Here is a 72,089-nt window from a genome sequence, read left to right as displayed (position 1 = left end):
TCTAAGTGGATGTTTTCCCCTAGTAGACTTTGTCATACCTTGTTTTTTATATGTGTATTAGTGTAGTTGTAGTGTCCTTTATCCGTAAATCGACTTCGGCATAGCATAGGCATTAGATTAAGAACAATCTAGCATTACCGTTCCTTATGGTTTGACTCCGAACTTACCACTAGACTTGTTTAGGGGTTAGTTTAGGATTTATAAATTTATTTGATTGAGTGTGGAATGTGCGACCGTTCTAACGCCCGTCAAAATGGCGCCGCTGCCGGGGAACGATGTCAATGCTTGATTGTTTTTGATTGCTTGAGTCTAGGTCTTTGTGTATACTTTTTTTTATTTGTTTACTTATTTTTTGTTTGTTTGATTGTTTTTGTTAGAAAAAATTAAAAAATGGCATGTTTCTCATTTCCTCAATATGATAATGAGCCTTTTGTGATTATTTCAATAGACTTGAGGGACTTGTAGATCGTAATTGTTATAGTCTTTGGGAGGCTTCTGAGATTTGTTTTTTTGGTTTGAATAAGCAAACTAGGGATATTGTTGAAAGCATGTATAATGGTGAATTTAAAGCATTATCAACTGATGATGCTTGGGATTTTTATGTATGGTTTGCTAGGGATGTTTACAATAAGGGTAATCATGTTTCTAATATTGATGTGCAATGTGTCGATTCTTCTAATGTTAGCATGCATTCCCATGATTTGTCACATGATCTCATTAGTGAACCTAGAACAAATGATTTCAACTCTATTTCCCCTATTGTTCATGATGATGAGGTGCATTCCAATGTTGATGAGCATGGTGTGTTTCATTATTCTTCATTATTTAGCATGCCTTCTTGTGATGTACCTTTTTCTCCCAATAAAGAATCTTATATGCTTGATTGTGCCCCCTCTCCCCGTGATGATGATTATACTCATCCTTCTAAAGTTGATGCTTACAATCTTGGTTGTGATCCTTCTCCCCTTTTTAACCCTCAATTTTCTTCATCCTGTGAGTGTCCGATTGATTATTTAGAATCCCTTATTAGGTGTGTTGAGCTTGATTCTACTTTTGGGCCAAGTAAGGAGTTGTTTTTAAATTCTATGAGAAGTCAATTGGAGATGATGAATAGGAGTGAAGAGCGTATTGAGGAGGTAATAAGGAGAAAGGAAGAGCTAGAAAGCCAATTGTCATCTTTGTTGCATGATCTTGAATCTTTCAAATCCCATGTGTGTATTAAAGATGATGATGATGATGTTTTTGTGCAATCAAAAGATTGTGAGGAAGAAAACAATGAGCTTTTGAGTGAAGGAAAGAGAGTTGAGAGTGAATTAAATGATGATTTTATGAATCAAAACCCTCTTTCTTATTTTGACCAAGTGCATGTTTGTGATTCCTCTATTCATGAGTATTTGGACTCATTTGACATTATGTCCCATTTATTTTGTGAGGTTCAAATGAAAAATAATGACATTTTGAGTGAGTTCATTGAGAATGCTTCATGGGAAAGAGATGAATTTGAGATGAATTTGCATCCATTCATGCATGGTTTTGAGATATTAGGCTTTCAGATTTCTTAGGGAAATGTTGTTTATCGTCGTGATAGGGAATTGGAAGATGAGGTTGTTTCTCTTGGATATTGGTTGTTTAAGGGAGATGTAGATCACGAGTGTTCTTCTTTTGAGAATTCAATGATTAATTTTCATTCCCTTATTAGTGATGAGAGGCAAGGTGGTGAAAATGAGATCATTTGTGAGACCATTTCTCCTATCCCCCCACGTCATCATATTCCATTTTCAAGAAAATTTGATCATGTTCCCTCCTATCCTATGTCACTCCCTTCTTTTCTCAAAGAGCCTATTGGGGACCCTCTTTCTATTTGTGATCTTCAAGCTCCCCACTCATCGATTATTGAGGAAAAGGGTGATTTTTCCACCAAAAAACATTTTAAGGAGAGTTTGCCTTCCTTTTCTTTTTCTTCTTCTTCTTCTTCTTTTGTTGAATTTTGTTTTGATTCTTCTTCTTCTTTTTCTTGGCATCTCTCTCCTCATTTGCGTGCACTATCCTTGTTACACGATATCTTCCCGTCATTTTCCTACCTTCTTTCTTATGAAATGAGTAGTAGTGCATTTGATAAGCTCTTACGATCCTTGCAATATTATTTACTAGAGCGGTCAAGCTTGGACCTTAAGCAATCCTTTCTCGGGAAGTAACCCGTGTTTATTGCTTTCATTTTTTTTATTTTTAGAATAGTTTTCGGCCTCATGGAAATGTTTGTGTGCTTGGTGCTAGGTACATAACTTAATATACTCTTATGCATTGGTTTGGATCAAGAATCAAGGAAGTTTGACTCCACTTTTGCTAGCACATGGAAAACAAGATTCAATTTTAGAGGTAGTCGGCTTCAAGAAGGTTTAATTGGGTCATTTGCGGGTATTATACCCACCTAATATCCGGTAATATCCTTCCTTACTCTTCCTCTAATGATTTGTGACTTGTTGGACATATGTTGGTTGGTTGGATGACTTACTTTCTTTTCTCCTCCCATGGATTCTTTGGTTTAAAGTTTGAGCATGTTGCCTCATTCAAGCTTGGGGGAGGGTATTCTATCATGTTTGGTGGAATTTTGATTCATATATGCCATGCACATTTGTATATGCATTTCCATTTTCTTTATTTTGAAAATTCCAAAAAGATTTTGCTTCTATCAAGGCAAATTTGCAATGTGTTTTGTTTTGTTCTTACTTTTGACATAATACGCTTGGACTTGTATTCTTGAATGTCTTTATTCCTAAATTATAAAGGTATGCACGGTTTGAGAATGTGTTAGGTTGACTCTAGGATATGATATGCTAAGGTAGTTGTTAAGAACTTTGAGACCATGAAGCCCTAGTTCACTTGCTTGTGGTAAGATGGAGTTGCTCTCTATGGTGGATATGAAATACAGAGTTAGTTATTGCTATCCCTAGTGAGGTAAATTGTTCAAGCCTTCATAATACTTTGTTGAGCGGCATATTTGGATCCTTGGCTATTGCATTCTCGTATCTAGAACTTGACTTTTCGCTCCCAAGATCGCAACCGTGCCACTTTAGGGGATGACAAAGGAATTTCTCTTTTTATAGGATATATTTTCTATTTTTGAGATTAGTTTATATTTTCCCCTCTTGCTAGCCCTTTTGAGCCATATACCTTCTTTTCTCTAGCCACAATACAAGCCTTGAAGCCTTGGTTTCACTTTCTACCTTTAGTTTTGTGAAGCAATTTAGTTTTCGAGCTTGTTTATTGTTTATGGTGCAAGTTTAGAACTATGAGTTTATTTGCAAAGCAAGTATGTGTTGTATATAAGTTTGTGCATAAAAGCAAATGCATTTTGAGAAAAAGTCGTCCAAAGTTAAAGAGGCAAGGACTTTTTTTTTTTTTTTTTTTTAAAAAAAAAATGTCGAAAAAAAAAGGTAAAAGAAGAATGAAAAGCACAAAATGATTTTGTTATAGTTGTTTTTTTTTCCCTATTTTTGTTAGTTTGTTTTAAATAAGCTTGGGGGAAATTTATTTTATGAGCATAGTTGGTACTTTTGTTTTGGATTCGTTTGGATCTTGTGGAAAAAGTTCCACCGAGCTTCACATGTAGGTTTACCACCAATTTCAAAAGTTTTCCACACCTTTACTCTCCTAGCCTGTGTATTACAACCTTGAAAGTCCTTTTGATCCTAGAGGGTTAAGTCATTTAGTGGTGGTAGGAAATAGGAATAAAGCCTATAGAGCGAGTTTGCATAGCCAAGATGTTGGGTAACCTTCTCATGTTTTGAATTTCTTACTTATTTTCCGGTTCCTTCGTGGAATCATGAGAAGCTAACTTGAAAGTGGATTTGAAACTTGTAGAGAGGTTGTGGTTTGATTAGTTGAAACAAAAGGTGGAATATGTTTCCGTTAGTTCTCTATGCTTAGCATATGCTATGTTTCAATCAACCTTGGACATCTTAGAACGTGCATACCTTTATTTTTTTTTAGAAAGATTGACATTCTTTAGTGCTTGTTCCATTGTAAAAATCCACTTAAGAACGCTTGTAACCTCTCTTTTACTTCAATTTATTTTATCTATTTGTTTATTGCTTTGCCTTGATTTTTGTCAAGAGTTATGGTTTAAACTCTTAGGATACCCTTACGAGAGCATACTCGTCCTCTAGAGCGATCTATGGGGTTTAAAGTGCTTGATGCATGCGCTAAATGCATTCGTGATTCCTACGAAAGTGAGTTAGTGTATATTCTTTCTCTTCTAGTTTTATTTTATTTTATTGTTTTTTTTTAAAAAAAAATACATCGTTTTCCGTTGTGTTTGTTTTGTTTTGCTCGAGGATGAGCAAAAGTTAAGCTTGCGGGTGTTTGATGAGTGACATTTATGTTGCCCTTAGGGGTAGTGTATTGGTCTCTTTTCTCCTGTTTTTCTTAGGTTTTTCTACCTCTTTTCTCCTCTTATAGCTTCCTTTTTTTTATGGATGAAAAGTATGCTTATTTGCGCTTGTTTTGATAATCTTTATGCATAATTTTATCATCTCCATGCTCTCGTGATCTTTGCTATCTTTTGCAGCTTCCATGGCGGTCCTAAGCACGGTAGAAGGCCCCTTGGCCAAGTATGGAGGCATGGACAAAGACAAGAGGAGCAAAAGGGAAGGAGAGGAAGCAAGAAGAGGAAGTTCAAGAGGAGGTGTTTCCGAACCTCTAAGAGGTTCGGTCGAACCAAGGTGTGGTCAAACTTTCGAAAAGTTCGACCGAACCTCCAAGGCAGTTTCAACCAAGTTTTCACCATGTTTACAGGAGGGGTCGAACCAGGAAAGTTCGACCAAATAAGGATCAGGGAGGTTCGACCGAACCTACCCTGAGTTCGGCCGAACCTACCCTGAGTCCGACCGAACCTACCCAGAGTTCGGTCGGACCTTTTCCCGTTTCAGCTGACTTTTTGCGGAGCTTCCTAAGCAATTTTGTAAGGGGTATAAATAGATTTTTTTTGCTCATTAAAGAAAAAGGATTTTTTCAGTTTAGAATAGATTTTAGGTTAGTTTTAGGTTTTAGAGAGAGAAACTCTCAAAATTTTAGAGAGAGAAAGTGAGGAGCACAATGGTTTTCATGGATTTTGGATAATCAAATGAGGAATTTGAAGATCTCCACCTTATATCAATGAGCATTTCTTACTTTCTCTTCTCTTATTGCTTTATTTAGTTGCGTTCATTATGCTTGAGTAGTTTCCCTTCTACTAGGTGTTGAGTGAGGCTTTGTAATGATTATTTGAGTTATTTGAGATAAATTTGATGATAATTGTGTGATTAAATTGATTGAATTGATGTTGGCATGTTGTTTGTTTTAGATTGGATTGATCTCCCATGATAGCACACTTAATTGCATATTGGTTTTAGTTTGACAAGGGATTGTGAATTAGAATTGATATATTTGATTGCATTTTGGGTAATTTTCTTCTATGCACCTAGTCAATGAGGGATCTAGGCTAGGAATTTGAGAGATTACTTTTGAGTGTAGTTAATTCTCATTATAATTCTTTCTTTGCATGATTGATTATCAAATGGATTCTCATTAGCTTATTAATTGTTCTAAGTGGATGTTTTCCCCTAGTAGACTTTGTCATACCTTGTTTTTTATATGTGTATTAGTGTAGTTGTAGTGTCCTTTATCCGTAAATCGACTTCGGCATAGCATAGGCATTAGATTAAGAACAATCTAGCATTACCGTTCCTTATGGTTTGACTCCGAACTTACCACTAGACTTGTTTAGGGGTTAGTTTAGGATTTATAAATTTATTTGATTGAGTGTGGAATGTGCGACCGTTCTAACGCCCGTCAATAGGCATCATTTATAACACATTTTAGGGCGTTTTTCTCCCTTAGTTTTAGGTTTATTTCGGTGTTTCTTTGTTATTTCTATTCCTTTTAGTCATGTTTTAGTTATCTTTGTCTTAGTTTATGGTTTTAGGCCATAGTTGTGAATAATATGGTTTTTGCTCGGTTTCAAGCTTGACTTACGTGTTTTTCTATGTGTTCTTTTACTCTTTTTTCTCTTGGTCTATTTGTGTAGGTGCTTGACGTTTTCTTCGATGCTTACGAACCGAGAAAAGGCAAGAAATTTCAATAGAAGAAGCTTGAAGCTAGGAAAGAAGAAAAGAAGCTTGAGGCAAAAAAGCTTGAAGCTCATAGAAGGCCTTAAACCAAGTCTTGTTCACTCTTTCAGCCATAACTTTTGATCTACACATTGTATTAAGGCGAGTCAAATTGATTTGGAAACAAGACTTGAAGATCTTTCTAACAGTAGGTTGCACACCCCAATAGGCCTCCAAGAAAAAAAAGTTATGACCATTTGAATCTGCAAGAGACTGCCACGCTGCGCAGCTGCCGCGGGCGCGACCCACTAGTCTTCCCAGGTGTTGCAACTTTCTGGAGATGCCTCAAAGAAGCCTTGCCGCGGGTGCGGCTCTGGCCACCGTGGACTTTTTCAAGCTTAATCTCTACATTTCTTTCTTTCTCTTCTTGTAATATAAAAAGAGGACTTCTTAGACTTCCTTAAGACAAGTTTCACAATTCCTCTCTCCTCTAATTAGTATTAGGGTTAGATTAGGATTTTATGTCTCTAGTTTAGGAGTAGTTTTAGAGAGAGAAAGCTTGGATTTCAATGGAGATTTGAGAGCTTGAAGAAGCAATGTTGTGGATTCTCTTCTCATCTATTCAATGAGCTTTTTTAACTTTCTCTCACCTTTATTGCTTTCTTTAATTCTTGTTTTTGCTTATTTCATTGTTGATTAGATTAGTTAATTAGTTTACTTGTTTGATTCTTGCTTTGATTCTAGTTTTTCCTGTTTTTCCATGTTTTTATTCATTATGTTTGCTTAGATTTTGTTCTAGGGAAATGTGTTTCAGGGTTTTTGATGTGTCCTGCGGGAGAGTTACAACACCGAGACTGACCTCCGGCTTCCTGTACCTGCAAAACAAGGGAGAATACGAGAAACCTTGAGCCTCTATGGTCGGCATTTGTCTAGTTCAATTACGGAGAAATTTGATTGACTTGGAAAAATTGATACCTTGAACGGTATGACATTTTCCGAGTTAATCAAATCATAATAATGATAGCCGCTGAACTAGACAGATGTCGACTATTATTGCTTTTTTCCCCACTATGCTGATAGCCCCAGATTAGGCGAACTGTCGACCATCGAGCGGGGGTTAACACAAATATTATTTGGCTATTGGCCTCAATTTGATCATCCGGCCATTGGCCTTCGATTGATCATTGAAGCGCATAACCGTTTAGGGTGCTTTTAAGCAAAGCTGGTTATGGCATGACCAAGATTTCATATGTCATTTGTACCATCTGGTAGTAAGGGCGGCTGTATTTTTCTGCTGGGAGTACTAGTTGTGTTACCTTGAGGTAAAGCCTGGGGGTACTGCTTTGCAGAAAAGACCGGTTGTACTATTTTACAGTGAAAACCGGTCCCATCTTGGTTGCAATGGATCATTCAAACAGCCGTGAGGTATCTTTAACCTTAGCCGGTTAAACCCGTTTGAGTTATGACCGCTAGAACAATGTACCACCCGGAAGAGAGATGTTCTCTGCGAAGAATTCACCCATATGGGCGTCTCCGGACGCCTGCTGGGGCAGACGGATTGTTTTATTTTAATAAGATCATCCGGCCATTGGCCTTCGCTTGATCATTCCGGTCATTGGCCTTAATAGGATCATCCGACCATTGGCCTTCGCTTGATCGCTAGAACAATGTACCACCCGGAAGGGAGATGTTCTCTTCGAAGATTTCACCCAAATGGGCGTCGCCGGATGCATGATGGGGCAGACGGATTGTTTTATTTTCATAAGATCATTCGGCCATTGGCCTTCGCTTGATCATTCTGGCCATTGGCCTCAATAAGATCATCCAGCCATTGGCCTTCGCTTGATCGCTGGAACAATGTACCACCCGGAAGGGAGATGTTCTCTTCGACAGTTCACCCGAATGGGCGTCGCCGGATGCCTGCTGGGGCAAACAGATTGTTTTATTTTAATAAGATCATCTGGCCATTGGCCTTCGCTTGATCATTCCGGCCATTAGCCTCAATTTGGTTGTTCTTAAAAGAAACAACACAACTGCTAAGTTGTTTAGACTTAGCTTTATCCACTCATGTTAAAGCAGATAGTTGATTTAAATTTTGTCGCCTACACATTGCACAGGCGATTGTTCTACTTTAAGCCTGTTCAACATACTTTTAGACCTTTTTCGGTCGGTATGCTGCTCTTGAGGGAGACTTGAACCAATATTAACTCCCGATGGAGAGTCTGTCAATATGCTAGAGGAGATTGAGATGCCTCCGGCTTAATTCATAATACCAAGCTCTTCAAATGGAAATAGGCAGCCGTGAAAGGCCAAGCAACTGAGCTTGAGAAACGAATTTTCCCTCGGCTTATACAGACAGCTTTCTATGGGAATGCCTCCTGCTAACTAGGCTACACCAGGCGGTTATTCTACCATGCCGCTTGGTTTCAGATTCAAATTCAAGAGCCGGGGGGTTGTCAACATACACACGGAAAGAGAACAAGAAATTGTTGAGGTACCCAGGCGGCACCATCTCTACCTTTTTTCTTGAAGATGCTTTATAAATGAAAGAGGTTGCCTAGCCACGTCAGCAGGAGAAAGTCGATCAGTTACTCCAGACGGTTGACCTAGGCGGCAATGCCTTAACCCAATTTGGCTAGGGTTCAACCCATATACATACAACCGGTTTTATTGGAGTATGATCATGTCGTTGTAGAGTATGCAACCACAGGCGGTTGGAATGGTGAGACACATGCGAACCTCATCTAGTTTTTCCGTGGCTCAGCTTCATGAACAGCACTTATGCTGGCAACACTTATACATGAGGCAACACTTTATACAGGAGGCAAGACTTCAAACTCTACCAACGCAGAAAGGCGTCCAGCCCCACACTCGGCCATTACCCGTAGCATCTCATGAGGTTACATTGACCCAAATACATACGGCCATTCATGCGGCCAATTCGATTTATTTCGAAGTGACGCTTGTGCTTACAGTCGAAGCCGTCACGTGATAAGGTTGGTTGTTTCACATACTCAGCTTTAAAGACTTATGATAATGCCATGAGGGGTCGCTTGCTCATTGATCATTGTACCCACAGCCGGTTTCCATGGTGTACCAAAAGTATCACCCAACCGAACATATCATGGCTTAAACCACATACATACAGGCGGCTTAGCAAGGATGTACCCACAACCGGTGTCAATGGCGTAATGCATACATGCACCATTCATCTGGCGATCTCAAGGTTCATCTCGCATATATACAGCTGGTCCTTTTTTTTAATCATAATAATGATGTTGATAAATTATTATTATTATCAAGGCATTATATCAATCAACAATAATGATTTGCTAAATCATTATTTTATTCAACCCATTATATCAATCATAATAATGAGTTGATAAATCATTATTATAATCAAGCCACTATATAAATCATAATAATGATTTGATAAATCATTATTATAATCAAGAAGCCCTTATACATGATTATGCTAACACATGCGTGTTGAGAATGGTAATAACAAGAATGCTCATGCATATCTAGCCGTTTGATCATGGCTTACTCATGCACCAAGCGAATGTTGTCGAGCATATTTAGCTTGCATACACCTACAACCGAGTTAATCATGCCGAGTGCGATGTTTGGAGCTGGCCGGAGGTTGGGCATTGCTAGGAGCATCGCACTGCTTGCTATCGCAGCTGGTTGGTTGCTTTCTTTCATTCAGCCTTTAACCACGCAACTCATACGGAAATCACAAAGCTCATTTCCCATATACACAGTCGGCTTGAAGGCCGTATGAGTGTTGTCCAGCTATGCTCGACAACATTCGCATGTGTACAAAGCCGGTTGCATGGTTGGTCGGCTGCTATGCTACCTCGCAAGTGAACACTCAGACCTACAAACTGTGAATGCTGTTTGCCTTGTCATACGCTGCTTTCTCATGCTCATACTAGTTAAATGACTTGGCTATGCACAACCGGTTTTAAACCCATATAGGCACAATCGGTTTCTATATTTTCCGCATGAGGTATCGATACGACGGAATCATTGCCATATATGAGAATGTGTGCTGTGACTTTGCATACACATAGCCGGTGACAGCCGATTGTAAGATTTATAGCTAACCAGACGCTTAGTTTTGCTAGGAGCATCATGTTGCTTGCACTCAAAGCTAGCTGCTCTCATACTCATACCAACCGAACTTTTTTGCATGTTGTACAGCCGGTGCTAAAGACAGCTGACCCCTTTTCTATTAAGAACTCAAAAACCCATGCATGGCTGATATACACAACCGGAGGAGGTGGCTGGTGCCGGCTGTTTTCTTGGTGCTGCGTAAACCCACAGCCGAGCTTGCTTGGGTGCCGTTTACATGGTTAGAACTGGCCATGGCGTGGATACATACACCCCAGCCGGCTTCAAAGGTGCGGCCTTTGCACTTGACTAGGTGTAGCCGGCTGCTACCTTTATTGTGTTTCAAACAAAGCCACACATACGGAGATCGCTTCTCTTTATTGTGCTTTGCCGCATGAGTTGTGCTCATGCAAGGGGGGACTTCCATTGCAATGGAGAATGAAGAAGACGGACGAAGAACAATGGCCTAGCTCGTATCATTACATTCGGACTGCCCATGGCCTAGCTCGCACATAGAAAACCGGTGCTATATACGAAGCACAAGAGCCGGTTGTATTTTATAGAGCATGGGCTTCTATACGAAGCACACACGGCAAGGTGCGATGCTTATGCTTGAGGATGCCAATTGCAAGCTGCTTTATTCAAGGTGTACACAGCCGGGTGCGATGCCAAGAGCCGGCCGTATGCTTAGCCTAATAGGTGCATTGTCTTGCTCACACTTACAGCCGGTTGTCTTCTTTGTTCCGGTTGGGATATTGTCGGCTGACTTCTTTAGCTCTCATAGAGATTTCCGGCTGCATGCTTTTGGTGCAACAAGCCATTTAGCTTGCATTCAAAGCTCGGTATTTAGACGGCCAAAATTCCATGCGAGTACTCATGCGTCATTGGTGCTGCCTACCATGCTTGCGAACCACATGCGTTGCTTTCCCCATGCGGAATAATGCCGCTTGTATATGCTCAACGCAACAAACCACTCAAGAATGCATGGCTACCATGCACTAATCATGTGATGAGTATAAATATATACATAGTGGTTCCATCATTGTATATAAATATATATAATATGGAAGTTAGGCAGCCAGCCTCTCTCTCTTTTTTTTTTTTTTTTTTTTTTTTTAAAAAAAAATCATAATAATGATATGATTAATAAGAATAGCTTGCAAGCTTGCCGGCTGACCTTTGACAGTTGGTCATATACCGCTTGTAGCACTTGACACTCGGCCTTATAATGCCTCCTGTACTAGACAGTCGGCCTCACGATGCCAGTGGTACTTGGCCGCCTAGCCGGATGCTCAGAGGCTGATACCATGTCGGTTGTAGGTGCTTGGGGTAACAAGCCCTCAACTCTTGCGCCCATGTCGGCTGGGTTGTTTAGTCGCTGGATGTCGGTTGTACCCATTGGATGTCATGCTAGTTGCATGTTGATTATCCCACATATACACAGCTGAATGCTTGTTTAGAGCAGGTCGGCTGCTTATGATGCCGCCTGTTGCTGATGTTTATGCTTGGACATAGATTATGTCGGCTGCCCCTATTGAGTGCAGCTGCATGCTCATTTAGAAAGGGTGCCGGTTGTATGGTATGCTTGCAAGGGAGCCTGCGGACGATGGTATATCTAGCAGCCCCTGCTCACATGCATGGACGGACCCATTGGACTCGGCATTGAGGCCGCCTGTATACATTTGGGCTTGAAAGTACCAACTTCCTTTAGTCGGCTTAGCTACTGCTTATAGGCCACCATGCTTGAGCATGCCGGTTGCCTGAAAGGCTGCTTCGTGGCATGATGCCGCCTATATAGGCATGGGGCAAGTATGACCTCATGGTGCCTGTAGCACTAGACCTTTGGCCTAATGGTGCCTGCTGTTCTTGACAGTTGGCTTGATGACGCCTGCGTTATTCGGCGGTCTAGCGCTTTCACACCAGAAGGTTATTTCTTTAAGAACACACAAGGTTGTTCCCCAAGGCTTTTTGCAGACGGAGCTGCTAGTCCAAACAGACATTTTTGCCGCTGACCCCTGAAAAGGGGTCGGGTGCGTACATGACTATCCACACGGCGTGTATGGCTGCTGGAACGCATAGTGTGTCGAATGGATTATCTGAGGGCTAGAAAAGGCCAAGTCGCCTGACTACCCCCTCGGTTTGATTGTGAATGCCTCATTGAGGTATTCTAGAAGCTGTCTGGATAGGTTGACGTTTAAGCCGGCTTAGACATTTAGGATAGGGAGGAGTTACTCGATCTTTGACCTCGAGTGTAGGCCGCCTCCTATCAGTAGGCGGTACAGACTGCTGTGAAGCCATCTCAGTGGTATTCTCCCTACAAACGGCGCCAAATGTTTCGGGGTTTTTGATGTGTCCTGCGGGAGAGTTACAACACCGAGACTGACCTCTGGCTGCCTGTACCTGCAAAACAACGGAGACTCCCGAGGGAGTTCCGCCTTTGACGATCAAGTTAGAACGTGTATGAGGAGTATAGTGTTGAATGTAAATACTTCTCTCTAATTCAGAGAGAATTCTGTAATGAAGATTGCTCGGGTTTTTGTGTGGATTGAATGTGTATTCAATGTATGCCCAATAAATGAGGATGGTTCCACTATTTATAGGGAAGGGGATCAGTTTCCCTTCTAGGGTTAAGGTGACACGTGTTAGTAGAGGGTTGGATCCCTTTGGGCCTCTGTAAGGCTGACACGTGTCAGCATGCTATTGGGACACGTGTTGCATCAATAGTGGACCACTTGTCAGGGGTATTTTTACCCCTTAACAAAATGGATGAAGGTTAGGTTGATGAATTGAGTGATTGGTTGTGATTAGTATGCAATTGATTCTTGATTATTTTGTTCGGATGATGCTTACATTGACTAAAATCGTTTTGGCTAATTGATTCTTGGTTCTTAATTTTGCTTTCAATCAATTGTGCGGAAGTTAGTTGATTGAGAGTCTAGATTCTTCCATACCTTTGCAAGGCTAGTTGCACGGGAGTTAATTAGCATAGTAGGATAATTAGCATGCTGAATTGCGCGGGAGTGAGTTGAGTGTGTTAATCGTTCCTAATGAGATCATGATCATCTATTTGCGACTTGTTATTGAATAAATTAATGTAATTGGATTCCCCTTTCCCTATTATCTTTTTAATTACTTTAAGTAGTGTTTTAGATATTTCTCTCCCTATCTCACAACCTTCCTACTAGTCTAATTACCTCAAATTAATACACTTAGTCCTTGTGGTTCAACCCTAGCTTGCCACTATCTAGTGTGATCTTGATAGAGTTAGGTTAGGATTATAAATTGTAAATTTGATCTAGGGTAGTAGACCTACGACCTATTGTCACCCGATCAGCCGTACAAGGGGATTATAAAGGCAACACTCAAGCAGCTAGGCCTCTTAGTAGGAGAAGCTTAACAATGCCAGGCCGGGAGTGTCCTCATATTAACAATAAGAAATATGTCTTTGTTGTTTACAAGGCTGTGCTTAGATGGATTTTAGAAATCATTTGTACTTGACAGTCAAACTCAGAATTTCGAGAAACACTTCTGGACGCAATAGGGATGACGATAAATCGTACCTTATAGTTCATGAAGAGGCATTAAGTGACATAAGAAAAGGGCAATACACAAACATCTTACTTTTCCTTTCGGACAAGTAGGACATTGAAAGGGATGGTGTCCTTCGAAAAAGTGTATTATTCCAATAGAGGGTTCGGAATTATAAGCTAAGTAAATTATTCAGTGAAGTCAAGCGATCAGAATGCCTAGCTAGAGGCTGCTTCCGATCAATAAGATTAATATATAATTTGATCTTACAGATTGCTCTTGACAGAACCCTACGGGTCACACCCAATCGCGTTACCTAACAAAGGCAATGAATTAATCCGAAGGATTAAACACGTCGACAAGGATTTTACGAACTCAGACATCGGATTCCAAGCTTAAAGCATTGAGCGTCGAGTCGATTCCAGGTACGAGGGCTAAGCTGATAAGGCTAGTAAAAATGCGAGCTTAATGCAAGGCCAAGGCTACAAGCCCAGAAGCCGCATGTGCATGCTCGCTAGACGAGCAGGCCACAACTCGAATGCTATCATTATCCCGCAAAGGCCGCCAGCCCCACAAGTAAGGCCAACAGCCAGCAAGGCTTGCTGGACCTTGCGCGCGCAGTAGCCTTCAATGCTACATTGCTTACTAGTGCGGGCCTGCTGTTGCGTAGGTTGGCTGGCATGCCAAGCCAAGGCACCAGGCGCTAGCGCGGCAGCCTTGGTGGCCATGGCAGCCCGCCAGCAGGCGCAGCACTAATGGGTCTGTGGGTGAGTTTGTGTTTCTTTGGGGAGCAAGGGGAGTTGTGGTCCTCACCTACCCTCTCTCTCAAGTTGCCACTTGTTGTTTGCTTATTGATTTTCTTAATTAAATTGATATAATTTTGAATTAAATTAATTACTTATTTCTCACTTTATCAATTCTCCCACATGGAAAGATGATTGAGGTTTTTGGGAATGTTTTCCCTATAAATACCAACCTTGGGAGTTGGGAATTTACACAATTTAAGTTAAACTCAATAAGGAATCTCCCAAAAGCGTGAGAAAACCTTTAAGTTCGTAAAACTCAAGTTTTTGGTTTAGTCTCGTCTAAGCTACGAGATAGGAACCTTGTTCGGGCGTGTGGGTGTGCGAAGTAGGAGGATTCGCGATGAGTGACATTTATGTCACTCTTAGGAGTAGTGTTTAGGTCTCCTTCCTCCTATTTTCTTAGGCTTTTCTACCTCATTTCTCCTTTTATGGGTTCTTTATGTGTTGAGGAAAAGTATGCTAATTTGCGCTTGTTTTGATAATCTTTATGCATTATTTTATCATCCCCTTGCTCTCGTGATTTTAGCTATCTTTTGTAGGTTCCATGGCCGTCCTAAGCACGGTGGGAGGCCCCTTGGCCAAGCTTGGAAGCATGGATAAAGGCAAGAGGAGCAAAGGGAAGGAGAGGAAGCAAGATGATGAAGTGCAAGAAGAGGTGTGGCCGAACCTCTGATAGATTCGGTCAAACCAAGGTGTGGTCAAACTTTTCAAAAGTTTGACCGAACTTCCAAGGTGCAAATGCGGCAGTTTCAAACTAGTTTTCAATGATTTTGCAAGAGGGGTCGAACCTCAAAAATTAGACCAGACAAGGAGCAGGTAGGTTCGATCGAACCTACCCAGATGTGTGATCGCACCTACCCAGAGTTTGTTCGGACCTTTTCCCGATCTTAGCCGACTTTGTACGGACTATTTAAGTCCCTTTTTAGATCGTTTTTGGGTAGATTAAATTAGTTTAATTTTCTGGTTTTATTAGCCCTAATTTAGAAAGAAAAACACCCTTAGTTTAACTTTTTAGGAGAGAAAGTGTGGATTTCTCCATTGTTGAGCTTGGATTTTGAAGATGAAGCTTAATCAACCTCTTTTTAGACCTCCAACTTCATTCAATGAACATTTCCTTACTCTTTTCTCTTTATCTTGCTATTTGATTTTGCTTTAGTTTGCATTTGTTTTGTTGATTACTCATTAATCATGCCTTTGCTTATTGATTTCATGATTAACTTGTTAATTACCATGTATAATGGTAGTCCTTTAGCTAAGGTTATGGGGATGATGCAGTTGGAATTTGTTCATGCTTTGGTTTGGAATTCAAGTTAATTGTGATTAAAGCCTTTATTTTCTTGATGTTCTTCGATCTTCTTGCAAAGTGCACATTGCTAGTTGATTGAGGGTGAATTTATGCTAGGTGATGCGATAGTTGAGCTAGCTAGATTCATTTATATCGATTGTTACTTGATTTCACCTTCCAGTATATGGTTCTAATGTGATAACATAGAGGCTATGTTAGGAGAAGCCAATTTACCCCGATAGGTGGCTAGATTAGACCTTATATCGATATTCAAGCATGTTTAGTTCATGATTGATTTGTTTCCACGACTATGTGTGTTCAAGTGAAGCCTACATCTACCCATTTCCCTTAGTGTTTTCATTGCATTGTTTCTAATTCATTTCGCTCTTAGTTTTAATATCTTAGACAACTTCGTTCCCCCTTTTCGAGATAGCTTAATTGATGGTTGTGATCGTAGTGCTTAGCTTCTCCCTGTGGTTCGACCCCTCTTCTTGCCATAAACTTGTATTAGGTTAGTTGAGTGTTATAAATTGTATTTGATTTAGGGATAGACAAATTGACGATGTGTTTCTTCCCTTATCATGCATCTCTAGAGCTTTCCGGGGGTCGTCCTCGAGTTCGTGTGAAGCACGCTATGAGGGTAAGAATGTCTCTTCCCTTCTTTCTCTCTCTCCTCTTTATGTGTTTATCGCTTTATTATTTTCATGCTTGTTAGTTAGTTGTATTAATTATGCATGTGGTCCGGGGCGGGTTTTGGTTCTACACGGTGGTCGCTCACCATAAAACCCAACAATTTTTGTACACATCAACATCTTAACCATGGACCATTTTGTTACCCTTAGCGCAGTCGTAGCATGAACATGGATAAATGCATGCCTTAAGGTTGTAAACCTCATATGCATCATGTGTACTTAGACATGTTAATTTTTACCCAACCTAGCTTGAACCGTTTTTCATGGGTTTTGAGTAAATTCTTTTGACCCAAATTTCGATTAAACCTGAACTCGTTTTACTAATAAATTTGCGGGTAAAACACAACTCGATTGGTCAATCCATTTTCTGATGTTTTCTTTTAAATAGATTTTGAAAGATGTGGAGTACATTTATGGGAAATTATAGAAACCTAGTTCTTTGATTGAGTTTGGTCGTCCATCAATTATTCCACATTCGATAATTTTTCTCTCATCTATCTCTCTTTCTCTCAAAACAACACAACCCACCACCCATAACAAATTACTAACTTGTACGTACCAACTGCTTTCGCATAACTCAAGTCGTGCCATGGATTGCATAGCCCACGAAAATTGCCGCCGAGCGTTGTTTGATTGTGTTTAGTTTGAATTTTATATAGCCAATGTCTTTTATATCCCGTCATTCTTTTGTAATTTAAGGTTGAATTGTATTGCATTGATAACTATTACATAATATATGTTAGATATACAGTTAGTAAAGATAATTAACGTAATGCTTTAAATTAAGTAATGGAGACAATAGCAAACTCTATAAAGACAATACTTACGTAAATAAAGATATTATATATACCTACAGATCAATAATATTGAGTAGGGGATTTCTCCCGCCACGTAGACCAATTAAACTCTACCACGTGTCATCCACGTGGACCAACCAGATCCCGACACGTGTCACCTTGTGATAGGTCCAAGGTGGACTAATCAGGCCACGACACATGGCAGGCAGATTGCCAACTAGGAAAGTGGTCCTTAAGGGCCCAAATACCTAGGCAAGCCTAGTCAGTCCTAGGTATTTAAAAACCTAGTACTGGGCACATATTTCCATACCCTCTGAGGAACAGCATACAGAAATCCTTAAACACACGCGTACATTACTTGCTGAGCATTAACTCCTACTTGAGAGCTAAGGCTCGAATTCCGAGACTATCTTAGACACTCGGATGATCACTTCCCTTCCGAGAGGAGCCTGATCCCCTTTACTTTCCGCATCTTTACTTCCGAACACGTTCTAACTTGATCGTCGAAGGCGGAACTCCCACCCACAGGAGTCTCCGTTGTTTTGCAGGTACAGGTGTTCAGAGGTCAGTCTTGGTGTAGGAACTCTCCCGTAGGACATCTAAAAAACCCAAAACATTTGACGCCGTCTGTGGGGAGAGTACTTCTAAGATGACTTCACAAGAAACTGTACCGCCTCTTAATGAGAAACAGCCTATGACTGATGTCCAGGTCTATATAGACCAAGATACAGATGACGATTGTGAGGTCGACACACACACGACCCCTGACAGGTCCCTAAGAACTCGGCGCATCCGTCCTCGAAAGGAAGGAACGGACTATCGAACAGGCGGGCCTAACGAACCATCCGGCCAGCCGGCCGGTCAACCTCAGGCGGCCAAAGGCTCCATCCCCATCACCAGAAACTAGCTCATGACTCTCATGACAAGTTTCAAAGGGGAGATTAAGGACCTGATCGATAAACGGACGGTTGTCCCTACTAAGGAATAGTCGGCCAAAAAGCCTCCCATTTGGGAGGAATAAGCCGGTCAAAGACCGAGAGGCCACTCCTTACCATAAACCAAGGGAGGGACAGAAGCCCTTGATAAATTTGGCAAGACTTCGGTTCCCTGAGCCAGGGAAGAGGAAGGCCATCCGGCATGTACATCCTCATGGTTCAAAGAAAACCTATTCTGATGCCCGGATGTTAATCAAGCAGAAGAAGAACAAGCAATTGCCAGAGTCGGTTTCAATGTCGAACTTGCAAAACAGCTTTTAGAATACCTCAATGAGGTATTCACAATCAAATCAAGAGAACTAGACAGGCGGCATGTCTTCCCACTCTAGTCCTCAGATGCTCCGTGTGGCTCCGTATGCGCCTCACCAGCCGTACATGCCGTATGGACAACCTTACATGCAGCCGACCCTCTTCGGGGGCTGGCGGCACATAATGTCCAACCCTTGGACTGACATCTTCGACTGCTAAGACTTGGAGAACAACCCTCTGCGTTCTCCAAGGAAATAACTGAGGCCGGAGAGCCGGTCAAGGTGAAAAATGTGCTGGTAGGTGCCTATGACGATACACCAACCCAGAAGACCACCTGATGGAATACACCAACCTTATGTATCTTCAAGGGTTGGATGATGTCGCATGGTGTAGATGCTTCCCAGCCACATTGAAGGGCGTCGCCCAGCAATGGTTCGGCAACCTGCCCGCCGGATGCATCAATAATTTCAGGACGCTTGCATACTTGTTTGCGTCCAACTTTTCAATGAACATCCCTGCGAAGAAAACAAGTCTTGACCTGGGAGCTATACAGCAGGGAGAGAAGGAAGGCCTACGATCATACATCAGGCGGTTTAATCTGATGAAAATTCAGATTCAAGGACTGTCTGATGAGGTGGCCTATACAGACTTTTTCAAAGGTCTGAAAGATGGGTCGACCTTCAAGTTCAACCTTGTAAGGAAGAGGATTGCTACCCTCCAAGAAGCACTGATGGAGGCGGATGCCAATATACAGGCAACCGAGCTCTGCAACATTAGTAAACAGTCGGACTCAAAGAGGTCTGTCAAAAATGAGAGTCAGCCATTACAGCCGGCTAAGAAAGAAAAGAAAAGAAAAGAAGTCTGGGTGGCTGATACTTCTGAACAGCCGTCCTAGAAGAAAAAGAGAGAAGCAAAAACATACTCCCTAAATTACGAATTTAATAAAGACTGTCACTCCATCCTCATGGAAATTAAGGACCGTGTCTCCATTGACAAGCCGGCTACTATCAAAGGTTCCACCAAAAATCGGAACAAAAATAAATATTGCCACTACCATGTGGATATTAGCCATGACACCAACGAATGCTTTAGTCTCAAGCGGCTGTTGGACCGTCTGGCTTATAAAAGAGTTCACAAGTCTTATGTTTTGAGGTCCAAGGTTACCCTGTAAACTAACCCTGGGCAGTCGTCTAAGAAGAAACCTCACTCTGCTAATAGTTTGGACACTGATGAAACTCCGATTTATACAATAGCAGGCGGCTTTGCTGGAGGCGGCCCAACGATCCGGGGTAACAAGAACTACATCAAACGGCTCGACGTCAACTCGGTCGATAAGGGGCAGGCTTCCAAGGACTCTTTCCCCGAAGTTGTAGTTACTGAGGATGACAGGGGCAAAGTCAGGAGGCCGCATGATGACCCAGTTGTCATCGAATGCAAAGTGGCCAACCAAAGAGTTGGCCAAATCCTCATTGATACTGGGAGCTCGTCTGATCTCATCAGTCACAAGTGCCTGTACAAGCTCAGGTACAAGCCCGAGAACATGCACCAGGTCTCTCATCCCTTAGTAGGATTTGGAGGTGGTGTGGTACATCATGTAGGTCGAATAGACCTACCCGTTTGTCTGGGCCAAAATGGGGAGGGATGCCACATGGTGGTCCGGTTCTTAGTAGTTGAAGAGCTGACGGCCTATAACATGATTTTGGGGCATCCCACCTTGAATGAATCCAAGGATGTTATCATTCCTTCTCTTATGCTCCTCATGTTTAAGAAGGATGATGGAACACTCGGCTCCCTTTGGGGATACCAAAAGATGGCCAATGAGTGTTACCTCTCTGATGTCAAACCCACTATGGTCGCATCCGGCCCTAGTGGAGAAACTACTGACCTTGAGAAAATCAAGGAAGCCGCGCCTGCTGCCAAAGCAGCCGGCAAGAAGGGAAAGGCCAACCAAATGGTGGTCGAGAAAAAATACAAGCAATAGCAATCATTGACCGGTGAAAGGCCAGATGAACTTCGTCCCCAGCCGGCTAGTGAGCACATGGAAATCGTTTTGGATCACTCTCGTCCTGAACAAACTGTCAAGGTGGGGACGACTGCTTTTGCTAAACTTGGTGCAGAATTGCACAACTTGTTAAAAGAATTCAAAGACATCTTTATCTTTGAGATGGACGAGATGCCAGGCATCAGCCCGGATCTAGCCGTCCACAAGCTTGTTGTGGATCCAAAAAAGAAGTCGGTAAGGCAAAAGAAGAGGAACCATGGAGAAGAACGAAGCCAGGCGGCAGCCGTCGAGGTGAAAAAATTGTTAGATGCTCGGTTCATTCGGCATTGCTATTTCCTTGATTGGGTTCCCAATATTGTGTGTGTAAAGAAGCCGAACGGAACTCGGCGCATGTATGTAGACTACACAGACCTCAACAAGGCATGTCCGAAGGATAGCTATCCTCTCCCAAAGATCGACAGTGTGGTCGATTCTGCAGCCGGCCATGCCTTGATAAGCTTTATGAACGCCTATTCAGGCTTTCACCAGATACCCTTGTGGAAAAAAGATCAAGAAAAAACTGCATTCGTTACTGATTAGAGTTATTCTGTTACACTGTGATGTCGTATGGTTTGAAGAATGCGCCTGTGACCATCTAGAGATGATTAATACAGTCTTCATTAATCAAATTGGAAGGAATATGGAGGCGTACATTGATGATATGATAGCCAATCCAAATTACAAACGGACCATCTTACAGACCTCCGAGAAACATTCGCCACACTCAGGCGGCACCAGGTCATGCTCAATCCCAAGAAATGTGTATTTGGTGTTGAGTCTGGGAATTTCCTCGGATTTCTGATTGATCAAAGAGGGATAGAGACTAACCTTGGAAAAATATAGGCGGTCATAGACATGCAGTCTCCCCGTACTGTAAAAGAAGTTTTAAAATTAATAGGGTGTATGGCGGCTTTAGGGAGATTCCTCAGTCGGTTAGGCGACAATTGCCTCTATTTCTTCCAAGCAAATAAGAAGAAGACTATGTTTGAATGGGGGGTGGATGTAGAGGCGGCCTTCCAAAAGTTGAAGGAACACTTGCACTCTCTACCAAGGCCGGTCAGTCCTTTGCCAAAAGAAGTGTTTTACATGTACCTAGTTGTCTCTGATCATGCGCTAAGTGTTGTTCTCCTTGTTGAAAAAGGTGGCACCCAGCTCCCAGTCTACTTCATCGGTCATGTTCTACGGAATATAGAGCTGAGGTACCCCATGGTTTAAAAATTTGGACTTGCCCTCTTCATGGCAGTCAAGAAGTTGAAACCTTACTTCATGGCGCATCCGGTCGTGGTCTACACTGACCAGCCAATCAAGTGGCCACTGACAACCATGGAATCATCCGGCCGAATGATCAAATGGGCGATTGAGATTCAAAGCCTTGAAATAACTTTTGAGCTAAGGAAAGCAGTGAAGGGGAAAGCGTTTGCTGACTTCATTGTTAAAATGACTAGGCCGGCTGATCCAGAAAATTTTGAACAAGTCTGGAAGGTATATGTGGACGGGAGCTCCACCCTGAACGATTGTGGTGCAGGCGTCATATGTCAGTCTCCTATAGGAGACAAGTATGAGTATGCACTACTTTTCAAGTTCCAAGCCTCAAATAATGAGGCAGAATATGAAGCCTTACTAGCCGGCATCCGCATGAGTAAGGCGCCTAGGGCAAGGAAAGTGGACGCCTGTTCTGACTCATAATTGATTGTTAGCCAATACCATGGTGATTATGAAGCCACGCATCCGGCTATGATCAAGTATTTACAGGCGGTCAAAGAAGAGGTTGGGACGCTTGAGGAATTTCATTTAAGTCAAGTACCTAGGTCTGAGAATAACCAGACGGATGCTCTCTCCAAATTGGCATCATCCGCCTCTTATGACACACCAAGGTCAGTTTTCTGGGAAGTGATGGAAAAAAGGAGCATCGAAGAAGAACCCATTGGGATCCTAGATCGAAGCTCCACCTGGATGGATGGCATCCGGGCTTACTTAACAGACGGCACCTTGCCGGATACCTACCCAGAGATGGTCACAATGAAAAAACGTGCGGCCGATTTTGAAATCCACAATGGAGAGCTTTTTAAGAAAGGCTATCTCCAACCTTAAAGAAGGGCCGAGAGGTCCTAGAAGACGTGTACTCGAGCTTCTGCGCCTCCCACATAGGCGGCAGGACCCTAGGAAAGAGAGTTAGGCGGCAAGGCTACTTCTGGCCTACCCTAGAAGCAGACGCCATGTAGATGGTGAAAAAAGTGACAAGTGCCAAAGGTTTGGAAAGCTCATCCATCGTCCGGCCACTAACCCGACGGCTATTCATAGCCAAGTACCATTAGCCAAATAGGGCATGGACATTCTGGGTCCATATACGCATGCTACATGCGGACAAAGGTATATTTTGGTTGCTATCGACTACTTCACCTAATGGGTAGAGGCGGAGGCAGTCAAAGGCATTAAAACAAAAGATGTTATCTCCTTCATTTAGAGAAATGTCATCACCCGGTATGGGGTACCCATGTCTATGGTCTTTGACAATGGTCCTCAATTTGAGACGCCTGCTCTCAAGAACTGGTTGGGAGACCAAGGGATCTCTCACTGTTTTGCATCAGTCGGCTGCCCCCAAGCAAACGGCCATGTTGAAGCCTTCAATAAGTTAATCTCTAAGGGCATCAAAAAGAAAATTGAAAGAGCTGATGGCCTATGGGCTGACGAGCTACCGCATGTTTTGTGGGCCATCAGGGCGACTGAAAAAGGGGCGTCTGGTGAAACTCTATTTATCATGGTTTATGGGGCAAAGGTTGTTCTTCCTATTGAGCACTATGAGCCGACTCTTCGAGTCATGCTTTATGACGAAGAGGCTAACTAGGAGGCCATGCGGCTAGCATTGGTCTCACTTCAAGAACGCAGGGCAATGCGGCCTTGCGTCATGAGATCTACTGTTTCAGAATGATGAGAGCTTACAATAAAAGAGTGCACAAGTGCCCTTTGAAAGTAGGGGACTTTGTGTTTTGAAAATTGGAAGCAGTCGGTAGGGCTAACGAATAGGGAAAGCTGACTCCTAATTGGGATGGCCCTTATCGAATCTATGAAGAAGTTAGAGGCGGCACATACCGCCTAGAAACACCAGACGGCATGCAGCTAGCCAGAACTTGGAACGTGATAACTTGAAAAAGTACTACTTCTGAGATTTGTAAATTATTTGTACATTGAAGCATATTAATAAAATTTGCAATTTATTTTTCAGTTTTTTGCAAGTCTCCTCAGTGGGGCAAGCCGCCTGTGCAATACACAATCGGCCTTATTTCTTTTAATCATCTACTCTAACATGAGTAAAAATGCTAAGTCTAGACAACTTAGCAACTATGTTCTTTTTTGAACAACCTAATGAGGCCTATGGCCGGATGATCAACTTCAGGCCCATGTTCGGATGATCCTAATAAAAGTAAACTAATACGTCTGTCACAAACTTGAGCAGGCGTCCGGTGACATCCATCCGATTGAATTCGTCGCAGAGAGCATCTCCCATTTGGGTGGCACATTTCTCTATAAACCTAAACGACCCTACCGAATGTCTCTAAGACAACCTCACAGTCGTTTGACATGAGACGAAGATAAAAGTATCGCTTACTTCAAACAAACGGTAAACAGTGAAAATCTAAGTCAGAAACCGCCTGCTATTGCTTAGGACAATACTGTCGGCATAGGCTGAGTTCTAAACTTGGTAGTTATTTTGGTAATAAGCTAAGACCAATCTTAGCAAATGGAAAAACAACATGCGGCCACAACCGATTGTTTCTTCTATTTACTCAAGTTCAAGTGACGGAGACTGATTAACCCTAAAGGTACGAAACCTAAACGGTACGAATGAAGCCGCCTGTCCTTTTGATAAACAGTCGGCATTCGGCCACTATTCCTATATAGGTTAGCAAAATAGTTGAAGCTATCGCCTATAACCCAACATGCGGTTTCCGCTTCGAGTACGCATCTAGTTTGGCGCCTAATCTGTATAAGTACCAAACAAACGGACTATTAACAAAACTAAGTACAAAACTTAGTGGCATAGAGTGGTTCGTCTAAATAACTATATTGACGCCGAGAGCCGGATCATGCTGACTGTATGACCGTCTATACAATGGACGTATGTCCGCCTGGTTTGGGGCAATCACCATAGTGATTGATTGACCTAAAAATCAGCCATATTCTTTAAAGTATCAAAGATTTTCAAGTCAATCCATCAACCTTAGAAAACTTGGCGCACAACCGGCCAGGGGCAAGAACAGTCGGTATACCAAAACAATCGGCATTTTGAAAAATAATCAAAGCATTCATACAAAAAGGCAAGCTATACTTGGAAAAATTATGAAATGCAAAAATTCAAAGCAAAGTGAAAATTGGAAGATCCGGCAAAACTGCCGGATGTTTCATATAAACAGTCGGCCATAAGACCGACAAAAATGTTAAAATTGTCAAAAAAACCCCGATCCTTTGGTCGGGTAATGATACAAAGCATGCGGCACGCAGGCCGAAGAAAAGTTGATTTAATAAGGGGAAGCTTAAGCAGCCGGAGGGGGTACATTATCATCAGCAGCCGCATCCTTCTAGTCACCAGTTGGCCGCTGTTCTGTTTCATTAACCTCCCCCTCCTCCTCTTCCTGGTCTGACTCCCCTGAAGTAGAATCAGACGACTCCCCCTCATCTCCCTTGTCCTCTTGGGCTTGATTTAGGATTTTTTCACTATATTCCTTGGAGGAGGCGGCAAACTGATTCTCCCAGTTCCCATAGCTGGTCTCTGGGATGAGAGCCCCCCATGTCATCTTCATGATGGCGCTGTTGTCGTCCATCATTTCCTGAACCAGGGCCTCCTTTTCTTCATCAGCCCTTGAGAGGTACTTCTTGGCAAGCTGAGTCTTCTAGTTCTGCAGGCAGAGCTTGAGCTTGTCCACCCTACTGCGAAGGCCAACTGCTTCTTGGTCCGCCTCCCTAAGAGGCCCGAGCTCAGCCTTGAGGTCTTTAATGGACGACTTCAGCTCAGAGATCCTCTTCTTGGCCGACTCTAAGTCCTCTTTGACCTACAAGTTGGCAGCCGCCTAACAATACAGTATGTCAGTAGTCAGAAGTTCATTTTGAGCAATCTGGAACATAACTTTGTCAGAATCAGAGGCGGCCCGGGCCTTCGCAGCCTTTACCTCTTTGTTCTTTTCGTTTAGGGGCTTGCGGAGACCATACACTCGCAGCATAGAACTGCACTCGGCCAAAAAACAGTTGTTAGTTACAAGCGACCAGGCAATTATTTATACAACAAAAAAGAATTTTTAACTAAGTATACCTCAGCTAAAAGAGCCAGGTTCGCTTCCAGGTTAAGGGTGCCAACTTCCTTAACAGTCTCCCTATCCTCGACGGGGATGGCCCTCAGCATGGACCTAGCCCATCTGAACCAGATCCGGCCTTTGAGAGACCTGCACAATCAATACCCTGTAAGTACTTGGTGTGAATTCGGCCAATAGATCGATTGCCCTCAGAGGTGCTAGAAGACTGCTGATTGAATTTGGCCCTCAAAGGGTAAGGGAAAGGAAACAAGTCTTTGATACCTTCAGCAGCCGCCTGCTTGTCCTTCTCCTTCCCAGGCCGACTGCAAACAGGGACGGCTGGAGATTTTGGAGGTGGGTTGCTCCCTAGCCTTGAGACCACATGTTTCCTGGCTCTCCCAGGTGTTGTTATGTTACCATCCATCTGTTTCCTAACTTTAGGATCCGGATGGGAGGAGGAGGAAGGCTTTTCTAAGTTGCCCTGCAAAATAACCACAATAAGTAAGAAGCAGGTGGTAGAAAAGCTAACTAAGGTCTGTTCAGTTGAATGTTCACCTTGGGCGTCTGCACAGCAGGCGACTCTTTAGTTGATCGCTTGCCCAAGATGGTCGAGCGATACTGGGCAGTAGCTTTCTTTGAGGCCGAGAGCTTTTCCATGGCTTTGTCTGCAAAAGATGAATCAAGGAGTTAGTTTGACACAAAATAAATCAAGTTTTACAAGACACTTGAACAGGCGGTCAACTACCTCTCGACATCTCTTCACAAAGGCCACAGGTGGCCAGATATGTCCCATCATATAACCAGTTATACTTGGGAATATAATTTTGAGGAATGAACTCCCTCGCCCCAGTCTCGGGGTTCGCCTGGATGTCTACTTTAAAGATACCTCTATTAAGGATCTCCTCTTTTGCTTTACAGGGAATAGGCGGCAGCTCAAAACCGCCTATTAGGAAAGGTTGGTTCCTGTTCCACCGGTTGAATTTTTTAGTCCTGACTGTGTCAGGGCTGGAGATGATGTAGAAAGTGTTCCTCAAATCTTTCCACTTGTTCTCCTTCCCCACAGTCATCATATAGCCCGTGTGGCTAGACAACTGATACCAGTCGGTCCCACTTGTCTTTTGGGTTCGGCTAAGGTAGTGCATATGAGCGAATGCCTCAAAGCTTGGCTCTACCTCATGCGTTTCACAGCCGGCAACATAGCCCAAGATGTTGAACCAAGAGTTTGGGGCTAGTTGCCAGACACCTAGCCAGTATCCGTCCAAAATATTCTCTATAGCCGGATGTAGAGGAAATATCAGGCCAGCCTTAATAGCCGCCTCATAGCAGCCAAAACATGCGTCCCCGTAGCTGGACTGCTCGGGCCAGACTACAGTGTCCTCGCCATCCGGCGTGCATAGGACATACCCTTGCCCCATTACATGGTCAGCTCTGAAGCTCCCAATTTTTTCCGCCATCATTTCCCGCCTGCCTGCGGATACATGATGATAGTCGGCGGCATATTGCTCTCGGTTGGTGGTAAACGGCTCTGCCTAGTCTGCTCCCAATTCTACTGAGAGGGACTCTTGCGCAGTCTCTAGCCGAGAGTGCCTCTCTTCAGACTCATCCGAGAGTTTGCTGGATGTACTTGGCTCAAAGTCGTTGTCTGAGCTCTCGGATGAGGAGTCCACCTGGTGGGCTAGATCAACAAAGCCCGGTATATCATTTTGAACCTCCTCCCCTGATTCTCCTAAAATGAAATCACGGGAGTGCTTGGGGCACCAGGCGGCACGTTAGACAATTCACTGATAGGCGCATAGAAGGAAGAGCCGTCTAAATTTGTCACCCTTGTGGTTCTCTTTGTTCTGGCCATGGTGTCCTGCACAAACACATAGACAGTCGGACTTGGGGCAGTTCGCAAAGGGTGATTCAGCAAGGGGCAGTCGACACTCCTAGTTCTAGATTCAGCCATCCCCGGTGACCAGCTGATTACTAACCTAGGCCGTGCCGCGTGCTTTTGGGAAACCATTTTCAAAAAAGAAAGAGAAACAAAGAGAAAATGCAAAATAAAGCAAGCGGTTACCTTTAAGAAAAGAAGACTGAAGTTCTTGAGAAACGGGCGGCTGTTTGAGCAGCCGGTCCAAAAGCAAGCGACAGTTGTCCAAAATGTCAGAGCTTTTGAGTCAAAAATTTCCCCTGAAAAAAAGTTCTAGAATGTCCAAATGATTTGGACACCCCCTATTTATAGGGGGAGAATTTCAAGGGTAAAAAAAAAAAGGTAAAAAACCGTTAGCCAATCATAGCGTGACACCTGTCACAGGCGCCACATGGCATGCCACGTCACCCTATGAGGGGCAAATGATTAGTAGATTTCTCCCGCCACGTGGACCAATTAAACTCTACCACGTGTCATCCACGTGGACCAACTAGAGCCCGCCACGTGTCACCTCGTGAGAGGTCCAAGGTGGACCAACCAGGCCACGACACGTGGCAGGTAGATTGCCAACTGGGAAAGTGGTCTTTAAGGGCCCAAATACCTTGGCAAGCCCAGTCAGTCATAGGTATTTGAAAACCTAGTACTGGGCACATATTTCCAAACCCTATAAAAGGGAGATATTCCCTCTGAGAAACAGCATTCAGAAATCCTTAAACACACGCGTACATTAATTGCTGAGCATTAACTCCAGCTTTAATTGCGCTACTTGAGAGCTAAGGCTCAGATTCCGAGACTGTCTCAGACACTCGGATGATCACTCCCCTTCCGAGAGGAGCCTGATCCCTTTTACTTTCCGCATCTTTACTTCCGAACACGTTCTAACTTGATCGTCGGAGGCGGAACTCCCACCCACATGAGTCTCCGTTATTTTGCAGGTACAAGTGTCCAGAGGTCAGTCTTGGTGTTGTAACTCTCCCGCAGGACTTAAAAAAACCCCCAAAAAAATATCATATATATGATTTAAATAGATAATTATGTGATATTGAGAAATTATATCAAGAGATATTACCCTCAACATATTTAATGTTGGCTTCTTCCTTTAATTTTTTAATTTTTACATGTTTTTATTATTAAATTTAGAAAAATTTGTAATTTACCACCTATAAAGCCCACCTATAATATTTTACCACTAAAAAAAAAATTTAAATACCATCCAAAAAAAGACAAAAAATTTAGATTTTACCACAAAATTTGTGAAATCTAACGTTATTAAATATTCATCGATTTTCGTGCCAAAAACATACTCTTTAGAGATTTTGGGGGTCTTTTTGCCATTTGATTTCGATTTGAGGCTAAAATTTTCAAAGAATTATGGAAAATGCCTCACATTGTATGTTGAGCAAATCGCGATATTCTTAGTACAAAAAGAGGCATTTCCAATTATTTTTTGTAAATTTTAGCCTTAAATCGTATATAATTGACAAAGCTGAGCGCCAAAACCTCCAAAAATCATGTTTTTGGCACGAAAATCGAAGAATTTTCTTTTATCTTTCTATAAAACGTTAGATTTAACAATTTTCTTAACTGAAAGTGTTAAATGCTGGTGGAATTTTTTTTGTCTTTTTTGGGCGATATTTCAAATTATATTTTTATTTGGTAATAATTTCGAAAAATGGGTTTTTGTGGATGGTAAAATACAAATTTTCCTTAATTTTAATATCATTTCGATTAATTAAAAATTAGATGTGATTTGGTGATGATTTAAATGATGTGGTAGAAATGCTATTGCTAAAAATAATGCTGTAAATAATGTTCGATAAACAAAATTGAAAATAAATAGCAAAGAAAGCTTGAAAAATAAGATATATCTAATATAAGGCAAAAATAAATTAGTCAAAAGATTATTCCATCTTGTTTGATTAATTAAAAATTAGATGTGCATGCTATAGGACAACCTAAGCTAATGCAATGACTCATTCATGTCGTTGCAATAGCAGGATCTAAAGTAATGACATGTTCAAAATCGTTGCATTACCTATAGAACAACTATTGAGATTAGAGGTGTCGATTTGGATAACCGGATAGAATTTGGGTCGAGTCTGTTTGGATCGGGTATATTTGGTTCAAAATTACCCTTTTAACCCGCCTCGGGTCGGATCGGGTCACTTTCGGGTCAGATCAAATTCAGATTAAGATATGTCGGGTCCAGATCAGGTTTGAATCGAGTCAAATTCAGATCAGTTCATATTCGGTTCGGATAAATTCGGATCGGGTTCAAAACGGGTTTAATCGGGTTAATTTCGGGTTGATGACTTTGTATCGGGTTGGTTATGGTTCAGTTGATTTTAGTTCTGTTAAATTCGACTTGAATACTAAGGTTGATTCAGTATTCGGTCAATTTTAATTCAGATACTTTTCATGTTTGGCTGAATTTTGGTTGACCAAATTTAATATTCAGATAAGAACATTTTTAAAACTAGAGTAATTATTGAGTTTTTTTTTTTTTAGGTTGATATCAAGTCATTCACGTGTAGTTTTTCCATATCGTGTCATTAACATATGTTTAAGTAAAAAAAAAAAAGGTAAATAATAGGTTGGGTTTAAAATTATGGTTGGTTTAAAATCATGTCAAGTCAAATTCAAAATCGAGTTAAAATCGGGTTGGGTTAATATCAGTCGGATCAAAAACAGTTTGGATTGAATCGGGTATTTGTCGGGTCAATTTCGGTTCAGATTGCGTTCAGGTCGGGTCAAATTGGTGTCGGGTTAAGTTCAAATCGGGTCAAATTAGATTCGTGTTGATTTCAATTCTGTTACATATCGGGTTTAGATCTTGAATTTCTCGGATCAAATCGGATCAGTTCGTTTTGACACCTCTAATTGAGATATTAGTTATCATTGACAATATAGTGAAAAAGATCTCAGTAAGAAATTTTTCTTATTCCAGTAGTTGATATATATTTTTGGTGTTGAGAGAGTCACAAGAACGAGTGATGATCATAAGTTCCAAATTTATATAGCATCGAAAGGGAAGCTCCAACCACGAGAGATATTCCTCACTCTCTCCTGTAGTTGATATATAGAGCCACAAACAACGCCCACAAGTCACAAGTAGGTAAGAGCTGCATATTAGAATACAAAGGACCTTAAAAAGCAAGTGTCATTAAAAAGATATTTGTCGTTTCCATGTGTAGTGAAGCTCCGCCCCCCAAAATTAAATTTGGGTATTCATTAAATAAAATTTTGCTTTCAAAGGATACATACAACAGTACAAATAAGAAATAAGGCTCAGAAAGGCTGTTAGAGATCATTATCAAAGCCTGCATATTGGAGTGTGGGTCTGAGTTGGTTGAAAGGAAAAGATCCATCTTATATATACATCACATATATATTCTCCTTTTCTACACTGTTCATCTATCATGCTTATCTAATCATTTTTTTTTAATTATCACCCAACACTTCGGCACATTTCCTGGTCACATTAATTACTTACTTGTACTGCTTAATTAAACATAATATAGTTGAGCATCTCTGTATGATCGTACATATATTCATCAATCCTTGTGAGAAAGAGGAAAATATGTAACATTACAGTGTCAAAAATTAAAACGCGATAACTAAATAAAATGTAAAATGAATACATGATGAAGCTTATGGCTATATTTGATAAAGCTTGGGTTCTATTCTTTGAACTTATCTGCAATGCAATGTGATGTAATTCAGTTTAGTTTATTTTAGTTTATATCACTTCAGTTCAAATCGTTTCAATTAAATTTACTTTAGTTTGGTTCAATTTAACAGTTTTATTAAAAAAAAAGGGCCCTTAGTTTATGTAAAGGAATACTTGCTTATCAAGAAATGAACTTATCTTTCCAAATCTTTTACTTTGCATCTTTTATCATTAAAAATATTTGATTTAATAATTGAAACAACTTTGAAAATTTAAATTTGGAAAGTAAACATTAATATGAATCTAACAATGTTTCAATTATTAGTGTATTTTTTATCTAATGGATTAATGTACAAATTAGAACAAAGTTTGTTCAATTTGAAAAATAAAATTAGACCAAATCATATTAAATCAGGATTATTATTGAACATAACGTAAATGTAATAAAAGACTTATTTAATGTGGAATTTACCTTGTGGCACATTGTTTTTTCCATAGATGTCTTTAATTTGACATCATGGGTGTCTTTATCGCTAATAATAGTGTTAGTATATTATTGCATAAGGTACTTCTAGTTTTCTTTGCTTCACAAATTAGATGAAAGTTAAAAAAAACACTTAATTTTCTTATGTAGGCTCTACAGGGATTTCATTCCTATATGATTAAGAGAAATTTGTTAAATAAGATGACATATATATACATATATTTTTTTTTTTTTTGACATTATTAAGGGGACTAGTATTGGATTTGACATGCTTGAATATTAATGAAATATTTGATCATGTATTCACTTGAATATGATTCAAATGTTGATTATGAATTTACTTGAAATAATTTAAATCATACTTACCTACCATGTGACTACTAAACCGAACTAAACCAAACAAAACTACAGAGATAAAAACAACTGAACTATATAAATTATGTCCTGCTCCGTAAAATTTAAAACTTACCAAGTTACAACGAAGTTAATAAATAATTCCCAAAAGTATTATAACAATCATACATTAAAATATCTAAACTAAAGAAGTAGCACTCATGATTTCTCAATAATTTATTATATTACCAACTAATCACAAATTAGTGCACACAAATCTTGTTCCTAATCATCCTCAGCTCATCCACCACCCTCTCCCTATATAACCCTCGTCAACAGTTTTATTTCCTCCAAAACCCTTCATTCTTTCTTCCGCCCCTCCCCTATTATCTTCCCTACTACCTATTCTCAAACTCTGAAACTCCATCTCAAAAACCCAAAATCACCCTTTCTGTCTTAACAACTAATTTTTTTTTTTTTTTTTTTTTGAAGACTTCTGTCTTAACAACTCATGTTTCCAAATTTTGACATAAAACCTGCCTCTTTTTTTTTTTTTTGTTCCTTTTTTCTTTCCCTTTTTATTTTTATTTTCTTGATTTGGGAAGTGTAAAACTGATAAGAGTTTAATGCCTTTTTTTTCATTGGGATCAGCATCAACAACAGTAGCTGTAGCAGAAACCAGGTTTTACAGTTTTGGCTTTTTTATACACCAATTTTCCTCACTTTTTTATTTTCCCTAATTTCTTAATTTTTCCTAGCTACTTCAACAAAACCTGATTTTCTAGAGGGTGAAAAAAGAAAAATTGAAAAATACCCAAAATCCTTTAATCTGGATTTTCAGGGATTTAGAGACCAAATATCTAACAACCAACAAAAGCAAGAAGAAATTAGTCATGTAATTCAACAACAAAACAATTTGCAAAACACACCCTACACTACTACAAAGCAAAGGGGCAAAATGGGGCTAAAGAGTACAACAGGAGGTGAGATTGTTCAAGTTCAAGGAGGTCATATCATCCGGGCTACTGGTCGCAAAGATCGACACAGCAAGGTGTTCACTGCCAAGGGTCCTAGAGACCGTAGAGTCCGTCTTTCCGCTCACACCGCCATCCAATTCTATGATGTACAAGATAGGCTTGGCTATGACAGACCTAGCAAGGCGGTCGACTGGCTCATCAAGAAGGCGAAGGCATCCATTGATAAGCTTGACGAGTTACCACCTTGGGATCCAACAGCTGGTCCTTCCAACGGTGTTGATGTGAATGTAGGGTCTACGGATTTTACTGTGGGTGATAATTCTGGATCGTCGTCATTTTATGCTCCACAATGTGTTGATACACAATCTTTAGGAGATAGTATGAAGTCTTTTTTCCCTACTAATAATACATCTGGTGAGAATTCAATTAGTTTTCAGAATTATCAGCATGAGTTCATTGCAAGAGGTGGAAGCCAAAACAACGAAGATCTTTGTCTGTCTCTCCACACACTTCAGGATCCGGAAGGTGTTCGTAATGGCCAACATCAGCAGACACATTCGAATCACAACTCGGGTCTCTTCCAAGGGTCAGGTTCGTCTATGGGATTTGATGTTGGGACAGGTGGATGGCCAGAATCACAACAGCAACAACAAGATTTAGGCCGGTTCGCTAGGATGTTCGGTTGGCCTAGTGGTGGTAGTGCTGGTGGAGAAGGGAGGGGAGGAATGTTATTCAATCCTTCACCATTGCAGCAAGGCCCAATGACGACTTCAACCTATTCTCAGCGGGGTCCCCTTCAGTCCAGTTTCTCTTCACTAGTACGAGTTTTCGAGGATAATAACCACCAACACACCCACCACCACCACCACCACCCTCAAGATATGTCGAGCATCGGACATGGATCCGACGGATTCATGGGTTTTTACATCCCATCACAACTTCATGGTGAATTACATGGTGGTACAAATTCTATGTCTAATAATAGAGCATCCTCATCATCTTTGTCCCCTGATTCAAGCCAACATTAGTTTGGTAATTAACACGAAATATTTCACCATTTTTTTTTTTATTTAGGTTTTTCTTAATTACGCCTTTGTTTAAGATAATTCTCTAATAAATTTGATTTGTTTCGACAGATGACGACATCGAATGCCGCCAAAGGAGCTAGAGACATTCCATAAACAGCTCAAGTGCCGTGGCTTAGGAAGAGAATATCCATTTCTGATGCAACAATCATGCAAAAAATCGGCCACTTTTTATCAAATTCGATTCTCCTAATACATTGTTCAATTTCGTGCTCTTTCATTTTTGCGTGAGTATATTTTCTTGCTCAAACTTTCCTTTCAATGTTTCGTAATTTCAACTATTAGTAGCAAATTTTAACTGTTACATTGACGGGTTATAGGAGTAATTTTTGGGATTAACAATTTGCTAGTTTGAAATAAATTAACTAGGTACCTTTGCTGTAATTCGGATTATAATTAGTATAACCTTAATCATGATTAACAATCGCATTTCAACACTTAGCGTGATAATTACTACTTTATTATTCTATAATTTGTTGCAAACCTTTGATTCAGAAACAATTTGATAAGTTCATGTGCTATTAGCACAGTGTGCAATGAACTGTGATCATGTGCTAAAAAAAGGTAATTAACAGAAGGGTTTTGGTTATTTTAAGTTAAAAATAAAAGCATCTTCTTTTTTTTAATCATAATTAATGCAGTTGGATAATGTATTTTATTTGCTAATCTATTGTCTCCATTATACTGGGCGTGTCTCAAGATACCATAACCAAAAGCTATTGGTGGCTTTCTTTTGTGTCATTAATTACTCAATTTTTAATACTTATTTTCTATTATATATAATTAAATATTCACCGCAGCCGCAATTTTCCTGCAAATTGGTATATAAAGCAAATATTTATGTTAAGGTAACATTATATTGTTGTTGATGGTTGTTTTTGGTAGGCTTTAGCATGGAGTAATTAATTATTTGATTAATGAAAGGATATATACGTTTAAGGGATATTTTCTGCCGACATAATATAAAAAAAGTTATGTCTAAATTCTGTGGGCGGTAATTTTGAATTAATTAGTAGTGTAGGATTAAGAATTGTTTTAGGATATGGTTAGTTTTTGATTATCAAGGTTTCCTTTCTTGGAGCTTGGAAACCCCTAAATAGTCAATAAGTATATACTTCTAAGTCCTAACTTTGTTTTTTTAATGGTTTTAATATTGATAGGGTTATCATGATAATGTCACAATTTATGTAACAATAAGGTAAAATTATAATGTCACAATTTAGAGTAAAATGTTCAATTGATTTGTCACGCTTTTAAAATTTTGACTCTTTAGTCATTATGTGATATAAAAAAGTTCTCTTGTACTCCGTATGAGTTGTGTTACATGTTTTTAAATTCATTTTCTCACAAATTAAAATCAACAATATTGTCATTATTATGAAGAAAAATACAATCCAAATGTACATAAGAGACCACATAAAATGCAAATTGAAATATGAGTTGGGAATAAAGGATAGTTAATGGTTGAAATGTCTTATTAGATCCATCACTCTCCTTCGTTCTCAAGGTCCCCTCCTACCCTTTCTTTTTCTTTTCCTTTTTTTTTTTTCCCAAAAATCATAAAATGAACTAACGATCATCCTTTTATAGGATTGGGTACATAAATTCTCTAGCTACTTTACAATTGTTGATTTAAATTTCAAAGTGTAATTTCACAGTACAATTCAAAACAAAATTGCTCCGTATATTTATAACTTCAAATTTACTTTTAAATACGAAGTACAATTAAAGCTACTAGTAATTAGAAATGAAATGCAAAAGAAGCATTCATCTTTAATTTGGTTTCCAATAACTCAGTAAGTCAGTGCATGAATTGACCGATAAGAATTTGCAACTTTAATTTTAATTTGTATGCATGCGGTCGAATATAATGTAACGTAGGTGGTTTAGCTTTCTGTCCATTTACACAATTTGGACGTGGATGGACCAGTACTTGAGAAGGTAACCAACATATTTTCTCACCTACCTCGATTTCAAAGTATCAAAATACTTTTTCCGTTGGTACCAGTACCAACAAAAGCAATATTATAATATAAATATATAAGTTAAGTTAGTGTCCGTAAATTTTTTTGCTTGTATTAAGATAATGCGAATATTTATATCACAAAATTTTATATGTGGCTGGTTATACCGTATAGTCGGGGTTATTATTTTAGGGGTTACTTAATTAGGGGTTATTCGCACAGCTAGAGGTTACTCTCACACAAAAAACGCGCTAATCGACTGAGTAAATTTAGAATAAATAACCCCTGACCGACTAAATAAGTAACCCCGAAATAAATAACCCCAGCGAAAACACGCCAACCGACTAAGTAACCCAAGAATAGTAACCCTTAATCGACTGAGTAACCCTTGAATAAGTAACCCATATAAGTAACCCCGGCTACACGGTGTAGCCAGCCACACAAAAAAAAACACCATATTTAGATACAAATTTATTTTAGTGAGTATCATAATTGATGGATTATTAGAGGCATCAATAATTCAAGTAATTTATTAAAGAACTTATGGAGAACTTTTCGGTTGCATGTCAACCAGTCTCATAAGATCAAGCTAAGCTAGATTACCTTTTTATTTTTTGGGCTGAATAATGTCACCATTTAATTTTACATATTGTTGTTAATGATCAATGTAGGCATGATCGATCAAACAAGGTATAATATTTATACATCTTGTACTTATAAATAATTAAAGCATTAGCTGCCATTATCTAGATGGAAGTTAGAAATAACATAGCTAATTTAAGTTGCTACAAAAATAAAACGTAATATTGGTCTATCATCAATGCCCTAGCAAAAGTTAGTTGGTATGAATGAAAATTTCTATAATTTCAGCATGATTAGCAACATTATTTACTATTATAGGTCTATAATTGACATAATAAATTTCAATAGCACGATGTTAATAAATGACAAATAGCTAGTTTTTTGCCCGGGTAATGCCTTGATATGTATATTGAAACTGAGCTTTGATAATAAAAATAATGTGAAGAAATATAATTAAATATAGATTAAATTAGTTACATTTATTTTAGTACTTGTACTATTTAAAATATATTTTTTTTCAATCATTATTGAACATCAAAATATATATTACCCAATAACTAGTAACCTAAAATTATTAGTTTATTTCGTTCAATAAAAAATAAAATAAAATAAAAAAAAGCATAAAAAGTTCAATACATTATTTAGGATACATATTTAAAATAGCTATAGGTTGTATGTGTGATGAATTAAAAGATATGAAATTAATTTTGTTATTATAGGCTGTTAAATATATATGCATAAAATTAAACATAAATTCTTCAAGTTTCTAAATTTGATTAAATTTTTTAAAAAAAACATTATAGACATAAGATGTGTCATTGAAATATTGGTTTAAGTGGGGCGTTTGGTTCGCAGAGTGGTATGAGTTTGGCATCAGGAATGAGATTAAGGTGGTATCGGGTCGGAATTTGATACTTAATACCATGTGTTTGGTTCAATTCTAGAATGAAATCTCTCACTATTCCCTCCTTTTATTTGATTACTAAGGGAATACAATGGGCCAAATCCACCTCCCCCCAAGGTTTTTAAACCCCATACCTAATCGGTTTAATCATTTGGTTTAAAATTCATATTTTTGACAACCAAACATAGGTAGGGGTTTTAGTCATTCTAAACCCATACCTCATACCTATATTCCGTGAACCAAACGCCCCCTAAAGTATAATGAGCCTAACGTCATGAGTTTAAACATTAATACTGAAAATTGTTAATTTTTGTTCAATGAATAACGATAATATGACATAGAGTCGCATCATTGTTAATTGTTAATGGTAACACGTGGCACCGTATAACCACTTATAAAATAATAATGTAACCCCTATAAAACTAACCAAGTAACCTCTGTAATACTGACCGAGTAATCTCTGTAAAGCTGATGAAGTAACCCATTTAACACTGACGAAGTAAACCATATTATACTAACAAAGTAACCCCTATGATGATTGACCACACGGTGTGGCCAGCCACATATAAGAATTTGTGTATATACAAAGTATGTATTAGGTATGTAGATAGTACTACATGTAAATGTCAACTAACCAAATTGATAAGAAGTAAGAGTCAAAATTGTATGTTATACAATGAGTCAAAATTGTATGTTATACAATGAGTCAAAATCCCATGAATACTAGTACTCTCTCCGTGTTTTAATAAGTGTTACATTTTGATTTTTTTTTTACTATTTATATATTGGTTTTAACATGATTAATTTACTAATATATAATAAATAAATGTTATTGTATTATACATTGTTTGATTTGTTGTAATGTATACTATCATAATATCAATTTTCCTAAGATTTTAGGAACATATAATTAGATAAATTAGTGATCAAAATTGTATCTCGACATGCGTATTTGGTCAAAATGTAACATTTATTAAATACGGATAGAGTACTCGATCTTTAATAATCTAATCATTAAAATCCAAGAAACTACAAGCAGAGAAATTTAAAAACGAGAATGTTAGCCACACAAATGCACGAGTACATGTAGTTGCGGTGTCTGCATGGTACTGTTCAAGGTATGATACGAATGAACACATGTTTTCAATTCAATTTCAAGTCGTAAAATGCATGAATCCAACCGAATATGTACTGATTATTTCGTTGTCTGAAATCGCATTTAATGGTTTTGTGTGCGTATCCAACTTCAACAATTCATGGTCATAAATTGAAATAAGGCAGCGTTCGTAATCCAACAGTGAAGCTAACATGCATCTTGATTCATTTGTTTTTCATTCATTTTAAAATGAAAGTTATTTGCGTTTTTTTTTAAAAAAATTAACATATTCTTATATAGCAGTATAAACTAAAACATACAACTATTACAAATTTAGAATGACTAAGAGGTGGAAGCAGCATCCAATCAGTCATATATAAATATGCTAGATGTATTTGTTGGCAATTCACAAAATTGAAAAACAAATGAAATATCTCCTATCGTAACTGTTAGGAAATAAGGGTGTAATTGCGTTTAATTAATGCGAAATAAGTCAATGAAAAATAAGAACGAGAAAAGCAATAAAAAAGATAAACAAAGAACACAAGGATTTACGTGATTCGGTAAAAGTAGACCTACATCCACGGGTGAGGGATTCGAGAGCTTCTTCACTATAATAGAGAAAGAACGAGAAAATAATACAAGGAGTACTAAATCTAATGGCTCAAAAGGTATGATCTAATTAATCAACTAAAGGGTCCTTTTATAACATAAGGAAACCATAACAAAAAACCCTAAATTGTTCCCCAAATATACTCAAAACAATTAAGCTTAAAGTAGACCAAAAAAACTGAAATGTCGACTAGGCACGGGCGTGCCTCTTTTAGGCACGGGCGTGCTTCATCGAGTACCTCGTCAGCAAATTTCCAGCATCGTCAGTTCATCGTAAAACGACCATAAGTTTCTCGTTTCTTAACGGATTTGGGCATATGACCTATCATTGGAAAGCTCTTGAACCAAGCTATCACCTCAAATTTGAATCGCCTTAAAATCACTTGTAATGTGAGAGATTTCTGCATTAAAATTCAGCCCTACAAGATTTCGAGTCACAATTTAACAAATCTCCACCTTAACTTTAAATCAACCAAAACAAGGTAATTCCACCTTGAACCAAAAAACCAAGAAGTAATGCTCATAAGAAAACATAGAACCTCCACCTTAAAAAAAATTTCATAAGCCTACTCACATTAAGCAATCAACAAAAACAAACATTTTCCATAACTTGTGAACTGGTGCGTCTCCGAACACAAAATTCCGTACACAACACCATCACATGGCCTAAATTAAGAGTATAATGTCCCGACGCCAAGCATGCTTATGAAAATTAACCAAACTCTCTTCAAACCCTTCTTCATTTCAAATCCAAACCAAAAAAACTTAAGCAATTCTAGAAAATTAAAATATACCAAGGATTTCTAAATTTCAATTGTACTTAACAAAACATAAAAATACCAAAATTGAAATAAGAAATAGCATAACTAGAACAAAATCTAATGGTTAGCCAAGATTGCTAATTTATTACAAACAAAATATCAAAAACAATCTATCATAGACTCCATACCAAAATCCACACACTTTCTCATTTCACCAAGAGATCTCAAAGGGGCACTTATCATGAAGTGATCGTAGAAACCGTAACCCTGAAGCTCGTAACCCTAAAGTGCATAATCATAATCATCATCGGTGTTATCCATATTTATGGATTTGTCCTCATTAGACTTCTCCTCATTCTTCTTCAATTTCCAACACTCGGCTTTAATGTGACCCTTCACGTGACAATAGTTACAAACTTTTCCTTTACCAAAATTCTTATTACCACCATGAGCAACCAAAGCATTATTTTGAGCCGGATTATTAGATTTATTAACCAATTCATTGTCTATATATTCTCTCTGGGTTAAGGCATCCTTAACATCCTCCAAACTCAAATTATCTCTACCATACAATAAAGTATCTTGAAAGTGCTTACACAGAGATGGTAAAGAACACAACAACCTAATAGTAATATCCTCATCCTCGATCTCCACATCAATGTTTTGCAAATCCAATATAATAGAGAAAAAATCATCTAAATAAGACTTAAGCGGCTTACCTTCCACTAAACAAAGATCATGAAGTCTAGATCTGAGAAGTAGACAGTTGGTCACACTCTTTGTCATATAAAGTGACTCCAACTTCAACCACAAACCCGCAGCAGTCGTCTCCTTGGCAACCTCTCTCAAAACATCATCAGAGAGACATAATTTAATTGCCGAAAGAGCCTTCAAATCGATCTCCTCCCACGTATCCTTTGTCATGCTTGAATGCTTTTTGGATACACCTTCAAGAGCCTTGTGACAGCCACTTTAAACCAAGATGTTTTCATCTTCAATTTCCACAGGCCAAAATTCAATTACCTTTAAAATTTATTAATGTCGAATGTCATTGGCATAATTTAATCAAACTAATCTATAAACACCTAAAACTTAAGACCTTAAAACCTGGCTCAAGATACCAATTTGTTAGGAAATAAGGTATAATTGTGTTTGATTAATGTGGAACAATTCAATGAAAAATAAGAACGAGAAAAGCAATAAAGAAAATAAACAAAGAACACAAGGATTTACGTGGTTCGGTCAAATTAGACATAAATCCATGGGTGGGGGATTCGAGAGCTTCTTCACTATAATGGAGAAAGAACGAGAGAATAACACAAGGAGTCCTAAATCTAATGGCTCAAAAGGTATGATCTAATTGGTCAACTAAAGGGTCCTTTTTAACATAAGGAAACCCTAACAAAAAACCCTAAATTGTTCCCCGAGTATACTCAAATAGCTATCATAGAAAAGATATAATTTTAGGAAATTATCCCTAAAAATATTAAGTTTAAACCAGACCAAAAACCTAATATGTCGACTAGGCATGGGTGTGCCTCTTTTAGGCACGGGAGTGCTTCATCGAGTACCTCGTCAGCAAATTTCCAACATCGCCAGTTCTTTGTAAAACGGCCATAACTTTCTCTTTTCTGATCGAAATTGGGCGTATAACCTTACGTTGGAAATCTTTTGAACCAAGCTATCACCTCCAACTTGAATCGCCTCAAAATTACTTGTAGTTGGAGAGAAATCTGCATTAAAAGTCAGCCATACTAGATTTTGGGTCACAATTTAACAGTAACACACATTATATTATTAATAAATGTTGACTCGAATGAACAATGCAAGAGGGGAGCTAAATTGTACTGCAGAGGAACTAGGTTAATTTTCGCAGAATTCGTACATACAACTTAAGAGAACTTAAAGTGTAAAGAGAGATCATTTTACGTGGAAAACTTCTTAGCCCTAATCAAGAAAAAAACCACAACCACAAGGAATTTCAAAACTCAACTCTTAATTATAAAAAGTTAAACAACCTATTACAAACTAAACTCTAACTCAAGTTCCTCAACAAACTCGAGTTCCCCACTCAACTGATCCCTCAACCAGTTGATCTCTCAAATTCTCTCTTTTTCTTTGCTTTACTCAAAGCAATTCTCACTTAGAGTTCACTCAAAATTCTCACCCCAATGAAACACAAGATTAACTCTAATATTAAGCTCAAAGACACTATAAAACTCAAGTGGATTTAGATTCTTTTAAAACAAGAAAGATTGTAATGCTCAAGTGTGTTTTTCCCAACTAAAAAATTAATCTATTCATTGAAGAGTAAGACAGTCACTTCCACCGTTGCTTTAGCCCCACTTAGCCATAACATCCCAAATTTTAGGAACATGCAGTTAAAGGAAACTTGGGCAGCAAGCAGAAACAAATTCCTATTTTTACTCGAAATCATTTTTCCACTTCCCCACTCTTCTCAACAAGCTTTGACTTAGCTAACACGCGCTCAATAAGATTATCCAAAACACATTTTCCAAATCTTAAGAAAATAATAACATAAAATCTTTTCTTTAAAAGATATATTCCAAAAATATATTTTCTTAAAAATATTACTCAAATAAAATATCAAATAAATTATGAAAAATAAATCTTATCGTATTAAATGAAAATTCACTTAACTCCTAATTAAATAAACGTGCTAAATATTAACACAAGAAGCGTAAAATAAATTAAAACAAAAATAAATTAGACTCCTCTAGTTCTTCTCTTTGAGACTTCAACTCTGAAGCTCTAGTTCCTTCCTCATGGAACTCGCTGTTTGATTTTCTTCATTGCTCTCCTTAACTTCATGTGTTTTCCTCAAACCTTGTTATATGTTCCTTCCTCCTCTTGATCATCATTAAACATAACTCAATCCCACTAGGAACATGACATCCACATTACTCAATAGAAAGTTAAGGCTTATGAGTTTGCTTAAGTCATCATCAAAACATTTGGGCCAATAATACTCCCCATTGTTGATGAATGACAAACTCAAGCAAACTCTGTTACAGAGATTAAAATCAAAAAACGAAAATAAATCCCAAATATTAAATAAGTACTAAAATAAAAAAACTTGAATAAAAGTTTAAGGGAATTAGAACATATACCATAACCAATGAAGCTTGCTGGAGAACTTGTTAACAATCGAGTTTGCCTCTTAATCCCCTTTTGGCTTTCATCAAAATTAATTCAGTTGTATGCAGCTCAACACAGCACCATCAAGGATGGTTTGCACCCAAATCATAGAACAGAGCACAAACATATAGGTAGAAATAGTACGCAAATAGTCTAAAGCATGCAAGCATATATTAACATCACAAAGCAAGTTGATGTTCCTCCAAACATCAAAGTCCAAAAACAAACACCCTGTTTAAAGTTTACGGATCCAAAGCAAGAAAAATAAAAATTATTTTAATACAGAGGAAGTGTAAAGTTCAAAGTTTTCAAAAGCTAGGCAAACGAACAGAGAGTCAAGCTTCATCAACTGGTGCAGGGGAGTGATGCACTTCTCCAACATCTTCCTTTAGAATCTCCTCCACTATAAGATCCACCAGCTTCTTCATCAAGTTCTCCTATCCTTGAGAGAGAACAGTGGTGCTCTACTTGAGCTCAATGACCATATATTTTGAGGCTTGTGCAAGGTCATCCACCACCGCCTCTATCCTTTGGAGGAAAGCTGGCTGTGAGTCTGAAAGCTTCTTGACGGATTCCTTAAGCTCCTTCTGTTCCTCAAAGGAACTAGAAGAGCTAAAGGTAGTGAAACCTGTTCCTACTAGAATGGAGAGAACAATAGTCCCCTGTTCGCCCTTAACTTGTACCTTCTCTTCAGTAAAATCAACAAAAGAAGGTGGCTCAACTTTCACCCTAGGCTTCACAGCCAATCTAACACTCTTTCTTTTTCTAACACTCTTTCCTTTTTCTGCTTCTTCAATTTTATTCTTTATTTTCTATTTTTTCTTTTTCTTCTATTCCTCCTTCATTCTCATCTTTTTCTTCCAGCCACTTATCCACCTCTTCCTCCTCAGTCAGCTTCTCTGTTTCTTCTTGTTTTATCTGAGATTTGGGTTTTGGTTTAAGAAGAAACTGAGTGACACCATTACCAACATACAAGTTTCAGCTTTTAAGAGTCTTGGGTAAGACATAATGAGTTGTTTTTAGCTTTAGGTACTCATGGTTAGTGAGAGAGATGCCAAAGCTCTCAATATAAGTGATTAGCAAATTGGCATATCCAACCTTCAAATGGTTTGTAATTTAGTGAGTGAAGTGTTTGATCATGAAGGAAAGAAAATTAATTGGAATGTTGTTTTCAAGGCAATGCATCAACATAGAATCAAGGTGGTTACAAGCTTTGCACAATATAACTAATTTTGCGATTTTTAACCTTACTTGAACACACACCATTTTCATTCTTAAAAGTAGCACAAAATTCTTTCAAAGGAGCATGCACAAGCACATTATCATATCATTCACTAAACAACTTAATCCAATTTTGAGCTTCAAGAATTTCAAGTAATTTAGAGTACTTACAAGCTTTGCACCATTTTAAATTGATGTAGTACCCCAGTATGAACTAATTAGAGCTCACTTCAATCTTCTTAACTGTTGGCGATTTTTCCCCCTGAATGGATTTGCCAAGTTCCTCCCACTTTGGTTCTTCAATTCTTTTCGATCAGCAGGCAAATTCTTTGATTTTTCTATCAAGCCTTTTACGGTGGTTTCATGTTCAATATCCATAGGCGAATCTTTTTAAGGTGAGGGTTTCAAATTTGGAGAGATTTCCATGGGTGAGGAAGATGAATCGGTGAAAAGTAAAGAGAATTTTACAGAGTGAGGTGGTGAGGAACAGTGGTTAGGGCTTGGCTTCATTTATAGAGGTAAGTTTTTGGGAAGGTGAAACGTGTCGGTGGAAGTGTGTCGAAGGTTAATTTAACGGGTGAGGTGTTGATTGATGAAGAATGGTAAAAACTTCTCCCTTGGTCGAGATTATAACTTCAATTAATGTGACGTGAATTAAAATAAAAGGATCTAGGGTATTTATTGTTAGGTTTTGCGGTAAGCGACCACCGTGCGGAACAAAAACCCGCCCCGGCCACATGCATAATTAATACAATTAACTAATTTAACAACCATGTAATTAATAAAGCGATAAACACATAAAGAGGGAGAGAGAGAAAGAAGGGAAAAGACATTCTTACCCTCCTAGCGTGCTTCACATGAACTCGAGCATGACCCCCGGAAAGCTCTAGACACACATGCGCGGATCCGCCAACTTCGCACACCCACGCACCCGAACAAGGTTCCTATCTCGTAGCTTAGACGAGACTAAACAAAAACTTGATTTTTACGAACTTAAAGGTTTACTCACGCTTTTGGGAGATGCCTTACTAATTTTAACTCAAATTGTATATTTCCTAACTCCCAAAGTAGGTATTTATAGGCAAAGCATTCAACAAATCCGCAATCATCTTCCCATGTGGGAGAAATGATAAAGTGAGAAAATAAGCAATTAATTTAATTCTAAATTAAATTAAATAAGCTAAGAAATAATCAAACAACATGTGTTAACATGAAGGAGAGAGTAGGTGAGGATCATAGGGGGGGACCACAGTACAACTCCCCTTGCTCCCTAAGTAATCACTCCACCAACCGCACCCAATGAAGAAGCAACCGACAGCTGGCGCCTAGCCTTGGGCACCAAGGCGTGCCATGCTGGCAGCCTGGGGCTCGGCTGGGCCTGCCAGCAGGCCTGCAAGGCAGCCGCCCCGGCCAGCAAGCCCGCAAGCAATTCGGGCTACTAGCGCTGGGTGTTGCACTTCCTAGTGAGGCCTAGCACGCCTTGCTGGCCGCTGACCTTATTGGTGAGGCTTGCCCGCAAGGCTGCTCGGCCAAGCTCGCCCAGCCATGGCATGCGATGCATGCTGCACTTACGGCCAAGCCTTGCTTTGCGGCAGGCAGCCTGGCTAGCCAACCTAGACCGCCTAGCCCTCGCATCGCTTGACCGATGCGAGGCTAGGACTTTTAATGTTTGGCTTTATGTTATTTGACTTTATTTTTCGTCTCGTAGATTTTCTAGAATCGACTTGACGTTCGACACTTGGCTTCGACGCTTTAAGCTCCAAATCCGACGTTAATGTTCGTAAAATCCTTGTTGACGTAATATGTGTTTAGACAGAATATGTATCCTGATTGAAAATTGAATTCATCTCTATGTGTTTGGAAGATCGCGTTAGTATAACCTTCAACAACCAAGTCCTTACATCCTTCATAGACCAGAATTTATCCCTATTCCTTTTCAAGTACTGTAGGCGTCATTCGAAGCGCGCCTACTTAAGCATGTTGTGAATATGCTTGGCACTCATAAGAAGTGGGAATTGACATGTACAATTAGGGACAAAGCAAAGTAGGGAGCTGCCAACATGTTTTTAAGAAACTTGTAAACCGTTAAAGGAACATTTAAGGCAACCACGAATAAGGGACAACGATAGGCTAAAATGATTGACCCATAAAGGTAACACCCCATTCATAATCCATGAGATTACTAACTCCATATGGTTCGAAACCACGAAAGGAGGATCGGGGATGATGGTACGAAGTGAGTCATGGAGTCACATTCACCTGTATTGGCCTATACTCGATTCTTATTGTGAAAAGTAATTCCTGCGATCTCAAAAGTACACAAACAAAGATTCAATTTGCTCCAAACTAATATTAAGCTAAATTGGTAGAATGTTAATGCAACATATAATTCTTAAATATTCTGATCACTTTATTTAAAGAAATAAGATTAAAACGGAACCTAAACCGGTCGTCCAAATTATCTTATTAGGCGTTATGTTCAATTACATATTTCCTTTAACATGCAATATGGTGATCAATACCATAAAATAAACATCAACATTGGAAACAATTTAACCATAATAACAATGGTTAGTATATGAACAACATAACAAAAACTGTTAGAAATATAACAGGAAGAAAAGGAACATGATTCCTTACTTTGATTGCTTTTTCTTGCAACTATAAAACAATAAACGTGTTAGTAACTTTAAGGAAAATAATAAAAAATAATGGAAATTAAATTAAATTAAAGTAGAGTTGATTTGGGGCCAAACCCTCAAACAGTTTTACCTTTCACGCCTTCGTTTAAGTTTAGAACTTTGGGTAAAGTACGAACTCCGGGGAGTTCTTAGGGAATGTATTATGAAAGAATAGGGAAGGCAAGTATTTAGGCTAGAGCATAAGAGAGAGAGAAGGATTTGATGCCTTGAAACCGAGAAATTAGCCTCGTATTTATAGAGAAAATGTGAGGGATGAGGTACATAACCCTAGAAATGATGGCGCCGCGAAACAAAACCCAAGAAAATTGCCGCGTCGCGGCAGAAATTGCCGTGACATGGCAGAGACTGCCATGCCGCGGTATTTCTGCCGTGACACGACAAATCCCTTTTTTGGAATTCCGTCCAAATTCATTTTTATCTTTTTGTTTAACATGTAAGCACGTGATAATTAGACGCCGTTTCAGTATTCCAGACTTTTTCAAGATTAGGGTTTTACTATTTATTAATCGGACTTAATTAATAAATAAATTTGAAATGAATTAAAAAGGGGTTTGGGCTAATATCAGGGTTTGACTATGCTTTGACTAAATATTTGGACTGATCTGTTGACTAATTTGTAAAATGTGTTGGATTGAATATGGGTTTTAAGCGCTCCAAAGATTAAAAACTCGACCCAACCAATAATACCGGTGAAAGGTTGTTCATCATTGGGTTTGGTTTTGGGGAGACATTTTTAGATGTCTCCAGAAGCCCTCACTTTGACTAAGTTTGTAAAAACGCGAGTTTCGAAAACGATAAGTAAAGTAGTCGATTGGGACGGTGAATGATTTAAGACGTTCTGCGATCCTAAATCACTTTGCATACGCCGATACTTGTAGAAACAACGTTAGTTCCAAAAAGGAGTAAGGGTATAGAATGCGTATCTAACACCAGCGCATGGCTACAAACACGTTTGGTAGTTATCTACGCCTCGAGAAATCCACTGGATGATAATTTTCCACGCCTCGGGAATTCTATTGTGAACCACTACGCCTTGATCGATCCACTAGATAAAAGGTGACAAGCTTCCACGCCCCGGGAAACATGTTGTAGACTCCTACGCCTCAAGCAGCTTACTAAATGATGATCTTCCGTGCCTCGGGAAGACTGATATGAGATAGTTTTCACGCCTCGGGAACCCTATCGTGAGCTCCTACGCGTCGAGTAACTCACAAGTGAAAGGTGACAAGTTTTCACTCCTTAGGTAACATGTCCTAGACTCCTACGCCTCAAGCAGCCTACTAAATGATGATCTTCTATGCCTCGGGAACCCTATCATGAGCTCCTATGCCTTCAGTATCTCACAAGTGAAATTCCATACTTCGGGAATTACACCAAGTGTCCACGCCTTGGGACAAAATCGCCGACTTCTACGCCTTGAGAAGTATGCAACGATTGACAATTTTCCACGCCTCAGGCAAAACTTGTCTAATGATGAGATTTTACAAGTCTCTGTGTCTCGAGAACCTTGCAACGTGAATCGTCACTCCTTGGGAGATGATCATTAGGTTTTTGATAAATGTCTGATGGTGATTGGTGAGCCCTTTTAGGGTGGTGTATTCAACTGTATTAGGTGCTTAAAATGATGAAAGTATGACATTAATATCTACTGAGGGAAAAATGGTAATTTTGATGCCATTTAAATATCAGTTGGAACTTCCCGCGAGTTTTCGGTGAAGAAATAACTGCCAAATAATAGTGGAAAACCGTTCAAACTGGTCAAAGAACATGGGGAATATTCCCTGAACAATTGTAGGACACGTGAATTTGCCGCGTCATGTGGCAAATTGCCGTGACACAACAAGTTTTGCAATCACTCGACGAAATTGTCGTGACATGGAAAATTGGATTTTAGTTTAAGTTCGGGCAAAGCCCGCTTTTCATTTCATTTCATTTCATTTTCTTCGTTGTTCGTGTTTCGCTACTGCTACTACTGTTTTCGAACAATTTCTCACTCAAATCTTCACCAAATTTGTTCAAATTTCTTGCAAAGTTTCTCATTTTAGCATCGCTACTCGAATCACTACTCGAATCCATGTAAGTTTCTATCTTTTATGTTGATTTTGGCCAAAACTTGATGAATTCATAGCGCGAGTAACCCTAAAAATCGAATTAGGGGTTTTTTTAATTTTGATGCTTTTTGTTGAAATTCTTGCTATGATTTTGCTTGTTTATGAATGTATACCGGTTTGTGAGCAATTTGAGACTAAGTTTGCTTGATTTGATGAAGAAATGGACAAACCACCATTTTTGGGCACTCCTTGTACGTGAGCACCGTTTTTGGTGTTCTTCATGTTTCTCTTGTGTTTTGCACTTGAAATGATAATATAATTGCTATAGATCTTGTAGAAAATGCTTTGATATCCAGATCTGCTATTTTTGTGCAAATTGAAACATATTCTGTTTTTTTGTTCATGTACTACATTGTCATAGAGAACATAGCATCATGCGGCTAGGAGAACTTTAGTATTAGTTTGTCATGGAGATACTAGATACTAGAAATGACTCCATTATTTTGCTAATTTTTAGCCATGAGGTAAAATTTTAGCGTATAACAGAAAATGTAGCCTTAGGTAGCCCCCTAAGTTGTCTTGAGCAAATGATTAATTAACTTAGGAAACGATGCTAAGTATTTAGATTTTAATTTCTTTTCTGGAACAAATAGTATGCCTCGACGACGAGATAGAGACGTTTCTGCTCGCGGCCAGCGCCAAGCCTACAGGGAGGACACTCCTTCAGTACCTGAGGAGGAGGATAAGGTTTTACAGCTCGAGTCATGGGCTTCTACCAGCAGAAGTAGGTAGACACTACCTGAGTGGACCCCAAACCAGTTGGTTTTCTACCGTGAAAACCACATTTCTCACCGTCCCCTTGTTGGTTTAGTTGATGGTGTGCACGACTCGAGATCAGGAGAGTTGATCCCCAAGTTACACGATCGTATCACAAGGGACCCTGCTACTAGTGCTTTGTGGGAGTCCACCGGTCTGAGTGACTTTTACTCAGCGGTTTCTGGGTTTTGCAGCCCTCGAGGTTGCTGTTCGACCATTGTTTGAGCCCTGTTGGAGTATTTTTGGGATACTACCAGCACCTTTCACTTTTCTTGGGGGGAGATGACTGTGACCCCCCTAGACTTCAGCATCATCAGCGGCTTACGCTTAAAAAATCGAGCCGTTCAGCAGAGACCTAAGCTTACTTGGTCTTCGAGTGATGTAGGGACTTGGTTAGGCCCCGTTGTACAGGCTATTAGGGCCCAACCGCTACCTCGGAGCGGTCATTGGAGTCAGCGATTATAGTTAGTATCTACTCTAGCTCGAGGTCTTGACATGGCAGGGACGACGCCTGAGCAGCGTGTGCGGATTTTCGTCTTGATTCTTATGTTTGGGACTCTTTATTCCTAAGAAGAGTTCTCGTGCACTTCTTCGCTACTTGCTGTCCTTGGCCAGGATTGCTTAGATTAGGTCCTTTAATTGATCCAGCTTAGGGTATGCTGATTTGCTTTTGTCGATGTGGCAGGGTTGTTGGCAGGTAGACGACCAGACCCCGGTTACAGTCTGCAGTCTTTGGAGGGTTGTAGAGGTGACAATCCCTTTTCTTGTGTTTTGATTTTACTTCTTTGGCTCACGAACTCATAGATTACTCTTGTTACAGCTGTGGTTCTACGAGTACTTTACGTCGAGGGCTATTACGTCGGGGTACCTCCACTGTTAGTGTAAGGATCGAGTGTTTAATCTTCTTTCCCCCATCATGAAACTGCGTCTTGGCATTCACCTTGTTTTTTCTCTCTTTTCAAATTCCAATCAAGGTTGTATACTGCCCCTGGGCCAACCTTGACGGTCTTCTGGAGGCTTTGGACATCTCGGCATGCCGTGTTGTCTTCTTGAGCACTACGTGCTCTGTTTGGTATTTGGGGGAGTGAGTGACTCGGTAACACAATACTGATCGTTTTGTGGTACCGGTGATTCCACCTCTATCGATGTTGCACGCGCGTATGCTGCAGGCACTCGTGCATAATGGAGGTTGTCTTCAGATCTCTTGGTGAGAACTTGTTTCTATGGACACCGACTATACTCGGGAGCTGCTTCCTTTCTTGGCTCTGCCACCACGTTTTCCTTAGGTTTGATCTTTGGGAAATACATTTTTACTATAGTAACTTTTTAAACCATCGAATAACCTGATTATTCGATCATGTTTTAGGTGGTTGCTCGTTGTAGTAGAAGGCTTAAGATCCCATCCCAGTCGGTTCGCTATCCGGGGTCGATTAGTATGGTCGAGGAGCATATTGTTAACGTTCCGAAGGGCTACAGACAGGCGCAGGAGTTCTGTCCCGAGGACATGAAGCCGGTAAGTTCTTCGACTAATGTTTTGACTTTATTTGATCTTGTTTGTCACTTACTTGATGTTTCTGCTTCCAAATTCAGCGTCTGGACGCAATGAGCATGCAACGAATTATTGATGCTCTAAAGTACTGCATCATCAAGTTGCGGCGTGGTGCGAGCTGTTGGAGTAGTCTAGATCACATCCATGAGGTGTGTTTATACTTGAATATTTTCATGTTTGTATTTGCTTTTTGAATCACTGATCATAACTTCATTTTTTTCTTTCAGGAGCAGCGGAGGTCTCACTCGCGTCTGAGGCATGGAGGCTAGGGCAAGGGAGAGTCTAGCAGTCGCCGGCGATTCCTAGAGACTCGCTGGCATTTTTAGCGTCAGCGACAGCAGCCACAGCCGACTCAACCTTTTCAGTCTTTAAAGCCTACATTTAGGCCTGTGACTTCTCCTCTGGACCAGGGCTTACATTCTGTTACGGTGTATTCGACGATGACTCCGCCGATGATGCCTATGTCTTGGGGGCAGCCACCTCAGCTTGTTGTTGGGTTTCGTAGCGTCTAACGCTACGCGGAAGAGAAACCCACCCAAGACCCTCTCACTAATTAAAGCAACTAAATATTTAATCACATAATTAACAACATAAAAGAGAGAAAGAGAAAAGACATTCTTACCCTTGACGCGTGGTTCGCTCAATTCACGAGCTCTTACTTCTAAGCCCGAGCCTCGCAAGTGCGACGACCTCCTATGGCTCGCACCCTCGACTCGACCCAAACGGTCTTAGTCCCGAAGGTTAGTCGAGACTTGACCAATAAAAACTAGAGTACTATGAACTTAAGGTTTTCTCACTTTACTAAGGAGATGCCTTTTTAGTTCCACTCAAGTGTTCTTCCCAAAACCAAAAACTTGGGTATATATTGAAAGGAATGGTGTCCTTCCAACAAGTGTATTATTCTGATAGAGGGTTCAGAATTATCGGAAAGCTAATTCTTCAGTAAGGTAAAGTGATCGGAATGTCTTGGTGGAGGCCGCTTCCGATCAGTAATATTAATGTACGATTAATATTAAAGCTTAATCTTGACTGAACCCTTCGGGTCGAACCCAATCAAACAATCGATCCGAGACGATGAATCAATCCAAAGGATTTTGATGAGTCGTCGGAGTTTTACGAACAAATGCGTTGGATATCGAGCTTAGAGCGTCGAGATTGAGCGTCGTTTGTCGAGTCGAATTTAGAATTTGACGAGACATGAAATCAAGCAAATGATAAGTACAAGCCAAGCCATAGCATCGCATTGGTCAAACCATTCGAGTGCTAGGCTAGGCAAGACCCATCGCAATGCTAGCCGCAAGCCTAGCATGCTAGGCATGTTAGGACTATGCGTGCTAGCCACTGCACGTCGCTAGGCATAGCCTAGCACTGCTCGCAAGCAATGCGTATGTGCGAGGCTATGCGTGCTGGCTGGACCAAGAATCGCTGCGCACCATGCGTGCTGGGCCTCGCATGGCAGCAACACAATGCTTCGCAGCATCGCAAGCAACACGCACCAGCCAACAGCGTGCTAAGCATGCTTTGCTATGTGTGTGTGTGCTAGCAAGCAGCACGCACTGCTCTCGCATAGCATAAGCGTGCAGCAGCCTGTGCTGGGGAGTGCTCTCGTATAGCAACACCACGCACCCAGGAGCAGCATGCTAGGCATGCTGTGCAGTGCATGTGCACCAGCGAGTAGCACCAAGCACCACACCTTAAGCATAGCATCGGCACACAGCAGCATGTATTTGCTAGCTGTGCGCATGCTGCATGCTAGGTGGATGGGCAGCCCAGCTTTGGTGCTAAGCGCCAGGTGGCTGCCTTGGCAGCCAAGGCATGCTGTTAGCCAGCCAAGTGGCAAGGTGGTGCGGTTTTTGTGTGGGGACCAAGGGATGGTGTTTTGGCTTGGGGAACAAGGTGTAATGGATTCTCTTGTGGTCCTTACCTAACCTCTGCTCACCATGTGACACTTGTTGATTATCTATTGCTTGTCATTTTATGATTGAAATGCAAATTCTCCCACATTGGTGGGGGAATGGAAAATCAAGTAGCATTCCCTTATAAATACCCAAGTGTTGGGCATATGGGAATCCACTTGAGTATAACTCAATAAGGCATCTCCCATTAGGTGAGAAAACCTCTAAGTTCATAAAACTCCAAGTTTTTATTGGTCGGGTCCCGACTAACCTTCGGGACTTGGACCGTTCGGGTCGAGTTCGTGGGTACGAGCCATTGGAGGCGTTCACACTCGTGACGCTTGAGCTTTCGAAGTAAGAGCTCGATTTGCGAGCGAAGGACGCATCAAAGGTATAACTTTTATCCTTTCTTATGCCTTAAATTATGTTTTGCTTGTTAATTGCATTTATTATGGGGGCGGGTCTTGGCGGGTTTCATTCCCCGTAGTGTGGGTCACTACGAAACCAAACATTTATAGGGAATGGAAAATTGATCTCCATTCTCCCATCAATGTGGGAGATTTGCATTTTCCTCTATTTTATATTAATCAAAACAAAATAAAAATGCAATTCAATCAACATGCTACAAGTGGCATAAGGAGGGAGAAAACGTAGGAGAGGACCACCAAGGGGGGACCAACTCACCTTGCTCCCCAAGCCAAGCACCAACCCATTTGGTCTTCTCCTTGACTGACTGACCATGCCACATGGCTGGCTTGCAGCTTAACCTGGCTGCCAAGGCTGCCAGCTTGCGCCTAGCACCAAGGCTAGGCTATTCAGCCAGCACGGCTATGCATGCGTGCTGCTAGCAAGCCACGTATGCTTGGTTATTGCCTATGCGCTGCTATGTGAGGTGTTAGGCTGCTGCTATGCGATGCCTAGCACGCATAGCGTGCTGCTGCCTGGTGCCCCTACGCTGGCACGCAAGCAAAACGTGCAGCGATGTCTGGCCCAACTTGACTAGCAAGCACACACATCCTATCACTTGCATGCGCAGCACGCTGCTAACATGTGTGATGCTTCATGCTAGCAAGGCCCACCCTTGCGATGCTGTGTGCTAGCGATGGGCTGGGTGCTTGGCCTAACATGCTAGCAAGCACGCAACGCACCATGCTTGCGATGCTTACGGGCTGTGCTTGCCCATGCTTAGCACGATGCGATGGCTAGCGCTGCTGTGCTAGCACGCCTGGCCATGCATGCACATCCACACCACACACACGCATGCACGCATCTTGTGATGCTTCTGCCATGCGATGTGCGTGTGCTAGGGGATGCTAGGCACACATAGGCTGGGACCTCGCCTAGCCTAGCACTTTCATGGCTAGCGCAATGCGAGTCTACGGCTAGGCTCAAACTTGTCGCTTGCTTGATTTCACGTCTCGTCGAATCCTAAATTCGCCTCGACTTACGACGCTCGGTCCCGACGATCTAAGGTCGATATCCGACGTCTTTGTTCGTAATAATCTAATGAATCATCTAATCCTTCGGATTGATTCGTCGATTCGGATCGGTTATTCTATTGGGGTGCGACCTTAAAGGTTTAGTTAAAATTAAGCCGTAATATTAAGTATGCATTAATATTACTGATTGGAAGCGGCCTCCACCTAGGCATTCCGATCACTTGACCTCACTGAAGAATTAGCTTTCTAATAATTCTGAACCCTCTATCGGAATAATACACTTGTTGGAAGGACACCATTCCTTTCAATCCCCCACTTGTCTTCCCGGACAAGTGTGCAATTAGTTTATAGCCCTTTTCCTATGTCGCTTAATGTCTCTTCATGAAGTATAAGGTAAGATTCTTCGTCATCCTTATTACGTCCAAAAGTGTATCTTGATTCCAGAGTTTGAATGTTAATAAGTAGATGATTTCTAAAATCCATCTGAGGACGACCATGCATTTTCACAATCTCGCTCTTCGAGAGGCCTTGTAAACAAAAAATACATATTCCCTATTGTTAGTAGGGAGGCATTCCTAGTCTTGCATTGTTAGCTTCCCTTACAAAGAGGACCTAGCCGCCCGAGTGTTGCCGTTATAATCCCCATTTACGGTAGACGTTTGACAACATCAAAACGGACTAGTACTCAAACAAGATAACTTATAATACTCATTGTCGAGGCAAAAGGTTCCGATAGCTATAATGAGCAATATACTTATGACGATATATATCTCTTAAAGTATTCTCATAGGTTGATCTGGTACAGTACCAAACTAGTACATGTGCAAATGATTTATGACAATCATGTCATTATAGCACAAGAAACAGTGTTATAAATCATACTACACACTAATCTCAAGTGGTCATTAATCGTCCATCGTTTAAATGACCTTGATTAGGGATGATTTTCGATTAAAATATTCAATGTTCACTTAACAGGTGTTTCTTTATCCAAGACATGGTCTTGATACCCTATTTTGAATATTCTCACTAATCGAATGGACTCATTATTTAATTCTGAACCACAATTAAATAGAAATGGAGTAACAATAAATTTGCCGAAAATTTTATTGCTCCAAAATTGAATGCTTCAACATAGTGTTTTACATTAAGGCATCAAGTTTAATTAAAACATATATACAGGGAATTCAAACCAATCTCCAACATGCTTGATCCCCATTGCCTCAACGTGCTTGTTGTGCTTCACTTAAGGCAAAGGTTTAATAAATGGATCGGCTACATTGTCGTCCGTTCCAATCTTACAAATTCTGATTTCACCCTCAGAATTCCACTCTATTATCATGTGAAATCGCCGCTTGACATGTTTGACCTTCTAGTGTTCCCTTGGCTCCCTAGCTTGAGCAATAGCTCCATTGTTGTCACAATAGAGGTCTATTTAACCCTGGATGGAGGGTACAACACCAGGTTCACTAATGAACTTACAAATCTAAACTACCTCCTTAGCTGCTTTTGAAGGCTTCAGTTGTAGAATCTGCAGTGGTGCTTTGCTTAGTACTCTTCCAACTAAACGCTCCTCCATTTAGGCAGAATATGTACCCTGACTGCGACTTGGAGTCGTCTGTCAGTTTGGAAGCTTGCGTTAGTATAACCTTTAACAACCAAATCATTACAGCCACTGTAGACTACAAAATTATCCTTGTTCCTTTTTAGGTACTTAAGGATATACTTGGCCGAAGTCCAATGCGCCACTCCTGGGTCTGATTAGTGTTTCGGGGTTTTTGGAGTCCCTCGGGAGAGTTTAAATTCTGGGAATGCGCGCCGACCGTCTGTACCTGCAAAACAACGAAACTCCGGTTAGGTGGAGTTCTGCCTCCGACGATCAAGTTAGTATGTCTCTGGATGTATAAAAGTGCGAAAAGTAAATTGATTTTCTCTCTGATTTAGAGAGATTCCGCAATTAATATTGCTCGGTTTTTGGGTTTGTATTTATGAGTGTTTTCTGAATGTGCAATAAATGAGGAGTTTCCTCTTTTTATAGCAGATGAAGATCTGCTCCCCCATTAGGGTTACAATGCCATGTGTTAGCATCCGATTGGATCCTATTGGGCCTTTCAAGGGCTGCCACGTGTCAGCTTGCTATTGGGCCACGTGGCATGGGGGGGGGGGTTTACCCCAAATATTTGCCCCTCACAGGTGTGACGTGGCTTGCCATGCGGCACCTGTGACACGTGTCACATTCTGGGAAGGTGACGGTTTATCTCCTTCCCTCCATTTTTTTAATTTTTTTTTTATTGCCAAATTTGAATTTCGAATTTTAATTGGAGGGGGAGGTGACGGTTTGCCTTCTGCCCCCTCCTATAAATTGGAGACTCCCTCCTCTCATTTGTTACTTTGCCAATTTTCACAAAGAATTACTTGACGACCATTTAGGCGGTCTATTCCTCGACCACCAAGAACTTGACGACCATGTGCCGTCCTTCCCCCTTCTCTCCTAGCCGGATGGGTAGGTTAATCCTCCCCACCGGATGCACTACTGTTCCCCCAAGGCCGATTAAGGGGTGAGAAGCCTTGTGCATACTACTAGGCTTGTACTTAAGTTTTGCCAAGCACTGATAGCTGATCAGGTCAGACGAGCTCCCAGTATCGATGAGGATCCGGCCCACTTGTTGGTTGGCAACCTTGAATTCGATGACAATTGGGTCATCATGAGGCCACCTAACCATATCCCGATCCTTCTCAGAGAGGAAGTCCTCAGGGAAGGTGTCTTTGGACGCCTGGACCTCATTCATTGGGTTGGATAGCTTCCGGATGTTATCCTTGGTACCCCGAATGGTAGGACCACCGCTCGCGAAGCCGCCTGCTATGGTGAAGATGTGCTCTTCATCAGTATTGGAGCTCACAGCCGGCTTCTTCGACAGTTGTCCATTGTTGGTTTTGGGAGGACCCTTGGACTTCACCATGTAGGACTTCAAAGCCCCCTCATCAGCTAGACGGTCCAATTGCCGCCTAAGGCTATAGCAACCATTGGTGTCATGGCCGACATCCTCATGGAACTGACAGTACTTGCTCTTGTCCCGGTTCTTGATGGAACTCTTCATTGCTGCCGCTTTTTCAATTGTTAACCGGTCTTCGATCTCCATGAGGATGGAGGAGCAGTCCTTGTTGAACTCATACTTGGGGACGTACGGTTCCAACTTTCTCTATTTCTTCTGGGACGGCTGACCAGAGCGATCCGCCGCCCAGACTTCTTTTCTTTTCTTGCTCTCTTCTTTTTTGGTCAGCTTTCTTTCTTGTCGGAACTCCTGGGTTCCGAAGAGTGCTTGATGGCACAGAGCTCCGTCGCCTGTATATAGGCTTTGGCTTCCATTAGCGCCTCTTAGAGGGTAGCAACCCTCTTCCGGACCAGGTCGAACTTAAAGGTCGACCCGTCCTTCAGACCCTAGAAGAAGTCTGTGTATGCAACTTCTTTAGACAACCCCTAAATCTGAATTCTCATCAGATTGAATCGCCTGACGTAGGACCGTAGTCCCTCCTTGTCTCCCTACTGAATAGCCCCTAGGTCGAGACTTGTCTTTTCGGCTGGGATGTTCATGGAGAAGTTGGACGCAAACAGGTATGCAAGCGTCTTAATATTGTTGATGCATGAGGTTGGTGTAAGCTATTAGGTGGTCTTCTAGTTTGGTGGTACCATCGTAGGTATCGAACAACACATTCTTAACCTTGGCCGGCTGAGCCGCCTTGGTTATCTTGCTGGAGAACGCCGAAGGCTGTTCCCCAAGGTTTAGCAGCCGGAGCTGCCAGTCCATAGGCTGGACCTGCTGTGCCGCCGGACTCCCTAAGAGGGCTGGATGCATGTATGGTGATCCATACGATATGTATGGTTGTTAGGGCACATACGGAACCGGCTGGATGATTTGAGGGCCAGTACGTGCGGACATGCTGTGTGACTGACTCTCTCGATTTATCTCCGAATACTTCACTGAAGTATTACGGAAACTGTCTGGGAACGTCGATGTTGAGGCAGACTCAGACATTTGTTGACTTCTCTTTTCATGGATGAACATCTGGGCGTCAGAGTAAGTCTTTTTTGACCCATCCGGCCGAACTTGCCGGATGGCCTTCCTTTACCCTAATTCAGGGAAACGAAGTTTGGAGAGGTCGATCAGGGGCCTATCCGTCTCCTTTGGTTTAGGGTGAGGAGTAGGCACGCGGTCTTTGAGGTGCTTCTTCCCGGACGGAGAAGGCTTCTTGGCCGACTGACCCTTGTTTGAGCCAGTTGACATCTTGATTATGTCTTAAATTTTCCCATTGAAACTCGTCATGAATTTCATGAGCTCGTCTCTGGTGACGGGGGCTCTGCCCTCTGCCGCCTGGGGTTGCCCAGTAGGCTTGCCGGCTAGGTTGCTAGGACCAGCTTTGTCTTCGCCCTGTTCCCTTGTTTCTTTGGAACAGTTGCGCCTTGTTCGAAATGACCCGTCTGGGGCCACATAGGTGTCGACCTCATAGTCGTCATCTTTATCCTTGTCCGTATGGACCTCAGGCTCGGCCGTAGGCCGTTTGCCCTCACCAGGCGGTACAGTATTGGATGCCATCTCAGAAGTACTCTCCCCATAGACGACGCCAAATATTTTGGGGTTTTTGGAGTCCCTCGGGAGAGTTACAATTCTGGGAATGCGCGCCTACCGTCTTTACCTGCAAAACAACAAAACTCTAGTTGGGTGGGTTTTTATAAAAGTGCGGATGTATAAAAGTGCGGAAAGTAAATGGATTTTCTCTCTAATTCAGAGAGATTCCGCAATTAATATTGCTCGGTTTTGGGTTTGTATTTATGAGTGTTTTCTGAATGTACAATAAATGAGGAGTTTTCTCTATTTATAGCAGATGGAGATCTGCTCCCCCATTAGGGTTACAATGCCACGTGTCAGCATCTGATTAGATCCCATTAGGCCTTTCAAGGGCTGCCACGTGTCAGCTTGCTATTAGGCCACGTGGCATATTGTTTTTTACCCCAAACAATTGGTATCGGCTCGTAGCACTCAAGGCATACGACACATCCGTCCTAGTACATATCATGGCATACATGATTGATCCAATAAGCAAAGAATATGGAATCTGACTCATTCTCTCTTGTTCATCAGGTGTTTGTGGACACCGCTTCTTGCTGAGAGTTAAGCCATAGGACATGGGTAGGTGCCCTATCTTAGCCCCTTCCATGTTGAATCGTGCCAACACCTTATCAATATAAGTACTTTGGCTCAATCCAATCATCCTCTTAGATCTATCCCTATAGATCTTGAAGCACAATATGTACAATGCCTCTCCCAAGTCCTTCATTGAAAAGCACTTACCAAGCCAGCCCTTTATGGACTTTAACAGTTTAGTGCTGTTTCCAATGAGTAAGATGTCATCGACATATAAGACTAGGAATGTGAGGTCACTCCCACTGACCTTCTTGTAAACACAAGACTCATCTGGATTCTTGATAAAACCAAACTTACTAATGGCTTCACCGAATCGCAGATTCCAACTTTTGCTTGCCTACTTTAGTCCATAAATGGACTTCTTAAGCTTGCATACCTTCCCAGCATTGCTCGGATCAACAAAACCTTCTGGCTGTGTCATATGCACAGTTTCATCCAAAATCCCATTAAGATAGGTGCTTTTGACATCCATATGCCATATTTCATAATCGTAATATGCAGCAATTGCTAGGATAATCAGGACGGACTTATGCATTGCGACTTGCGAAAAGGTTTCATCATAATCAACTCCGTGAATTTGCCTGTAACCTTTAGCCACCAGTCTAGCTTTGTATATAGATACATTTCCATCTTTGTCTGTTTTCAACTTGAAAATCCATTTGCCACTGATAGGTTTGTAACCTTCGGGCAAATAAACCAAGTCTCAGACTTGATTTTCAAACATAGAGTCCATCTCGGATTTCATGGCCTCTTGGCATTTCGCAGAGTCGGGACTCGTCATAGCTTGTTTGTATGTCGCTGGCTCATCTCCATCCATATCTAGAATGGACTCATTATTTAATTCTAAACCATAATTAAATAGTAATGGAGTGAATGATAATTTTGCACAAAAATTAATTACTCCATTAATGAATGGTTTTAATACAGTGTCTTACATTAAAATCCTATTTAATTAAAACACATGTACAGGGAATTTCAAAGCCAGTCTCCAACATGCTTGATTCCCATTGCCTCAATGTTCTTGTTGTGTTTCACTTGAGGCAGCGGTTTAGTCAAAGGATCGGCTACATTATCATCCGTGCCAATCTTATAAATTCTGATTTCACCTTCGGATTTCCATTCCATTATCACGTGAAATCGCCTTTGCACGTGTTTGACCTTCTGGTGTACTCTTGGCTCCCTGGCCTGAGCGATAGCTCCATTATTATCACAATAGAGGTCTATCGGCCCCTTGATTGAGGGTACAACACTAAGTTCGCTAATGAACTTGCGAATCCAAACAGCTTCCTTGGCAGCTTCTGAAGCGGCCAAGTACTCGGCTTCAGTTGTACAGTCTGCAGTGGTGCTCTACTTGGCACTCTTCCAGCTAAACGCTCCTCCATTCAGACAGAATATGTACCCCGACTGTGAGTTGAAGTCCTCTCTGTTAGTCTGGAAGCTAGCGTTGGTGTAACCTTCAACAACAAGTTCTTTGTGGCCTCCATACACCAAGAATTTATCTTTGTTCCTTTTCAGGTACTTAAGGATGTTCTTGGCCGCGTGGAATACATCTGGCCTTGTACATATCATGGCATACATGATCGATCCGATTAGCGAAGCATATGGGATCTGATTCATTCTTTCTCGCTCAACAGGTGTCTGTGGACACTGTTTCTTGCTGGGAGTTATGCCATGGGACATGGGTAAATGCCCTATTTTGGCATTTTCCATGTTAAATCGAGCCAGTACCTTATCAATGTAAGTACTCTGGCTTAATCCAATCATCCTCTTAGATCTATCCCTGTAGATCTTGATGCCCAATATGTACTGTGCCTCTCCTAAGTCCTTCATTGAAAAGCACATTCCCAACCAGCCCTTTACGGACTCCAACAATTTTGTGTTGTTTCCAATGAGAAGCATGTCATCGACATACAGGACTAGGAATGCAATATCACTCCCACTGACCTTCTTGTATACACAAGACTCATCTGGATTCTTGATAAAACAAAACTTGCGAATGACTTCATTAGTATGTAATCGTAATATGCAACAACCGCTAGGATGATCCGGACTTGTCTATAACCTTTTTCCACCAGTCTAGCTTTGTATATTGATACATTTCCATCCTTTTCATTCTTCACTTTGAAGATCCATTTGCAACCAATGGGTGTATAACCCTCGGGCAAATCTACCAAGTCCCAGACTTGATTTTCAGACATGAAGTCTATCTCGGATTTCATGGCCTCTTGCCATTTTGCAGAGTCAGGGCTCGTCATAGCTTGTTTGTATGTCGTCGGCTCATCACCATCCATGACTAGGATGTCCTGATCATCAGTTAAGACGATACCGAGGTATATGTCTGGTTGAGATCTTCGCCGTTGCGACCTACGTAGGGTAATCAGTTGAGCATTTACATTGTCTCTTTGATTCTGATCAATCTTCTTAGATGCTTCCAAAGTATCTAGATTGTCAGTTTTGTCAGGTTGACATTGTTGCTCGTCCTCTCGAACTTCGTCGAGTTCGATTTTCCTCCCACTTGTGATTTTGGAAAGGCGGTCCTTCTCCAAAAAGACACCATCACGAGCAACAAACACTTTTTTCTCAGATTTATTGTAGAAGTAGTACCCTTTGGTTTCTTTTGGATATCCTACAAAGAAACACTTATCCGATTTGGGGTGAAGTTTGTCCGAAATTAATCGCTTGACATATGCTTCGCATCCCCAAATCTTAAGAAAAGACAACCTAGGAGGTTTCTTAGTCCATAATTCATATGGAGTCTTTTCAACAGCTTTTGACAGAGCTCTATTCAGTGTTAGTGCTGCAATTTGTAGCGCATTTCCCCAGAAAGAGATAGGGAGTTCACTAAGACCCATCATTGATCGAACCATGTCTAACAAGGTCCGATTTCTCCGTTCGGACACTCCGTTCCATTGAGGAGTTCCAGGAGGTGTCAACTCTGAAAGAATGCCATTTTCTTTCAAGTAGTCGTCAAATTCATGGCTCAAATATTCGCCACCTCGATCCGATCGAAGTGCTTTAATTTTCTTGCCAAGTTGATTTTCAACTTCTTTCTGAAATTCTTTGAACTTTTCAAAGGATTCAGATTTATTCGACATTAAGTAGACATAGCCATATCCACATTAATCGTCGGTGAAAGTGATGAAATATCGGTAACCTTGTCTTGCGGGTGTGCTCATTGGTCCACATACATCCGTGTGTATTAGACCTAATAAGTCACTTGCCCTTTCTCCCAACTTGGAGAATGGTTGTTTTATCATCTTGCCTAATAAGCATCCTTCGCAATTTTCAAATGACTCTAAGTTGAATGAGTCAAGAACACCTTCTTGAAATCTATTTTTATCATTGGATGGTTAATCTATTTTTTCAACTCCCATTTGTCAAATCCATTATTAATTTGCATATTGGCAAGATTAATTTTGGACATAACTCATTTTATTTTAAGCATAAAGTTTGACCTAATAAACTAAAACATGAAAAAATCCAAACTTTGTCCAACATGGAATTCAGGGTTACAATCATTTAAACCTTTAAAGATTAGAACTTTAACATTATTTGGGAACTTAAAATACTAAATCACAACAAGTTTTCACACTTTTATTGCAATTTATTTGCAAAATTGTGAAAAACAAGTTTATGTGAAAAATTGGTATATCAACTTAAGCACTAATAAACACTCCATTATTATGCTCAAGGATATTTTAAAACCAGTAGATTAGTGATGCAAATGTGCATTTAATCTAACCTTGTAATGTTTGCATTAATTAAGGCTTAAAAAAGAATTAAAATTTTCGTTGGAAAACGAAAAACCCCTGAAAAAACAGTTCCAGAATGTCGATTCCACCCAAAAACCACTATTTTTGAGCCAAAATCTGGGTTCGACGGCCAAATCGAAAATATAATCGAGTTTTAAAAATTAATTAAAACGAGCAATAAATCTAATTACATGAACATGAACCAGAAAATTAAATTCTTTTAAAACACCTTAATTAAAAATAATTGCAAAAATTAAAAGGAGCGTGGCTCCGATACCGCTGTAGGGTTTTGAAGTGACCCGACACTACGCGGAAGGAAACCCACCAAGACACGCCCCTTAATTAAAGCAATTAACAAGCATAATTAACTTAATCAAACAAGATTAAGAACAAGAATTATACCTTTGACGCGTGCTTCGCTCCCAAAGAGCTCTTACTTCAAAATCCCAAAAAGACGAGATCTCCGACAGATCGTACCCTCGACCCGACAAGAGCGTCCTAAGTCTTGAAGGTTAGTCAAGACCCGGACAAAAATAACTATGAGTTTCACGAATCAAAGGTTTACTCTTTCTTAGAATTGCCTTTTTAATTCCACTCAAGGTTGTTCATTTCCCAATACCCAAGCTTGGTATTTATAGGGAAATGAACCCTTGTATTTCATTCCCCAACCAATGTGGGAGAATGTTCAATTTGATAATTAATTTGTTTCTAAAATAAATTAATAAATAAATGCAATCACAATTCGACAAGTGTCAAAGGGAGAGAGAGCATTAGGTGAGGACCATAGAGAGGTGGGGGGACCAATGCCTTGCTCCCCAAGGCTTTCCCAAAGCCTTGGTCCCCACTCTCACAAAATCGCATCACCCAAGGCTGCTGGCCAGCTGCCAGCTAGCACGCCAGCTGGTTGTGCCAGCTAGCCCAGCATGCTAGCACAAGCCCAGAAGAAGTGCTGGTGCTTGCTCGTGCTGTCGCTGTTCCTTGCTAGTGCGTGCTGGCGCTGGTGCCAACATCTCACGCATCATCGCTGCACCATATGCTCGCATGGCCCAGCATGCGTGCTGCTAGCGAGCCACGCATGCTGGCCTCTTGCTTCGCCAGCCAGATGCATCACACTCGCACACCATGCGCGCCACGCATCAGGCCCTCTCGCACGCAATGCCTAGCATGCGTGGTGCTAGCAAGCCTTGCATGCTTGGCTTGACGTTGCTAGCTTGCTAGCCCCCGACACACACTCGCACAGCCACACGCATCAGCCTCGGCAATGCACCATGCACGCACATGCCTCGCCCAAGCACCATGCACCACGCATGCGCAAGTGCCTAGCACTAGCTGTGCTTGGTGCGTGTGGTCTTCCCATGCGTCCAGGATTGTGCTAGGGTCGCTACGGCACCAGGCCATCCTAGGGCACGCATGGTGCGCCAAGTGATGCTGCCTGGGCTGCGATGGTGCCCAGCCATGCTAGGGCTGCGATAGCTCCTAGGCATGATGCCAGGGCTGTGTTGGCGTGCCTGGTGCTAGCGATAGCCAGCCATGGTGCCTAACCATCACGCTAAGGCTGCGATAGCGCCTAGGCATGATGCTAGGGCTGCTATGGCGCGCCTAGTGACTGTGATGAGCTAGCCTAGCCTAGCTACGACTACGCTCATACTTGTCGATTGTGATTTTGCGACGCTCGATCTCGACGCCCTAGGCTCGATGTCCAAGATCTGTATTCGTAAAACTCTGTCGACTCATTTAAATCCTTTCGGATTAATTCGTCGTCTCGGATCGGTGATTCGATTGGGTTTGACCCGAAGGGTTCAGTTAAGATCAAGCTGTAATATCAATTGTACCTCGATATTACTGATCGGAAGCGGCCTCCACCTAGGCATTTTTATCACTTGACTTTACTGAAGAATTAGCTCCGTAATAATTCTGAACCCTCTATCGGAAGAATACACTTGTTGGAAGGACACCATTCCTTTCAGTTAAAACCATTCATTTTGGAGTAATTTAATTATTTCTGTAAATATTATTCCATTTCTATTTAATTGTGGTTTAGAATTAAATAATGAGTCCATTCGATTTGAATATTCAAAATAGGGTACTAAGGCCATGTATTGGATTAAGAAACACCTATTAAGTGAACATTGAATGTCACATCGAAATCATCCCTAATCGAGGTCATTTGAAAGTTGGACGACTAATGACAACGTGACATTAGTGTGTAGTACGATTTATAGCACCGTTTCTTGTGCTACAAGGACAAGATTTTCATAAATCATTTGCACATGCATTAGTTTGGAACTATGTCGGATCAACCTATGAGAATACTTTAAGATATTTGACAATCGTCATAAGTATATTGCTCATTATAGCTATCCGAGCATCTTTCCTAGATCACGAGTATTGTAAGTTATCTTGTTTAAGTACTAGTCCGTTTTGATGTTGTCAAACGTCTGCCGTAAATGTGGATTATAACGGCAACACTCGGACGGCTAGGTCCTCTTAGTAAAGGAGGCTAACAATGCAAGACTGGGAATGTCCTCTTATTAACAATAGGGAACCTGTTTTTATTGTTTACAAGGCCTCTCAAAGAGTGAGACTGTGAAAATGCAGGGCCATGCTCAGATGGATTTCCAGAAGGACTAGTGGGAGATTGAAAGGAATGGTGTTTTCAAACAAGTGTATTATTCCTATAGAGGATTCAGAATTATTAGAAAGGTAATTATTCAGTGAAGTCAAGTGATCGGAATGCTTAGCTTTAGGCTGCTTCTAATTAGTAATATTAATTCATAATTAATGTTACAGGTTAATCTTGATTAAACCCTTCAGATGACACCCAATCGAGTAACCGAACTGAAACGACGAATCAATCTGAAGGATTAAATGAGTCATTAGAGTATTTCGAACAAAGACGTCGGATATCAAGCTTAGAGCGTCAAAACCGAGCGTCATAAGTCGAGTCGAATTTAGGGTTCGACGAGATGAGAAATCAAGAAAACGACAAGTTTAAGCTATGACGTACCTTCACATTGGCTTAGCTATGCGAAGGCTAGGCTAGCATAGGGCACCAACCGCAATGCATGGCAGTGATGCAAGCCAAGCATGCATGAGCATGCTAGGCTTGCTGGCCGAGCATGGTTGCGGGGCTGGTGCGCCTGGTCGCACACACCAAAGCATCTCAAGGATAGCAGGGTCTAGCAACAGCTGCCTTATGGGGCAGCGAGGCTTAGCTAGCATGCTAGGCCATGCAAGCAACAAAGCCGCCCAGCACGTGGCCAAGCGCAAGCTAGCCTGTGCTGGGCTGGATGTGCCGCACAGCAAGGTTGGCAACCAGCCAGGCTTTGCACCAAAGCCTAGCAACAACACGCCTTGGAGCACAAGGCTGCTAGCACAGCACGCGTTGTTGCCCAAGGCAGCTGCTGCCAGCTGGCGCGTGGTGAGCGGACAGCCTACCTTTTTTTTCCCCAAGGCTTGGTGGTCCTCCAACCTACCCTCCTTGTTCTTATGCCACTTGTAGTTTACTAATTGCACGGATATTTAATTTAATTTAGAATTAAATTAAATCATTATTTTTCTCATTTTACTAACTCTCCCACATTAATAGGAGATTGAAATTCAAGGGCACCTTTCCCTATAAATACCAATAATTTAGCATTGGGAAACAACACTTGAGTTGTGAACTTTAAGGGATCTCTAAGAAGAGAAAACCTTAGTTCTAATACTCCAAGTTCTTTTGGTATAGCCCCAACTAAGCTTTAGGGTAGGGGCCGTTCGGGTCAGGTCTCGAGGGTGAGAGCCGTTGGAGGCTTGTGCATTTGTGGAGCTTTACGCTTTCAACTTCGAGCTTTAAAAGGAGCGAAGCACGCATAAAGGGTAAAATCATCTTTCTCTCTCTCTTTGTTAATTAATTATGTGATTGTTAATTAATATGCATGGTTAGTTACTTTAATTTGTGTGCGGATTTTGGGAGGGTTTCATTATGCGTAGTGTCGGACACTACGAAACCCAATAAAATTGACTCCGAAAGCTAAAGAGAATTCCATTACTTCAACGTTTTCACAAGAATTTGAAAGAATATGACTATATTCATCAAATGTGAAAAAACTGGATTTTGAGTAGCTCAAAAGTTCAATGAAGTATAGAATCGACTTGGCAAGATATCAAAACATCTAGATTAGATCGAGTGATGTTTGATTGAGCTTAGACTGATCATATCAAAATTATGAAATAGGAATTTCATAATAAGCTCCATAAAGAATATAGTATCTCTTGACGGAGACCTCGATGCCTTTTGGAACTGACTCGAATGATGATGGATCACATCCCTTGAAAGGAATGGTGTCCTTCCAACAAGTGCATTATTCCGATAGAGGGTTCAGAATTATTACAGAGCTAATTCTTCAGTAAGGTCAAGTGATCGGAATGCCTAGGTGGAGGCCACTTCCGATCAGTAATATCGAGGTACAATTGATATTACAGCTTAATCTTAACTGAACCCTTCGTGTCGAACCCAATCGAATCTCCGATCCGAGACGTTGAATTAATCCGAAAGGATTTAATGAGTCGACAGAGTTTTACGAATACAGACGTCGAAAATTGAGCCTAGGGCGTCGATGCCGAGCGTCGCAAAATCACAAGCAACAAGTATGAGCGTAGCCGTAGCTAGGCTAGGCTAGATCATAGCATGCCTAGGTGCACCATGTGTGTGCTAGGCGCACCATGGTGTGCTACGCACCATCGCAGCCTAGGCGCACCCTAACAACCCATCGCAGGCCACACAGGCACCAGGCAGCCCATAACAGCTAGCAAGCATGCTAGCGTGGTGCCTGGGTGCATGTGGTGCCCTATCGCAGCGCACAGGCCTTGCTAGGCACCATCACAAGGCTTGGCACCACACACAAGCACCATCGCACTGCCAAGGGCATGCGCGTGTGTGCGTGTGTGCCTCGCAGCCTCGCACACTACCCTCGCACAGCAGCCGCACTAATGCGTGTGGGCTGGTGTGTGTGCGTGCAAAGGCTGGCTAGGGTGCTAGTAGCAGCACCACGCATGCATGTGCGTGTCCGTGGTGGATGGCGCATGGCTGGTGCGTGATGTGAGGTGCAAGGCTTGCACATATGCGACCAGCCAGTGCGTGTGGGGCATGAGGCGTGTGCGCATGATGCGAGAGTCAGTGCGACCAGCATGTGTGGCTCGCTAGCAGCACGCATGCTGGTTGTGCTAGCGACGCGATGCAAGAGAGAGATGTGTGGTGCGGTAGGCATTGCTAGGCTGCCAGCAGCAGCGCCTAGCACTGGCAAGCACTAGCGCCTAGCATGGCCTAGCACCAGGCATGCGAGGCTGCTGGCAGCACCATGCTAGCTGGCTGGGCTGGCCAGTGCCATGCTAGCTGGCGTGCTAGCTGGCAGCAGCCCAGCATGCCCCTTGTATGTGGCGGTATGAAGGGGTTGGGACCAATTAGCTTAGACCATTGCCTTGGGGATCAAGGCAATGGTCCCCCCTCCAAGGTTCATGGTCCTCACCTAACCTTCTCTCTCTATTTGACACTTGTTGCATTGTGATTAGTTTTGTTTAATAATTTATTTTAGAAATAAATTAATTAGCAAAATACATTCTCCCACATTGGTGGAGGATGAAAAAACCAAGGGATCATTTCCCTATAAATACCAAGCTTGGTATTGGGATTTGAGACAACCTTGAGTGGAATTAAAAAGGCACCTCTAAGAAAAGAGTAAACCTTTGATTCGTAAAACTCATAGTTATTTTGTCCGGGTCTTGACTAACCTTCAAGACTTAGGACGCTCGGGTCGGGTCGAGGGTACGATTCGTCGGAGATCTCGTCTTTTCGGGATTTTGAAGTAAGAGCTATTTAGGAGCGAAGCACGCGTCAAAGGTATAATTCTTGTCCTTAATCTTTTTGATTAAGTTTGTTATGCTTGTTTAATTGCTTTAATTAAGGGGCGGGTCTTGGTGGGTTTCCTTCCGCGTAGTGTCGGGTCACTACGAAACCCTACAGCGGTATCGGAGCCACGCTCCTTTTAATTTTTGCAATTACTGTTTAATTAAGGTGTTTTAAAGAAATTTTTTTCTGGTTCATGTTCATCTAATTAGATTAGATGCTCGTTTTAATTATTTTAAAACTCGAATTTATTATCGATTTGGCAGTCGAACCCAGAGTTTGGCTTAAAAATAGTGATTTTTGGGTGGAATCGACATTCTGGAACTGTTTCAGGTCTTTTAGGGATGTCCAAAAGCCAAATTCGAACCAGAAACCCAATTTTTCTGGGGTTTTTCGTTTTTCAACGAAAGTTTTAATTCTTTTTAAGCCTTGATTAATGCAAGCATTACAAGGTTAGATTAAATGCACATTTTGCATCACTAATATACTGGTTTTAAAATATCCTTGAGCATAATAATGGAGTGTTTATTAGTGCTTAAGTTGATATACCAAGTAATCACATAAACTTGTTTTTCACAATTTTGCAAATAAATTGCAATAAGGTGTGAAAACTTGTTGTGATTTTGTATTTTAAGTTCCCAAGTAATGTTAAAGTTCTAATCTTTAAGTGTTTAAATGATTGGAACCCTAACCCTAAATTCCATGTTGAACAAAGTTTGGATTTTTTCATGTTTTGGTTGATTAAGATCCATTAAGTTCAATTACTTGTGAGTAAAATTTGATTAATCTTCATATTGGAAGATGTAATCTTGGTATTTTACACAAGTATGCAAGTTAAAAAAAAATTTATCATTGGATGATTAATTTATTTTTCCAACTCCCTTTTGTCAAATCCATGATTAATTTGCATATTGGCATGATTAATTTTGGACATAGCTCATTTTATTTTAAGCATAATGTTTGACCTAATTTTGTTCAAAATTGAAATTTTGGATAAAATTTAGGCTTGTGCACCAATTAAAATAAATTGTTTAAGTTAGACTTAACATTTGTTTTATTTTATTTTTCCCTCAAAATTAATTCTAAAATTTGATTTAGAATTGATTATTGTCGCACACAAATCGGAATTACATTCCGAGTAAAATGCACGCAACACGATGCAAAACCGCAAGCGTCACCAAGGCTAGCCGGGCTGCCTAGCAGCCCACATGTAGGCTGCCTGTGGTGCGCGTATGGCTATGCATCGCTTGGTGCGTAGCTATGTGGCGTGGAGGGGCTACTGTGTGGTGCATGTGCTGGCGCGCAGGGGCCTTAGGCTGCTGGTACGCTTGTGCGGCTGCTGGGCAGCGAGGCAGCAAGCCCCAGCCAGCCAGCCAGCCCCTGATGCTTGTGCCAGCAAGCATGCGTAGCATGCTGCTGGTGCTAGCAAGCTAGGCAGGCTGTGCTAGGCGCACCTGCTAGCTGCCAGCACCACGCACCATGGCGCAGGGGCCATGGGCTGCCTAGCAGCCATGGTGCGCCAAACATCATTGGATGATGCCCCTTTTTTGCTTAACGTTGAGCTATGATTTTGCGATTTTTCCCGTGTTAATAATTTTAATTATTTGTTTTAACGTGGCTAAGAACCTCGATTTTCGATTTTGCAAAATTTTTACAAATTATGGGTTATGCCGACTTAATTAATTGGATTAATTAAGTACGGATGCGGAATTTAGTGGGAGCTTAATTGAATGCGTTAGCATTTTGCGTTTAGAAATAATGGATTAAACCACTTTGACTAGTTTTAATTAGGCGCGTTAATTGGATTAACGACCTAAGTTAGTTACTAGTTTTGCGTGTTTATGTATTTCGTAAAATTGTATGGGCCGTTCACAAATAGTGAACGGGTGAATGAAAAATTGCTTTCAAAACAGGTTGTTTGAAAATGGCAACTAGTGGGGCCCGACTAGGATAGAAAATACGGACTTCGTTCCGTTATGTATTTTTGTAAATCTAAATACGGTCTGCGAACCGTTAAGTGTTTTTGTACTATTTAGATTAATCTTAGTCGTTCTAGCTAGCTTCTTTTATTTCATTTTGGCCAAGAAGTCTCAAGACGACCTTTCGAGGAAGACGAGCCAAGATGAAGACCCATGGAAATTGAAGATTTCAAGGGGTCAT

The 72,089-nt window shown here is 40.8% G+C and overlaps 1 protein-coding gene across 1 annotated transcript; it reads left to right on the top strand.

Annotated features, from left to right (window-relative positions):
* Positions 1-32,536: 32,536 nt before the first annotated feature.
* LOC110685237 (transcription factor TCP4-like) lies at positions 32,537-34,764 on the top strand. The gene is made up of 2 exons (XM_021861725.1): positions 32,537-34,288; positions 34,393-34,764. The coding sequence occupies exon 1, from the start codon at positions 33,238-33,240 to the stop codon at positions 34,282-34,284; it is 1,047 nt and encodes a 348-aa protein (XP_021717417.1). The 5' UTR covers positions 32,537-33,237; the 3' UTR covers positions 34,285-34,288; positions 34,393-34,764.
* The last annotated feature ends 37,325 nt before the right edge of the window (positions 34,765-72,089 follow it).

Source organism: Chenopodium quinoa, unplaced genomic scaffold (assembly GCF_001683475.1).
Source record: "Chenopodium quinoa cultivar QQ74 unplaced genomic scaffold, ASM168347v1, whole genome shotgun sequence".
In the NCBI taxonomy this organism is placed as follows: domain Eukaryota; kingdom Viridiplantae; phylum Streptophyta; class Magnoliopsida; order Caryophyllales; family Amaranthaceae; genus Chenopodium; species Chenopodium quinoa.
The sequence above is the reverse complement of the archived record's forward strand: the minus strand, read 5'-3'. Positions and strand labels throughout refer to the sequence as shown.

What these genes read in the sequence shown, in the direction of transcription:
- LOC110685237 (XM_021861725.1), top strand. Translation starts at nt 33,238, where the DNA reads ATGGGGCTAAAGAGTACAACAGGAGGTGAGATTGTTCAAGTTCAAGGA.